The sequence below is a fragment of the Camelus bactrianus genome, chromosome 3, assembly GCF_048773025.1.
Source record: "Camelus bactrianus isolate YW-2024 breed Bactrian camel chromosome 3, ASM4877302v1, whole genome shotgun sequence".
Classification (NCBI taxonomy): Eukaryota; Metazoa; Chordata; class Mammalia; order Artiodactyla; family Camelidae; genus Camelus; species Camelus bactrianus.
Window position 1 is genome coordinate 14330 of NC_133541.1, and position 72089 is coordinate 86418.

Below are 72089 nucleotides of genomic sequence, written 5' to 3' on the forward strand. Positions count from 1 at the left end.
AGTTCCAAAGAGATTGAAGGCCCAAAAAATAAGCTTTCAAACAACTAGACGGCAAAACGATTCCAGAGCAAGCTCTGAAAATGGAGATGAGGAAAGCACTGATGAACCACCATGCCTCAGAATCACAAAAGGTAGAATACCAGAAAAGGGGTAGAGAAAATCTAAAGAAGAAACCAATAGTATCAGAAAACACAATGGATGGGATAATAACTTGACTAAAGTCAATCCTAAGCAGACTATTTAATGCGTGGGACTGGTGAAAGACTGAGAGGACAGGGGAACAGAAAATCCTCGATCAGAAGAAGACACAGAAAAGCAAGTGCATACCAACGCTAACATCACTGTTGAATCCTGGGTTAAGACAAAGCAGGTAAAAATAAGACTCATAGGATTAGCAAATTGAAAAGCAAGAGATAAAATTATAAATTCTGAAAAGGAATTTGTAGGAAAATCAGAATGAAACTTGCTGAAAGCCAAAAAAGTATCATCTATACGAATTCAGGATGTACACATCGTTCAAAAGAGGTGGAATAGAAATAGACGTACAAGAAGCTGTAGAACTCAAATAAACAAAATTCATGATCATCCCAGTGATGTAAAATGAACCTCGAGGAAATCGACTTAGTCAAAAGAGAACCTCCAGAGTGGTTTCAGCTGATATCTCGGCAGAAATTTTGCAGCACGGGAAGGAGTGCCAGGACATAGACCATAACCTGAATGAGAAAAAGCTGCAATCTTGGGTAGCCTATGCCAAATGACCGCCATTTATAACAACGGCAGAGATAGGGAAATTCACTGACCGGCAAACCTTAAAAGAATTCAGCAGTTTGAGACTGATCCTAAAACAAAAATTGAGAATCCTACCCTGAGTAGAAAAGTAGCATGATGAAATGGATATAACAAAACCATTATTGCAAATGCAAGAAGAGCCTGAGTTGCAAAGAAGTAAGAAGAAGAAGGCAAGGAGGACATCAAAATCCTAAAGATGGGAGAGGGTAGCAGGAAATCATAGGTGATTTTAAGCACTATCTTAAGTGAATCAGCTTACATGACTGTCTGTCTGAAGCAAAATGAGAGATGTATGGCCTAATGTTTTTGCAAAACATACAAAATATCAGACAAACAAACAAACACCAAAAGGTTACAGTTGGCTTACATATACCAAACTACCATGAATATTCAAAAAAATATACTCAAAGTGATGTCAAGGATCATTCAGGACGCTTCGACCCATTATCGCGGCTAGCATGTACTCAACACACTTGTATTCAGAAAACAGATGCGTGCATTACTATTCATAGATACTGATCCAGAAGTGCATATCGTGAGCCAACCCAAATGACGGTTTTGAATAAGTGTGGGTCATAGAACGGGATATAGTCTTACAAGTTTTCCAACAAGATGAATGAATGCCATATACTATGCTTCGTAGGGAAGAAATGGCATAAGCCTATAACAAAGACAATTAGCTCTCCAAAATATTACTAATTGCAAAAGAGACAGACAGGAAAGTGCACGTTGGGATTTTTTTCATTTCTAGGAATTTCAGCCCCCATGAATTAAATGGATCCATGTTCTGAGAGTGTGGGTATTTCAGCAGAAAGCAACAGACGGATATGTAATCTGGGTGAATGGATATTAAACAAACAAGAGTTTCCTTGAGTGGGTCTATGTGTACTGTGAACTGTTAGAAAGTTTAAATAGGTGTGAATCCATAAACTGAACATGGACACACTTCCCTCCGGTTTTACTGTGTATATAGATCTGAATAAAAGGAAAGAGGGAAGAGTAAAGGACCATGGGACCCTTCTGGATAGAATCACATTTCCCTTAGGAAACTCTCGTCTAATGCAGCATCACCTCCAACACGATCTTAATGCATCAACCACTGGGGATGGCAGTTACCGTTTGGAATATAGGTGGAATGTTGTTGTATACCACGAGGCTTGTTTCGGCTGGTGGATCCAAGGTAACTGGACAGAATTCTGTGGGTGGATCAGTTTGATGGTGGGTATTCTGCCCTATGTGGAGATTGGCTTAGGTCTTTTTTTCAGGAAGTTGAGTAAGTTCGAGATACTGTTGCTGCCCAAAGACCTGAGTTCACGGGTCAGTTTCCAGAATCTGAAAGGGCAGACAGTGGAAGATCTGCCTGTCATCAGCTTACTGGTGAGACTCCGAGGTATTTTTAGACTTGCCCAGTCCTGTTGACGTTGACTTTATGGGAGACACGAAGAGAAGCTGGCAGAAAAACTGGCTGCATGGATTGAGGAGATGTGCGAACACATTGAAGAAAGTTGTTCTGCTACAGTGGAGAATATCGGCATGGAGACATCTCTAGAGCATACCAGGCTCGAAAGATATTCATGAGAGCTACAGTACCTCGCTGATACTGGTAGAAACATACGGAGTGTCAACGTGCAATTGAGAAATTTACTCGATTCCCTGCTCCAAGAACGGGTCCAAGATTCCTGACGTCTAAAAGAGAAGAGATGGCAGAGATGATAGAAGCGCTCATGTTCTTGGAAGAGGTCATGAGAACCCACACATCCCAAGGGGCATTTACGAATCATTCAGACCGAAACGCACCAAGTCCAGGTAAGCCTATTCCCACGTTTGTGCCTAGCTATCAATCACAAGGTCTTCCCTCCACTCCACTCAGGCATCCATTTCAAAGGATCAGAACCTGAGCTGCATTGAATCCATTAGGAGGAGAGCAAGCCCCTACTAGAATCATAGTTCCTCCTCCTTCACAATTGGTGAACAAATTGAACTCCATAAAGTAAAATAATCTCGACTGAAATAGATAGGAATTGAATACTTAGCTCACACAAAGAAATGATGACCTTCCCCTAGATTCATTAAAAGCTGGGTTTATGTAATCTTTGGGCTGAATAGAGTGTGGAAGTGAGGGGAATCTTTGAATGAACTTGAATATGTATTAGGCCTCAGTTTTTCAAGACAATACAGGAAAATATTAGAAGTCAGATAGTGAACTGAACTGTAAAATTCGCCAAACACATTAAAGACACAGGTTATGTGGAGAGTCATTCACTTCCGTCAAGCCCCGGGATCACTATATCTTGGAGGTGCAGACTTCGTTGTGTTAAATTGCATTACCCATCATGATCTGATGATTAAGCCATCTCAGCACTGATAGAAGAGCACCTGGTCCTCAATAGACTAGCATAGCTGCAGCAGGATTCTCATAGTTAAATGCCTCTAGGTGCTTTTGGAATCAAGCCTAAATGTGTACATTCTGTTTAGATTTTCTCTTATATTCCTAGAGAGGAATATTACCCCTTGAAATGCCAACATTGCCTGTTATGTGTCATTGGGATAAAAGGGCATCAGGTGCAAAAGTAAAACCCAGGATGAGGGTTATTTCATGGTTCCAATAGGTATTTCATTGTTCCTTTAGTTGTTGGAGGCTTCAAGAGAAAAGAGTTGGCATGACCCCTTCAAACTTTTGGACTGCTATTTTATATTGAGTCTGTCTGTTTTTTCCTTAGAGCTGACAAAATCTAACAGAAATTGTCAAGTCTGGATTCTAGGTTGATTTGGTAATTTTCAAAAACTAACTTCACATTCATATAAATCCTAAAACATGTAAATCGATACTGTTAACTTTCTTAAAGACTACAACTGCCTTGTCAACTTATGGTCAATGCTGGAGTCTTCAGAAAAACCCTCCGACGATGGCTGTAAAAAACGGAGCGAAAGAAATATCCAATTTCTGTGAATATTTGTGAAAAGTGTTGATTTGTCGATGCCCAGTAGGAGGAGAACCAGTGCAAACTGCTCTCACTAGCTACCATACACAAAATATTGTAAACAACCTCTCACCCAGCCCTTGGCAAGGATACTTTCCTAAGAGTGGTCTGTTACTTCCAAAGACAGGGTGAGGCCTCAGATAAACCGGAAGCAGGAAAAGGCAAAGTAGAGAATGGAAACCAGTGCAGGATCTGACCTCTAGTAATGCAGCATCAAAGGAGAAACTCTGTTTTACTTGGAAGCACACTCTCAAGCGGGCAGCAATCATGGGATTGAAGGTGATGCGCTGAGTATTAGCAGAGTGAACAGCAGATGCTTGGGTGACAGAACTCAAAGAAATCAGCTCAAAATATCCCCACAATTGAATCTGAGACCAAGATCCGTGCTGCCAAATCTGAGCAAGCAGAGGCAGCGGAAAAAGAGAGGTTGGGCGAAGGATGATGGCTCTCGCACAAATCAGGGATCTAGAGTGCGTTGTGGGTTTTGGTGGGTAATTTCAAGAGAGCAAAGGGTAGTGTGAACACAGTGAGACAGCAACTGCACTGGCTCGTGAGTTCGAGATTATCGATATGTCCTTAGGCCACATCAACTGCATCTGCAGGACCAGGGCCCAATTGGACATTTTGCCAATAGAGCACGTGTGGGTCTCAATCAGAGGTATCATGCATCTGGACTGAGGGTTCCTGGGTGCGATGGGATTGAAATCAGTATTAAAAGATTTAGGAACTGCTACATTCATAACCTGGATTGGGATTACAGACTGGTTTGAGGCAGAGGATGGGGAACAGCTCTGTGGTTGCCTTCGTGAACTCATGACTCAAGCGTGAGAGAACTAGGAAGAGTGATCAAAGTCCACAGCATGAGAAGATGAAGCATTTCTTACAGCATTATCACCCAAAAACTGATGCTACATTTTGGAGGGCACTGAAAGGTTTCTGCATTAAGGACAAATAGGTAGGTTTGCGGGATCATCCCAGCAGGCCCTGAAGTATGACATCCATACATATGGTTCCACTGTTGTTTCTGTAGACAGAGGAGCTCTGGGAAGAACTGGTAACATTGGGACATTCCCATGGCAGTAGAAAGTACAAGCGCACTCTCTGTTGGCTGTTTTGGAGACACTTCAAAATGACATACAGAAGAATGCAGAGCTGATAACCTATAGAAGCTTCATTTCCAGTAGAGGAAGTGCCCTGTGCCCTTTCAGAATTGTGAGATTAGTGTAATAAAAACGAGGTTTTACTAACTGAAACAGTATGATGTGTTCATCACATCAAAGGCAACACCAGGATTTAGAGATATACCAGACAACACACACAGGTACGGGGCATGGCATCAAGGTCTAGGGAAAATTGTCCTCACAGAAATAACTTGGAATTGCGTACACCAAAGAGTCTAAAGATTGCATTTAACCAAGCCCTAAAAGTCTGTATTAGACACATGATAGTACCTGACATGTAGAGTAAAAGAAGTATAGTAAAATAAACAGGAAGTACCATTTCCAGTTCCAAAGAGATTGAAGGCCCAAAAAATAAGATTTCAAACAACTAGACGGCAAAACGATACCAGAGCAAGCTCTGAAAATGGAGGTGAGGAAAACACTGATGAACCACCATGCCTCAGAATCACAAAAGGCAGAATACCAGAAAAGGGGAAGAGAAACTCTAAAGAAGAACCCAATAGTATCAGAAAACTCAATGGATGAGATAAGAACTTGACTAAAGTCAATCCTAAGCAGACTACTTAATGCATGGGACTCGTGAATGACTGAGAGGACAGGGGAAGAGAAAACCCCCAATCAGAAGAAGACACAGAAAAGCAAGTGCATACCAACGCTAACATCACTGTTGAATCATGGGTTAAGACAAAGCAGGTAAGAATAAGACTCATAGGATTCCCAAATGGAAAAGCAAGAGATAAAATTATAAATTCTGAAAAGGAATTTGTAGGAAAATCAGAATGAAACTTGCTTAAAGCCAGGAAAGTATCATCTATACGAATTCAGGATGTACACATCGTTCAAAAGAGGTGGAATACAAATAGACGAACAAGAAGCTGTAGAATTCAAATAAACAAAATTCATGATCATCCCAGTGATGTAAAATGCACCTCGAGGAAATCGACTTAGTCAGAACAGAACCTCCAGAGGGGTTTCAGCTGATATCTCGGCAGAAATTTTGCAGCACGGGGAGGAGTGCCAGGACATAGACCATATCCTGAATGAGAAAAAGCTGCAATCTAGGGTAGCCTATGCCAAATGACTGCCGTTTATGACAACGGCAGAGCTAGGGAAATTCACTGACCGGCAAAACTTAAAAGATTTCAGCACTTTGAGACTGATCCCAAAACAAAAATTGAGAATCCTACCCTGAGTAGAAAAGTAGCAAGATGAAATGGAAATAACAAAACCATTATTGCAAATGCAAGAAGAGCCTGAGTTGCAAAGAAGTAAGAAGAAGAAGGCAAGGAGGACATCAAAATCCTAAAGATGGGAGAGGGTAGCAGGAAATCATAGGTTATTTTAAGCACTATCTTAAGTGAATCAGCTTACATGACTGTCTGTCTAAAGCAAAATGAGAGATGTATGGCCTAATGTTTTTGCAAAACATACAAAATATCAGACAAACAAACAAACACCAAAAGGTTACAGTTGGCTTACATATACCAAACTACCATGAATATTGAAAACACTATACTCAAAGTGATGTCAAGGATCATTCAGTACGCATCGACCCATTATCGTGGCTAGCATGTACTCAACACACTTGTATTCAGAAAACAGATGCGTGCATTACTATTCATAGATACTGATCCAGAAGTGCATATTGTGAGCCAACACAAATGACGGTTTTGAATAAGTGTGGGTCATAGAACGGGATATAGTCTTACAAGTTTTCCAACAAGATGAATGAATGCCATATACTATGCTTCGTAGGGAAGAAATGGCATAAGCCTATAACAAAGACAATTAGCTCTGCGAAATAGTACTAAGTGCAAAAGAGACAGACAGAAAGTGCACGTTGGGATTGGTTTCATTTCTAGGAATTTCAGCCCCCATGAAACAAATGGATCCATGTGCTGAGAGTGTGGGTGTTACAGCTGAAAACAACAGATGTATATGTAATCTGGGTGAATCGATATTACACAAACATGAGTTTCCTTGAGTGGGTCTCTGTGTACTGTGAACTGTTAGAAAGTTTAAAGAGGTGTGAATCCTTAAACTGAACATGGACACACTTCCCTCAATTTGTACTGTGTATACAGATCTGAACAAAAGGAAAGAGGGAAGAGAAAAGGACCATGGGACCCTTCTGGATAGAATCACATTTCCCTTAGGAAACTCTCGTCTAATGCAGCATCACCTCCAACACGAACTTGCTGCATCAACCACAGGGGATGGCAGTTACAGCTTGGATTCCAGGTGGAATGTTGGTGTGTACCACGAGGCTTGTTGCGGCTGGTGGATCCAAGGTAACTGGGCAGAATTCTGTGGGTGGATCATTTTAATGTGTGTCTGCTGCCCTATGTGGAGATTGGCTTAAGTCTTTTTTTCGGGAAGCTGAGTAACTTCGAGATACTGCTGCTACCCCAAGACGTGAGTTCACGGGTCATTTTCCAGAATCTGAAAGGGCAGACAGTGGAAGATCTGCCTGTCATCAGCTTACTGGTGAGGCTCCGTGGTATTTTCAGCCTTGCCCAGTACTGTTGATGTCGACTTAATGGGAGACACGAAGCGAAGCTGCCAGAAAACCTTGCTGCATGGATTGAGGAGATGTGCGAACACATTGATGAACTTGTTCTGCTACAGTGGAGAATATCGGCATGGAGACATCTCTAGAGCATACCAGGCTCGAAAGACATTCATGAGACCTACTGAACAACGGTGATACTGGCAGAAACATACGGAGTTTCAACGTGCCTTTGAGAAAGTTACTCGATTCTCAGCTCCAAGAACTGGTCCAAGATTCCTGACGTCTAAAAGAGAAGAGATGGCAGAGATGATAAAAGCACTCATGGTCTTGGAAGGGGTCGTGAGAATCCACACATCCCAAGGGGCATTTACGAATCATTCAGACCGAAATGCACCAAGCCCAGGTAAGCCTATTCTCACGTTTGTGCCTAGCTATCAATCACATGCTCTTCCCTCCACTCCACTCAGGCATCCATTTCAAAGGATCAGAACCTTAGCTGCAATGAATCCAGTAGGAGGAGAGCAGGCCCCTACTAGAATCAGATTTCCTCCTCCTTCATACTCGGTGAACATCATTGAACTCCTTAAATGTGAAATACTCTCGACTGAAATAGATAGGAATTCAATACTTAGCTCACACAAAGAAATGATGACCTTCCCCTAGATTCAGCAAATGCGGGGTTTATGTATTCTTTGGGCTGAAGGAGTGTGGGAAGTGTGGGGAATCTTTGACTGAACTTGAAAATGTATTAGGCCTCAGTTTCTCAAGACAGTACAGGAAAATATTCGAAGTCAGATAGTGAACTGAACCGTAAAAGTCGCCAAACTCATTAAAGACACAGGTTTGTGGATCGTCGTTCACTTCCGTCAAGACCCGGGTTCACTATATCTTGGAGGTGCAGACTTGGTTGTGTTAAATTGCTTTACCCAACATGATCGGATGATTAAGACTTCTCAGCACTGATAGAAGAACACCTGGTTCTCAATAGCCTAGCATAGCTGCAGCAGGTTTCTCATAGTTAAATGCCTCTAGGTGCTTTTGGAATCAAGCCTAAATGTATATATTCTGTTTAGATTTTCCTGTATATCCCTAGAGAATAATGTTACCCCTTGAAATGCCAAAATTGCCTAGTATGTGTCATTGGGAGTAAAGGGCACCACGTGCATAAGTGAAACGCAGGTTGGGCGTTATTTCATGGTTCCAATAGTTATTTCATTGTTCCTTTTGTTTATGGAGGCTTCAGAAAAAGACTTGGCATGACCCCTTCAAGCTTTTGGAATGCTATATTACATTGAGTCTGTCTGTTTTTTACTTAGAACTGACAAAATATTACAGAAATTGACAAGTCAGGCTTTTGTTGATTTGGTAATTTTCAAAAACTAACTTCAATTTCATATAAATCCCACAACACGTAAATCGATACTATTAATCTTCTTAAAGACTACAACTGCCATATCAACCTAATGTCAAAGATGGGGTCTTCAGACAAACCCTCTGACCATGGCTGTAAACAAAACGGAGCTAAACTAATATCCAATTTCTGTGAATTATTTGTGAAAAGTGTTGATTTATCTATGCCCAGTAGCCAGAGAACCAGTGCAAACTGCTCTCACTCGCTCCCATACACAAAACTTTGTAAACATCCAATCAACCAGCCCTTGGCACAGGACACTTGCCGAAGAGTGGTCTGTTACATCCAAAGACAGGATGAGGCCTCAGAAAACCTGGAAGCAGTAAAAGGCAAAGTAGAGAATGGAAACCAGTGCAGCGTCTGACCTGTGGTAATGGAGCATCAAAGGTGTAACTCTGTTATCCTTGGAAGCACACTCTCAAGCGGGCAGCAGGCATGGGATTGAAGGAGATGCGCTGAGTGTTAGAAGAGTGCACAGCAGATGCTTGGCTGACAGAACTCAAAGAAATCAGCACAAAATATCCCCACAATTGTTTCTGAGACCAAGATCTGAGCTGCCAAATCTGAGCTAATAGAGGCAGCGGAAAAAGAGGGATAGGGCTACGGATGATGGCTCTCACAGAACTCAGGGATCTAGAGTGCGTTGTGGGTTTTGGTGGGTACTATCAAGAGAGCAAATATAACTGTGGACTCAGTGAGACAGCAACCGCACTGGCTCGTGAGGTTGAGTTTATCGATATGTCCTATGGCCACATCCACTGCATCTGCAGGACCAGGGTCCAATTTGACATTTTGCCAATAGAGCACATGTGGGGCTCAGAGGAATCATGCATCTGGTCTGAGGGTTCCAGGGGGCGTTGGGTTTGAAAGCAGTATTAAAAGATTTAGGATCCGCAACATTCTTAACCTGGATTGGGATTCCAGTCAGGTTTCAGGCAGAAGATGCGGAACAGCTCTGTGGTTGCCTTCGTGAACTCATGACTCAAGCGTGAGAGAACTAGGAAGAGTGGTCAAATCCACAGCATGAGAAGATGAAGCATTTCTTACAGCATTATCACCCAAAAACTGATGCTACATTTTGGAGGGCACTGACAGGTTTCTGCACCAAGGACACATAGGTAGGTTTGCGGGATCATCCCAGCAGGCCCTGAAGTATGACATCCATACATATGGTTCCACTGTTGTTTCTGTAGACAGAGGAGCTCTGGGAAGAACTGGTAACATTGGGACTTTACCATGGCAGTAGAAATTACAAGCGCACTCCCTGTTGGCTGTTTTGGAGACACTTCAAAATGACATACAGAAGAATGCAGAGCTGATAACCTATAGAAGCTTCATTTCCAGTAGAGGAAGTGCCCTGTGCCCTTTCAGAATTGTGAGATTAGTGTAATAAAAACGAGGTTTTACTAACTGAAACAGTATGATGTGTTCATCACATCAAAGGCATCACCAGGATTTAGAGATATACCAGACAACACACACAGGTACGGGGCATGGCATCAAGGTCTAGGGAAAATTGTCCTCACAGAAATAACTTGGAATTGCGTACACCAAAGAGTCTAAAGTTTGCATTTAACCAAGCCCTAAAAGTCTGTATTAGACACATGATAGTACCTGACATGTAGAGTAAAAGAAGTATAGTAAAATAAACAGGAAGTACCATTTCCAGTTCCAAAGAGATTGAAGGCCCAAAAAATAAGCTTTCAAACAACTAGACGGCAAAACGATACCAGAGCAAGCTCTGAAAATGGAGGTGAGGAAAACACTGATGAACCACCATGCCTCAGAATCACAAAAGGCAGAATACCAGAAAAGGGGAAGAGAAACTCTAAAGAAGAACCCAATAGTATCAGAAAACTCAATGGATGAGATAAGAACTTGACTAAAGTCAATCCTAAGCAGACTACTTAATGCATGGGACTCGTGAATGACTGAGAGGACAGGGGAACAGAAAACCCTCGATCAGAAGAAGACACAGAAAAGCAAGTGCATACCAACGCTAACATCACTGTTGAATCATGGGTTAAGACAAAGCAGGTAAGAATAAGACTCATAGGATTCCCAAATGGAAAAGCAAGAGATAAAATTATAAATTCTGAAAAGGAATTTGTAGGAAAATCAGAATGAAACTTGCTTAAAGCCAGGAAAGTATCATCTATACGAATTCAGGATGTACACATCGTTCAAAAGAGGTGGAATACAAATAGACGAACAAGAAGCTGTAGAATTCAAATAAACAAAATTCATGATCATCCCAGTGATGTAAAATGCACCTCGAGGAAATCGACTTAGTCAGAACAGAACCTCCAGAGGGGTTTCAGCTGATATCTCGGCAGAAATTTTGCAGCACGGGGAGGAGTGCCAGGACATAGACCATATCCTGAATGAGAAAAAGCTGCAATCTAGGGTAGCCTATGCCAAATGACTGCCGTTTATGACAACGGCAGAGCTAGGGAAATTCACTGACCGGCAAACCTTAAAAGAATTCAGCACTTTGAGACTGATCCTAAAACAAAAATTGAGAATCCTACCCTGAGTAGAAAAGTAGCAAGATGAAATGGAAATAACAAAACCATTATTGCAAATGCAAGAAGAGCCTGAGTTGCAAAGAAGTAAGAAGAAGAAGGCAAGGAGGACATCAAAATCCTAAAGATGGGAGAGGGTAGCAGGAAATCATAGGTGATTTTAAGCACTATCTTAAGTGAATCAGCTTACATGACTGTCTGTCTGAAGCAAAAGGAGGGATGCATGGCCTAATGTTTTTGCAAAACATACAAAATATCAGACAAACAAACAAACACCAAAAGGTTACAATTGGCTTACATATACCAAACAACAATGAATATTCAAAACACTATACTCAAAGTGATGTCAAGTATCATTCAGCACGCATCGACCCATTATCGTGGCTAGCATGTACTCAACACACTTGTATTCAGAAAACAGATGCGTGCATTACTATTCATAGATACTGATCCAGAAGTGCATATCGTGAGCCAACCCAAATGACGGTTTTGAATAAGTGTGGGTCATAGAACGGGATATAGTCTTACAAGTTTTCCAACAAGATGAATGAATGCCATATACTATGCTGCACAGGGAAGAAATGGCATAAGCCTATAACAAAGACAATTAGCTCTGCGAAATAGTACTAAGTGCAAAAGAGACAGACAGAAAGTGCACGTTGGGATTGGTTTCATTTCTAGGAATTTCAGCCCCCATGAAACAAATGGATTCATGTGCTGAGAGTGTGGGTGTTACAGCTGAAAACAACAGACGTATATGCAATCTGGGTGAATGGATATTACACAAACATGAGTTTCCTTGAGTGGGTCTCTGTGTACTGTGAACTTTTAGAAAGTTTAAAGAGGTGTGAATCCTTAAACTGAACATGGACACACTTCCCTCCGTTTGTACTGTGTATACAGATCTGAACAAAAGGAAAGAGGGAAGAGAAAAGGACCATGGGACCCTTCTGGGTAGAATCACATTTCCCTTAGGAAACTCTCGTCTAATGCAGCATCACCTCCAACACGAACTTGCTGCATCAACCACAATGGATGGCAGTTACAGCTTGGATTCCAGGTGGAATGTTGGTGTGTACCACGAGGCTTGTTGCGGCTGGTGGATCCAAGGTTACTGGGCAGAATTCTGTGGGTGGATCAGTTTGATGGTGGGTCTGCTGCCCTATGTGGAGATTGGCTTAGGTCTTTGTTCGGGAAGCTGAGTAAGTTCGAGATACTGCTGCTGCCCCAAGACGTGAGTTCACGGGTCATTTTCCAGAATCTGAAAGGGTAGACAGTGGAAGATCTGCCTGTCATCAGCTTACTGGTGAGGCTCCGTGGTATTTTCAGCCTTGCCCAGTACTGTTGATGTCGACTTAATGGGAGACACGAAGCGAAGCTGCCAGAAAACCTTGCTGCATGGATTGAGGAGATGTGCGAACACATTGATGAACTTGTTCTGCTACAGTGGAGAATATCGGCATGGAGACATCTCTAGAGCATACCAGGCTCGAAAGACATTCATGAGACCTACTGAACAACGGTGATACTGGCAGAAACATACGGAGTTTCAACGTGCCTTTGAGAAAGTTACTCGATTCTCAGCTCCAAGAACTGGTCCAAGATTCCTGACGTCTAAAAGAGAAGAGATGGCAGAGATGATAAAAGCACTCATGGTCTTGGAAGGGGTCGTGAGAATCCACACATCCCAAGGGGCATTTACGAATCATTCAGACCGAAATGCACCAAGCCCAGGTAAGCCTATTCTCACGTTTGTGCCTAGCTATCAATCACATGCTCTTCCCTCCACTCCACTCAGGCATCCATTTCAAAGGATCAGAACCTTAGCTGCAATGAATCCAGTAGGAGGAGAGCAGGCCCCTACTAGAATCAGATTTCCTCCTCCTTCATACTCGGTGAACATCATTGAACTCCTTAAATGTGAAATACTCTCGACTGAAATAGATAGGAATTCAATACTTAGCTCACACAAAGAAATGATGACCTTCCCCTAGATTCAGCAAATGCGGGGTTTATGTATTCTTTGGGCTGAAGGAGTGTGGGAAGTGTGGGGAATCTTTGACTGAACTTGAAAATGTATTAGGCCTCAGTTTCTCAAGACAGTACAGGAAAATATTCGAAGTCAGATAGTGAACTGAACCGTAAAAGTCGCCAAACTCATTAAAGACACAGGTTTGTGGATCGTCGTTCACTTCCGTCAAGACCCGGGTTCACTATATCTTGGAGGTGCAGACTTGGTTGTGTTAAATTGCTTTACCCAACATGATCGGATGATTAAGACTTCTCAGCACTGATAGAAGAACACCTGGTTCTCAATAGCCTAGCATAGCTGCAGCAGGTTTCTCATAGTTAAATGCCTCTAGGTGCTTTTGGAATCAAGCCTAAATGTATATATTCTGTTTAGATTTTCCTGTATATCCCTAGAGAATAATGTTACCCCTTGAAATGCCAACATTGCCTAGTATGTGTCATTGGGAGTAAAGGGCACCACGTGCATAAGTGAAACGCAGGTTGGGCGTTATTTCATGGTTCCAATAGTTATTTCATTGTTCCTTTAGTTTATGGAGGCTTCAGAAAAAGACTTGGCATGACCCCTTCAAGCTTTTGGAATGCTATATTACATTGAGTCTGTCTGTTTTTTACTTAGAACTGACAAAATATTACAGAAATTGACAAGTCAGGCTTTTGTTGATTTGGTAATTTTCAAAAACTAACTTCAATTTCATATAAATCCCACAACACGTAAATCGATACTATTAATCTTCTTAAAGACTACAACTGCCATATCAACCTAATGTCAAAGATGGGGTCTTCAGACAAACCCTCTGACCATGGCTGTAAACAAAACGGAGCTAAACTAATATCCAATTTCTGTGAATTATTTGTGAAAAGTGTTGATTTATCTATGCCCAGTAGCCAGAGAACCAGTGCAAACTGCTCTCACTCGCTCCCATACACAAAACTTTGTAAACATCCAATCAACCAGCCCTTGGCACAGGACACTTGCCGAAGAGTGGTCTGTTACATCCAAAGACAGGATGAGGCCTCAGAAAACCTGGAAGCAGTAAAAGGCAAAGTAGAGAATGGAAACCAGTGCAGGGTCTGACCTGTGGTAATGGAGCATCAAAGGTGTAACTCTGTTATCCTTGGAAGCACACTCTCAAGCGGGCAGCAGGCATGGGATTGAAGGAGATGCGCTGAGTGTTAGAAGAGTGCACAGCAGATGCTTGGCTGACAGAACTCAAAGAAATCAGCACAAAATATCCCCACAATTGTTTCTGAGACCAAGATCTGAGCTGCCAAATCTGAGCTAATAGAGGCAGCGGAAAAAGAGGGATAGGGCTACGGATGATGGCTCTCACAGAACTCAGGGATCTAGAGTGCGTTGTGGGTTTTGGTGGGTACTATCAAGAGAGCAAATATAACTGTGGACTCAGTGAGACAGCAACCGCACTGGCTCGTGAGGTTGAGTTTATCGATATGTCCTATGGCCACATCCACTGCATCTGCAGGACCAGGGTCCAATTTGACATTTTGCCAATAGAGCACATGTGGGGCTCAGAGGAATCATGCATCTGGTCTGAGGGTTCCAGGGGGCGTTGGGTTTGAAAGCAGTATTAAAAGATTTAGGATCCGCAACATTCTTAACCTGGATTGGGATTCCAGTCAGGTTTCAGGCAGAAGATGCGGAACAGCTCTGTGGTTGCCTTCGTGAACTCATGACTCAAGCGTGAGAGAACTAGGAAGAGTGGTCAAATCCACAGCATGAGAAGATGAAGCATTTCTTACAGCATTATCACCCAAAAACTGATGCTACATTTTGGAGGGCACTGACAGGTTTCTGCACCAAGGACACATAGGTAGGTTTGCGGGATCATCCCAGCAGGCCCTGAAGTATGACATCCATACATATGGTTCCACTGTTGTTTCTGTAGACAGAGGAGCTCTGGGAAGAACTGGTAACATTGGGACTTTACCATGGCAGTAGAAATTACAAGCGCACTCCCTGTTGGCTGTTTTGGAGACACTTCAAAATGACATACAGAAGAATGCAGAGCTGATAACCTATAGAAGCTTCATTTCCAGTAGAGGAAGTGCCCTGTGCCCTTTCAGAATTGTGAGATTAGTGTAATAAAAACGAGGTTTTACTAACTGAAACAGTATGATGTGTTCATCACATCAAAGGCATCACCAGGATTTAGAGATATACCAGACAACACACACAGGTACGGGGCATGGCATCAAGGTCTAGGGAAAATTGTCCTCACAGAAATAACTTGGAATTGCGTACACCAAAGAGTCTAAAGTTTGCATTTAACCAAGCCCTAAAAGTCTGTATTAGACACATGATAGTACCTGACATGTAGAGTAAAAGAAGTATAGTAAAATAAACAGGAAGTACCATTTCCAGTTCCAAAGAGATTGAAGGCCCAAAAAATAAGCTTTCAAACAACTAGACGGCAAAACGATACCAGAGCAAGCTCTGAAAATGGAGGTGAGGAAAACACTGATGAACCACCATGCCTCAGAATCACAAAAGGCAGAATACCAGAAAAGGGGAAGAGAAACTCTAAAGAAGAACCCAATAGTATCAGAAAACTCAATGGATGAGATAAAAACTTGACTAAAGTCAATCCTAAGCAGACTACTTAATGCATGGGACTCGTGAATGACTGAGAGGACAGGGGAACAGAAAACCCTCGATCAGAAGAAGACACAGAAAAGCAAGTGCATACCAACGCTAACATCACTGTTGAATCATGGGTTAAGACAAAGCAGGTAAGAATAAGACTCATAGGATTCCCAAATGGAAAAGCAAGAGATAAAATTATAAATTCTGAAAAGGAATTTGTAGGAAAATCAGAATGAAACTTGCTTAAAGCCAGGAAAGTATCATCTATACGAATTCAGGATGTACACATCGTTCAAAAGAGGTGGAATACAAATAGACGAACAAGAAGCTGTAGAATTCAAATAAACAAAATTCATGATCATCCCAGTGATGTAAAATGCACCTCGAGGAAATCGACTTAGTCAGAACAGAACCTCCAGAGGGGTTTCAGCTGATATCTCGGCAGAAATTTTGCAGCACGGGGAGGAGTGCCAGGACATAGACCATATCCTGAATGAGAAAAAGCTGCAATCTAGGGTAGCCTATGCCAAATGACTGCCGTTTATGACAACGGCAGAGCTAGGGAAATTCACTGACCGGCAAACCTTAAAAGAATTCAGCACTTTGAGACTGATCCTAAAACAAAAATTGAGAATCCTACCCTGAGTAGAAAAGTAGCAAGATGAAATGGAAATAACAAAACCATTATTGCAAATGCAAGAAGAGCCTGAGTTGCAAAGAAGTAAGAAGAAGAAGGCAAGGAGGACATCAAAATCCTAAAGATGGGAGAGGGTAGCAGGAAATCATAGGTGATTTTAAGCACTATCTTAAGTGAATCAGCTTACATGACTGTCTGTCTGAAGCAAAATGAGAGATGTATGGCCTAATGTTTTTGCAAAACATACAAAATATCAGACAAACAAACAAACACCAAAAGGTTACAATTGGCTTACATATACCAAACAACAATGAATATTCAAAACACTATACTCAAAGTGATGTCAAGTATCATTCAGCACGCATCGACCCATTATCGTGGCTAGCATGTACTCAACACACTTGTATTCAGAAAACAGATGCGTGCATTACTATTCATAGATACTGATCCAGAAGTGCATATCGTGAGCCAACCCAAATGACGGTTTTGAATAAGTGTGGGTCATAGAACGGGATATAGTCTTACAAGTTTTCCAACAAGATGAATGAATGCCATATACTATGCTTCGCAGGGAAGAAATGGCATAAGCCTATAACAAAGACAATTAGCTCTGCGAAATAGTACTAAGTGCAAAAGAGACAGACAGAAAGTGCACGTTGGGATTGGTTTCATTTCTAGGAATTTCAGCCCCCATGAAACAAATGGATTCATGTGCTGAGAGTGTGGGTGTTACAGCTGAAAACAACAGACGTATATGCAATCTGGGTGAATGGATATTACACAAACATGAGTTTCCTTGAGTGGGTCTCTGTGTACTGTGAACTTTTAGAAAGTTTAAAGAGGTGTGAATCCTTAAACTGAACATGGACACACTTCCCTCCGTTTGTACTGTGTATACAGATCTGAACAAAAGGAAAGAGGGAAGAGAAAAGGACCATGGGACCCTTCTGGATAGAATCACATTTCCCTTAGGAAACTCTCGTCTAATGCAGCATCACCTCCAACACGAACTTGCTGCATCAACCACAGGGGATGGCAGTTACAGCTTGGATTCCAGGTGGAATGTTGGTGTGTACCACGAGGCTTGTTGCGGCTGGTGGATCCAAGGTTACTGGGCAGAATTCTGTGGGTGGATCAGTTTGATGGTGGGTCTGCTGCCCTATGTGGAGATTGGCTTAGGTCTTTTGTTCGGGAAGCTGAGTAAGTTCGAGATACTGCTGCTGCCCCAAGACGTGAGTTCACGGGTCATTTTCCAGAATCTGAAAGGGTAGACAGTGGAAGATCTGCCTGTCATCAGCTTACTGGTGAGGCTCCGTGGTATTTTCAGCCTTGCCCAGTACTGTTGATGTCGACTTTATGGGAGACACGAAGCGAAGCTGCCAGAAAACCTGGCTGCATGGATTGAGGAGATGTGCGAACACATTGATGAAACTTGTTCTGCTACAGTGGAGAATATCGGCATGGAGACATCTCTAGAGAATACCAGGCTCGAAAGTCATTCATGAGACCTACTGAACAACGGTGATACTGGCAGAAACATACAGAGTTTCAACGTGCCCTTGAGAAAGTTACTCGATTCTCAGCTCCAAGAACTGGTCCAAGATTCCTGACGTCTAAAAGAGAAGAGATGGCAGAGATGATAAAAGCACTCATGGTCTTGGAAGGGGTCGTGAGAATCCACACATCCCAAGGGGCATTTACGAATCATTCAGACCGAAATGCACCAAGCCCTGGTAAGCCTATTCCCACGTTTGTGCCTAGCTATCAATCACATGCTCTTCCCTCCACTCCACTCAGGCATCCATTTCAAAGGATCAGAACCTGAGCTGCAATGAATCCAGTAGGAGGAGAGCAGGCCCCTACTAGAATCAGAGTTCCTGCTACTTCACACTCGGTGAACATCATTGAACTCCTTAAATGTCAAAAACTCTCGACTGAAATAGATAGGAATTCAATACTTAGCTCACACAAAGAAATGATGACCTTCCCCTAGATTCAGCAAATGCGGGGTTTATGTATTCTTTGGGCTGAAGGAGTGTGGGAAGTGTGGGGAATCCTTGACTGAACTTGAAAATATATTAGGCCTCAGTTTCTCAAGACAGTACAGGAAAATATTCGAAGTCAGATAGTGAACTGAACCGTAAAAGTCGCCAAACTCATTAAAGACACAGGTTTGTGGACCGTCGTTCCCTTCCGTCAAGACCCGGGTTCACTATATCTTGGAGGTGCAGACTTGGTTGTGTTAAATTGCTTTACCCAACATGATCGGATGATTAAGACTTCTCAGCACTGATAGAAGAACACCTGGTTCTCAATAGCCTAGCATAGCTGAGGCAGGTTTCTCATAGTTAAATGCCTCTAGGTGCTTTTGGAATCAAGCCTAAATATATATATTCTGTTTAGATTTTCTTGTATATCCCTAGAGAATAATGTTACCCCTTGAAATGCCAACATTGCCTAGTATGTGTCATTGGGAGTAAAGGGCACCACGTGCATAAGTGAAACACAGGTAGGGCGTTATTTCTTGGTTCCAATAGTTATTTCATTGTTCCTTTTGTTTTTGGAGGCTTCAGAAATAGACTTGGCATGACCCCTTCAAGCTTTTGGACTGCTATATTACATTGAGTCTGTCTGTTTTTTACTTAGAGCAGACAAAATGTTACAGAAATTGACAAGTCAGGCTTTTTGTTGATTTGGTAATTTTCAAAAACTAACTTCAATTTCATATAAATCCCACAACACGTAAATCGATACTATTAATCTTCTTAAAGACTACAACTGCCATATCAACCTAATGTCAAAGATGGGGTCTTCGGACAAACCCTCTGACCATGGCTGTAAACAAAACGGAACTAAACTAATATCCAATTTCTGTGAATTATTTGTGAAAAGTGTTGATTTATCTATGCCCAGTAGCCAGAGAACCAGTGCAAACTGCTCTCACTCGCTCCCATACACAAAACTTTGTAAACATCCAATCAACCAGCCCTTGGCACAGGACACTTGCCGAAGAGTGGTCTGTTACATCCAAAGACAGGATGAGGCCTCAGAAAACCTGGAAGCAGTAAAAGGCAAAGTAGAGAATGGAAACCAGTGCAGCGTCTGACCTGTGGTAATGGAGCATCAAAGGTGTAACTCTGTTATCCTTGGAAGCACACTCTCAAGCGGGCAGCAGGCATGGGATTGAAGGAGATGCGCTGAGTGTTAGAAGAGTACACAGCAGATGCTTGGCTGACAGAACTCAAAGAAATCAGCACAAAATATCCCCACAATTGTTTCTGAGACCAAGATCTGTGCTGCCAAATCTGAGCTAGCAGAGGCAGCGGAAAAAGAGGGATAGGGCTACGGATGATGGCTCTCACAGAACTCAGGGATCTAGAGTGCGTTGTGGGTTTTGGTGTGTACTATCAAGAGAGCAAATATAACTGTGAACTCAGTGAGACAGCAACCGCACTGGCTCGTGAGGTTGAGTTTATCGATATGTCCTATGGCCACATCCTCTGCATCTGCAGGACCAGGGTCCAATTTGACATTTTGCCAATAGAGCACATGTGGGACTCAGAGGAATCATGCATCTGGTCTGAGGGTTCCAGGGGGCGTTGGGTTTGAAAGCAGTATTAAAAGATTTAGGATCCGCTACATTCTTAACCTGGATTGGGATTCCAGTCAGGTTTCAGGCAGAAGATGCGGAACAGCTCTGTGGTTGCCTTCGTGAACTCATGACTCAAGCGTGAGAGAACTAGGAAGAGTGGTCAAAGTCCACAGCATGAGAAGATGAAGCATTTCTTACAGCATTATCACCCAAAAACTGATGCTACATTTTGGAGGGCACTGACAGGTTTCTGCACCAAGGACACATAGGTAGGTTTGCGGGATCATCCCAGCAGGCCCTGAAGTATGACATCCATACATATGGTTCCACTGTTGTTTCTGTAGACAGAGGAGCTCTGGGAAGAACTGGTAACATTGGGACTTTACCATGGCAGTAGAAATTACAAGCGCACTCCCTGTTGGCTGTTTTGGAGACACATCAAAAGTCATACAGAAGAATGCAGAGCTGATAACCTATAGAAGCTTCATTTCCAGTAGAGGAAGTGCCCAGTGCCCTTTCAGAATTGTGAGATTAGTGTAATAAAAACGAGGTTTTACTAACTGAAACAGTATGATGTGTTCATCACATCAAAGGCAACACCAGGATTTAGAGATATACCAGACAACACACACAGGTACGGGGCATGGCATCAAGGTCTAGGGAAAATTGTCCTCACAGAAATAACTTGGAATTGCATACACTAAAGAGTTTAAAGTTTGCATTTAACCAAGCCCTAAAAGTCTGTATTAGACACATGATAGTACCTGACATGTAGAGTAAAAGAAGTATAGTAAAATAAACAGGAAGTACCATTTCCAGTTCCAAAGAGATTGAAGGCCCAAAAAATAAGCTTTCAAACAACTAGACGGCAAAACGATACCAGAGCAAGCTCTGAAAATGGAGGTGAGGAAAACACTGATGAACCACCATGCCTCAGAATCACAAAAGGCAGAATACCAGAAAAGGGGAAGAGAAACTCTAAAGAAGAACCCAATAGTATCAGAAAACTCAATGGATGAGATAAAAACTTGACTAAAGTCAATCCTAAGCAGACTACTTAATGCATGGGACTCGTGAATGACTGAGAGGACAGGGGAAGAGAAAACCCCCGATCAGAAGAAGACACAGAAAACAAGTGCATACCAACGCTAACATCACTGTTGAAACACGGGTTAAGACAAAGCAGGTAAGAATAAGACTCATAGGATTCCCAAATGGAAAAGCAAGAGAAAAAATAATAAATTCTGAAAAGGAATTTGTAGGAAAATCAGAATGAAACTTGCTTAAAGCCAGGAAAGTATCATCTATACGAATTCAGGATGTACACATCGTTCAAAAGAGGTGGAATACAAAAAGACGAACAAGAAGCTGTAGAATTCAAATAAACAAAATTCATGATCATCCCAGTGATGTAAAATGCACCTCGAGGAAATCGACTTAGTCAGAACAGAACCTCCAGAGGGGTTTCAGCTAATATCTCGGCAGAAATTTTGCAGCACGGGGAGGAGTGCCAGGACATAGACCATATCCTGAATGAGAAAAAGCTGCAATCTAGGGTAGCCTATGCCAAATGACCGCCGTTTATAACAACGGCAGAGCTAGGGAAATTCACTGACCTGCAAACCTTAAAAGAATTCAGCACTTTTAGACAGATGCTAAAACAAAAATTGAGAATCCTACCCTGAGTAGAAAAGTAGCAAGATGAAATGGAAATAACAAAACCATTATTGCAAATGCAAGAAGAGCCTGAGTTGCAAGGAAGTAAGAAGAAGAAGGCAAGGAGGACATCAAAATCCTAAAGATGGGAGAGGGTAGCAGGAAATCATAGGTGATTTTAAGCACTATCTTAAGTGAATCAGCTTACATGACTGTCTGTCTGAAGCAAAATGAGAGATGTATGGCCTAATGTTTTTGCAAAACATACAAAATATCAGACAAACAAACAAACACCAAAAGTTTACAGTTGGCTTACATATACCAAACAACCATGAATATTCAAAAGAATATAATCAAAGTGTTTTCAAGGATCATTCAGCACGCATCGACCCATTATCGCGGCTAGCATGTACTCAGCAGACTTGTATTCAGAAAACAGATGTGTGCATTACTATTCATAGATACTGATCCAGAAGTGCATATCGTGAGCGAACCCAAATGATGGTTTTGAATAAGTGTGGGTCATAGAACTGGATATAGTCTTACAAGTTTTCCAACAAGATGAATGAAGGCCATATACTAAGCTTCGTAAGTAAGAAATGGCATAAGCCTATAAAAAAGACAATTAGCTCTGCGAAATTGTACTAAGTGCAAAAGAGTCAGACAGGAAAGTGCACGTTGGGATTGGTTTCATTTCTAGGAATTTCAGCCCCCATGAAACAAATGGATCCATGTGCTGAGAGTGTGGGTGTTACAGCAGAAATCAACAGACGGATATGTAATCTGGGTGAATGGATATTACACAAACATGAGTTTCCTTGAGTGGGTCTCTTTGTACTGTGAACTGTTAGAAAGTTTAAAGAGGTGTGAATCCATAAACTGAACATGGACACACTTCCCTCCGTTTGTACTTTGTATACAGATCTGAACAAAAGGAAAGAGGGAAGAGAAAAGGACCATAGGACCCTTCAGGATAGAATCACATTTCCCTTAGGAAACTCTCGTCTAATGCAGCATCACCTCCAACACGAACTTGCTGCATCCACCACAGGGGATGTCAGTTACCGGTTGGATTCCAGGTGGAATGTTGCTGTGTAACACGAGGCTTGTTGCGGCTGGTGGATACAAGTTAACTGGACAGAATTCTGTGGGTGGATCAGTTTGATGGTGGGTCTGCTGCCCTATGTGGAGATTGGCTTAAGTATTTTTTTAGGGAAACTGAGTAAGTTCGAGATACTGCTGCTGCCCCAAGACCTGAGTTCACGGGTCATTTTCCAGAATCTGACAGGGTAGACAGTGGAAGATCTGCCTGTCATCAGCTTACTGGTGAGGCTCCGAAGTATTTTTAGACTTGCCCATTCCTGTTGACGTCGACTTTATGGGAGACACGAAGAGAAGCTGCCAGAAAAACTGGCTGCATGGATTGAGGAGATGTGTGAACACATTGATGAAAGCTGTTCTGCTACAGTGGAGAATATCGTCATGGAGACATCTCTGGAGCATACCAGGCTCGAAAGACATTCATGAGAGCTACAGAACCTCGCTAATACTGGCAGAAACTTACGGAGAGTCAACGTGCCCTTGGAAATTTACTCGATTCACTTCTCCAAGAACGGGTCCAAGATTCCTGACGTCTAAAAAAGAAGAGATGGCAGAGATGATAAACGCGCTCATGTTCTTGGAAGAGGTCGTGGGAATCCACACATCCCAAGAGGCATTTACGAATTATTCAGAGCGAAATGAACCAAGCCCACGTAAGCCTATTCCCAGGTAGGTGCCTCGCTACTAATCACATGCTCTTCCCTCCACTCCACTCAGACATCCATTTTAAAGGATCAGAACCTGAGCTGCAATGAATCCAGTAGGAGGAGAGCAAACTCCTACTAGAAACATAGTTCCTCCAACTTCACACGCGGTGAACAAATAGAATTCCATAAAGGTCAAATACCCTCGACTGAAATAGATAGGAATTGAATACTTAGCTCACAGAAAGAAATGATGACATTCCCCTAGATTCAGGAAATGCTGGGGTTATGTATTCTTTGGGCTGAAAAGGGTGTGGGAAGTGACGGGAAACTTTGAATGATCTTGAATATGTATTAGGCCTCAGATTTTCAGGACACTACAGGAAAATATTAGAAGTCAGATAGTGAACTGAACTGTAAAAGTAGCCAAACACATTATAGACACAGGTTATGTGGACAGTCATTCACTTCCGTCAATCACCGGGTGCACTGTATCTTGGAGGTTCAGACTTGATTGTGTTAAATTGCTTTACCCATCATGATCGGATGATTAAGACTTCTCAGCACTGATAGAAGAGCACCTGCTTCTCAATAGCCTAGCATATCTGCAGCAGGTTTCTCATAGTTAAATGCCTCTAGGTGCATTTGGAATCAAGTCTAAATGTGTATATTCTGTTTAGATTTTCCAGTGTATTTCTAGAGAGGAATGTTACACCTTGAAATGGCAACATTGCCTAGTATGTGTCATTGGGTGTAAAGGGCACAAGGTGCACAAGGGAAACCCAGGATGGGGTTTATTTCATGGTTCCAATAGGTATTTCATTGTTCCTTTTGTTGTTGGAGGCTTCAAGTGAAAAGAGTTGGCATGTCCCCTTCAAACTTTTGGACTGTTATTTTACATTGAGACTGTCTGTTTTTTCTTTAGACCTGACAAAATCTTACAGAAATTGTCAAGTCTGGCTTCTAGGTTGTTTTGGTAATTTTCAAAATCTACCTTCACTTTCATATAAATCCCAAAACATGTAAATCGATACTGTTAACTTTCTTAAAGTCTGCAACTGCCTTGTCAACATAAGGTCAAAGCTGGAGTCTTCGGAAAAACCCTCAGACGATGGCTATAAAAAATCGGAGCGGAACATATATCCAATTTCTGTGAATTATCTGTGAAAAGTGTTGATTTCTCGATGCCCAGTAGGAGGAGGAGCAGTACAAAAGGCTCTCACTAGCTACCATACACAAAATATTGTAAACATCCACTCACCCAGCCCTTGGCAAGGATACTTTCCTAAGAGTGGTCTGTTACTTACAAAGAGAGGATGAGGCCTAAGATAAAATGGAAGCAGGAAAAGGCAAAGTAGAAAATGTAACCAGTGCAGGATCTGACTTCTGGTAATGCAGCATTAAAGGTGAAACTCTGTTTTAATTGGAAGCACACTCTCAAGCCGGCAGCAGGCATGGGATTGAAGGTGATGCGCTGAGTATTAGCAGAGTGCACAGCAGATTCTTGGCTGACAGAACTCAAAGAAATCAGCTCAAAATATCCCCACAATTGAATCTGAGACCAAGATACGAGCTGCCAAATCTGAGCTAGCAGAGTTAGCGGAAAAAGAGTGGTAGGACGGCGGATGATGGCTCTCGCACAACTCAGGGATCTAGAGTGCCTTGTGGGTTTTGGTGGGTACTTTCAAGAGAGCAAAAGAGCTGTGAACTCAGTGAGACAGCAAACGCACTGGCTCTTGAAGTTGAGTTAATCGATATGTAATAAGGCCACATCAACTGCATCTGCAGGTTCAGGGTCCAATTTTACATTTTGCCAATAGAGCACGTGTGGGGCTCAATCAGAGTTATCATGCATCTGGACTGAGTGTTCTTGTGTGCGTTGGGTTTGAAATAAGTATTAAAAGATTTAGGATCTGCTACATTCATATCCTGGATAGGGATTACAATCTGGTTTGAGGCAGAGGATGGGGAACAGCTCTGTGGTTGCTTTCGTGATCCCATAACTCAAGAATGAGAGAAATAGGAAGAGTGGTCAAAGTCCACAGCATGAGAGGATGAAGCATTTCTTATAGCATTATCACCCAAATGCAGATGCTACATTTTGGACGGCACTGAAAGGGTACTGCACCGAGGACACATAGGTCGGCCTGCGGGATCACCCCAGCAGACCCTGAATTATGACATCCATACATATGCTTCCACTGGTGTTTCTGTAGACAGAGAAGCTCTGGGAAGAACTGGTAACATTGGGACATTCCCATGGCAGTAGAAAGTACAAGAGCACTCTCTGTTGGCTGTTTTGGAGACACTTCAAAATGACATACAGAAGAATGCAGAGCTGAAAACCTAAAGAAGCTTCATTTCCACTATAGGAAGTGCCCTGTGCCATGACAGAATTGTGAGATTAGTGTAATAAAAATGAGGTTCTACTAACTGAAAGAGTACGGTGTGTACATCACAACAAAGACAACACCAGGATTTAGAGATATACCAGACAACACACACAGGAACAGATCATGGCATCAAGGTCTAGGGAAAATTGTCCTCACAGAAATACCATGGAATTCTGTACACCAAAAAGACAAAAGAATGCACTTAACCAAGACCTATTAGTCTATATTAGATACATGATTGTACCTGAAATGTAGAGTAAAGAAGTAGAGTAAAAGAAACAGGAAGTACCATTTTCAGTTCCAAAAAGATTGAAGGCCCAAAAAATAAGCTTTCAAACAACTAGACGACAAAACGATACCAGAGCAAGCTCTGAAAATGGAGGTGAGGAAAACACTGATGAACCACAGTGCCTCAGAATCACAAAAAGCAGAATACCAGAAAAGGGGAAGAGAAAGTATAAAGAAGAACCAAATAGTATCAGAAAACTCAATTGATGAGATAAAAACTTGGCTAAAATCAATCCTAAGCAGACTACTTAATGCAGATGGACTCATGAATGGCTAAGAGGACAGGGGAACAGAAATCCCTCCATCAGAAGAAGACACAGAAAAGCGAGTGCAAATCAACGCTAACAACAATGTTGAATCCTGGGTTAAGACAAAGAAGGTAAGTATAGGACTCATAGGATTCCCAAATGTAAAAGCAAGTGAAAAATTGTATATTCTGAAAAGAAATTTGTAGAAAAAACACAATGAAACTTCCTAAAAGACAAGAAAGTATCATCTATACTAATTCAGGAAGTACACAGCGTCCAAAATGGTGGAATACTAGTAGACCAACAAGAAGCAGTAGAATTCAAATAAACAAAATTCATGAACATCCCAGTGATGTAAAATGCACCTCGAGGAAAGCAACTTAGTCACAAAAGTACCTCCAGAGGGGGTTCAGCTGATATCTCGGCAGAAATTTTGCAGCACGGGGAGGAGTGCCAGGACATAGACCATATCCTGAATGAGAAAAAGCTGCAATATAGGGTAGCCTATGCCAAATGACCGCCGTTTATAACAACGGCAGAGCAAGGGAAATTCACTGACCGGCAAACCTTAAAAGAATTCAGCAGTTTGAGACTGATCCTAAAACAAAAATTGAGAATCCTACCCTGAGTAGAAAAGTAGCAAGATGAAATGGAAATAACAAAACCATTATTGCAAATGCAAGAAGAGCCTGAGTTGCAAAGAAGTAAGATGAAGGAGGCAAGGAGGACATCAAAATCCTAAAGATGGGAGAGGGTAGCAGGAAATCATAGGTGATTTTAAGCACTATCTTAAGTGAATCAGCTTACATGACTGTCTGTCTGAAGCAAAAGGAGGGATGCATGGCCTAATGTGTTTGCAAAATAAACAATCAGACAAACAAACAAACACCAAAAGGTTACAGGTGGCTGACATATACCAAACAACCATGATTATTCAAGACAAAATACTCAAAGTGATGTCAAGTTTCATTCAGCACGCATCGACCTATTATCGCTGTTAGCATGTACTCAACACACTTGTATTCAGAAAACAGACGCGTGCATTAGTATTCATAGATACTGATCCAGAAGTGCACATCGTGAGCCAACCCAAATGACGGTTTTGAATAAGAGTGGGTCATAGAACGGGATATAGTCTTAGAAGCCTTCAAACAGTATGAATGAATGCCTTATTCTACCCTACGTAGAGAAGAAATGGCATAAGCCTATAACAAAGACAAGTAGCTCTGCAAAACTGAACTAAGTGTAAAAGAGACAGACTGGAAAGTGCACGTTGGGATTGGTTTCATTTCTAGGAATTTCAGCCCCCATGAAACAAATGGATCCATGTTCTGAGAGTGTGGGTGTTTCAGCAGAAAGCAACAGAAGGATATGTAATCTGGGTGAATGGATATTACACAAACATGAGTTTCCTTGAGTGGGTGTCTGCGTAATGTGAACTGTTAGAAAGTTTAAATAGGTGTGAATCCATAAACTGAACATGGACACACTTCCCTCAGTTTGTACTGTGTATATAGATTTGAAAAAAAGGAAACAGGGAAGAGAAAAGGAAAATTGGACCCTTGTGGATAGAATCACATTTCCCTTAGGAAACTCTGGTCTAATGCAGCATCACCTCCAACACTGACTTGATGCATCAACCACTGTGGATGGCAGTTACCGGTTGGATTCCAGGTGGAATGTTGGTGTGTATCACGAGGCTTGTTGCGGCTGGTGGATCCAAGGTAACTGGACAGAATTCTGTGGGTGGATCAGTTTGATGGTGGGTCTGCTGCCCTATGTGGAGATTGGCTTAGGTCTTTTGTTCGGGAAGCTGAGTAAGTTCGAGATACTGCTGCTGCCCAAAGACCTGAGTTCACGGGTCAGTTTCCAGAATCTGACAGGGCAGACAGTGGAAGACCTGCCTGTCATCAGCTTACTGGTTAGGCTCCGAAGTATCTTCAGACTTGCCCATTCCTGTTGACGTCGACTTTATGGGAGACACGAAGAGAAGCTGGCAGAAACACTGGCTGCATAGATTGAGGAGATGTGCGGACACATTGATGAAAGTTGTTCTGCCACAGTGGAGAATATCGGCATGGAGACATCTCTAGAGAATACCAGGCTCGAAAGACTTTCATGAGACCTACTGAACCTCGCTGATACTGGCAGAAACATACGGAGAGTCAACGTGCCCTTGAGAAAGTTACTCGATTCTCTGCTCCAAGAACGGGTCCAAGATTCCTGACGTCTAAAAGAGAAGAGATGGCAGAGATGATAAAGCGCTCATATTCTTGGAAGAGGTTGTGAGAATCCACACACCCAAATAGGCATTTATGAATCATTCAGACCGAAATGCACCAAGCACAGGTAAGCCTATTCCCACGTTTGTGCCTAGCTATCAATCACATGCTCTTCCCTCCACTCCACTCAGGCATCCATTTCAAAGGATCAGAACCTGAGCTGCAATGAATCCAGGAGGAGGAGAGCAAGCCCCTACTAGATTCAGAGTTCCTCCTCATTCACACGCGGTGAACAACTGTGAACTCCTTAATATTCAAATACTCTCGATTGAAATAGATAGGAATTGAATACTTAGCTCACACAAAGAAATGATGACCTTCCCCTAGATTAAGGAAATGCTGGGGTTATGTATTCTTTGGGCTGAAAGGAGTGTGGGAAGTGAGGGGAATCTTTGAATGAACTTGAATATGTATTAGGCCTCAGTTTTTCAAGACACTACAGGATAATATTAGAAGTCCGATAGTGAACTGTACTGTAAAAGTCGAAAACACATTATAGACACAGGTTATGTGGACAGTCATTCACTTCCGTCAAGCCCCGGGTGCACTATATCTTGGAGGTGCAGACTTGGTTGTGTTAAATTGTTTTACCCAACATGATCGGATGATTAAGCCTTCTCAGCACTGATAGAAAAGCACCTGGTTTTCTATAGCCTAGGATATCTGCAGCAGGTTTCTCATAGTTAAATGCCTCTAATTGCTTTTTGAATCAAGCCTAAATGTGTATATTCTGTTTAGATTTTCTTGTATATTCCTAGAGAGGAATGTTATACCTTTAAATGACAACATTGCCTAGTATGTGTCATTGGGAGTAAAGGGCACCTGGTGCACAAGGGAAACAATGTTGTGGGTTATTTCATGGTTCCAATAGGTATTTCATTGTTCCTTTTGTTGTTGGAGGCTTCAAGAGAAAAGAGTTGGCATGTCCCCTTCAAACATTTGGACTGCTATTTTACATTGAGACTGTCTGTTTTTTCCTTAGAGCTGACAAAATCTTACAAAAATTGTCAAGTCTGGTTTCTAGGTTCATTTGGTTATTTTCGAAAACTAACTTCACTTTCATATAAATCCCAAAATACGTAAATCGATTCTATTAACCTTCTTAAAGACTGCAACTGTCTTATCAATATAATGTCAAAGCTGGAGTCTTAGGACAAATCATCCGTCCATGGCGGTAAAGAAAAAGGAGCGAAACTAATATCCAATTTCTGTGAATTATTTGTGAAATGTGTTGATTTGTCGATGCCCAGTAGGAAGAGAACAAGTGCAAACTGCTCTCACTAGACACCATACACCAAATATTGTAAACACACACTCACCCAGCCCTTGGCACAGGACACTTGAGTAAGAGTGGTCTGTTACATCCAAAGACATGATGAGGCCTCAGAAAAACCGTAAGCAGGAAAAGGCAAAGTAGAGAATGGAAACCAGTGCAGGATCTGACCTCTGGTAAAGGAGCATCAAAGGTGAAACTCTGTTTTCCGTGGAAGCACACTCTCAAGCGGGCAGCAGGCATGGGATTGAAGGTGATGTGCTGAGTGTTAGAAGAGTGCACAGCAGAAGCTTGGCTGACAGAACTCAAAGAAATCAGTTCAAAATATCCCCACAATTGAATCTGAGACCAAGATCCGAGCTGCCAAATCTGAGCTAGCAGAGGCAGCGGAAAAAGAGGGATAGGGCTAAGGATGATTGCTCTCGCAGAACTCAGGGATCTCGAATGCATTGTGGGTTTTGGTGGGTTCTTTCAAGAGAGCAAAGGAAACTGTGAATTCAGTGAGACAGGAACAGCACTGGCACGTGAGTTTGAGTTTATCGATATGTCCTATGGCCACATCCACTGCATCTGCAGGACCAGGGTCCAATTTGACATTTTGCCAATAGAGCACACGTGGGGCTCAATCAGAGGTATCATGCATCTGGACTGAGGGTTCCAGGGGGCGTTGGGTTTGAAATCAGTATTAAAAGATTTAGGATCTGCTACATTCCAAACCTGGATAGGGATTACACTCTGGTTTGAGGCAGAGGATGCGGAACAGCTCTGTGGTTGCCTTCGTGAACCCATTACTCAAGAATGAGCGAAATAGGAAGAGTGGTCAAAGTCCACAGTACGAGAAGATGAAGCATTTCTTACAGCATTATCACCCAAATGCAGATGCTACATTTTGGACGGCACTGACAGGGTACTGCACCGAGGACACATAGGTCGGCCTGCGGGATCATCCCAGCAGGCCCTGAAGTATGACATCCATACATATGCTTCCACTGTTGTTTTTGTAGACACAGAAGCTCTGGGAAGAACTGGTAACATTGGGACATTCCCATGGCAGTAGAAAGTACAAGCGCACTCTCTGTTGGCTGTTTTGGAGACACTTCAAAATGACATACAGAAGAATGCAGAGCTGAAAACCTATAGAAGCTTCATTTCCACTAGAGGAAGTGCCCTGCGCCCTTTCAGAATTGTGAGATAAATGTAATAAAAAAGAGGATCAACTAACTGAAACAGTATGGTGTGTTCATCACAACAAAGACAACACCAGGATTTAGAGATATACCAGACAACACACACAGGAACAGGGCATGGCATCAAGGTCTAGGGAAAATTGTCCTCACAGCAATACCTTGGAAATGCGTACACCAAAAAGTCTAAAGTTTGCACTTATCCAAGCCCAATTTGTCTATATTAGATACATGATATTACCTGAACTATAGGGTAAAAGAAGTATAGTAAAAGAAACAGGAAGTACCATTTTCAGTTCCAAAGAGATTGAAGGCCCAAAAAATAAGCTTTCAAACAACTAGACGGCAAAACGTTACCAGAGCAAGCTCTGAAAATGGAGGTGAGGAAAACAATGATGAACCACAGTGCCTCAGAATCACAAAAGGCAAAATACCAGAAAAGGGGAAGAGAAACTCTAAAGAAGAAACCAATAGTATAAGAAAACACAATGGATGAGATAAAAACTGGGCTAAAGTCAATCCTAAGCAGACTAATTAATGCAGAAGGAATCGTGAATGGCTTAGAGGACAGGGGAACAGAAATCCCTCCATCAGAAGAAGACACAGAAAAGCGAGTGCAAACCAACGCTAACATCACTGTTGAATCCTGGGTTAAGACCAAGCAGGTAAGAATAGGACTCATAGGATTCCCAAATGGAAAGCAATTGATAAACTAGTACATTCTGAAAAGGAATTTGTAGAAAAATCAGAATGAAACTTGCTGAAATCCAAGAAAGTGTCATCTATACGAATTCAGGAAGTACACAGCGTCCAAAAGAGGTGGAATACCAATAGACCAACAAGAAGCAGTAGAATTCAAATAAACAAATTTCATGATCATCCCAGTGATGTAAAATTCACCTCGAGGAAAGAAACTTAGTCACAAAAGTACCTCCAGAGGGGGTTCAGCTGATATCTCGGCAGAAAATTTGCAACAAGGGGAGGAGTGCCAGGACATAGACCATATCCTGAATGAGAAAAAGCTGCAATCTAGGGTAGCCTATGCCAAATGACCGCCATTTATAACAACGGCAGAGCTAGGGAAATTCACTGACCGGCAAACCTTAAAAGAATTCAGCAGTTTGAGACTGATCCTAAAACAAAAATTGAGAATCCTACCCTGAGTAGAAAAGTAGCAAGATGAAATGGAAATAACAAAACCATTATTGCAAATGCAAGAAGAGCCTGAGTTGCAAAGAAGTAAGAAGAAGAAGGCAAGGAGGACATCAAAATCCTAAAGATGGGAGAGGGTAGCAGGAAATCATAGGTGATTTTAAGCACTATCTTAAGTGAATCAGCTTACATGACTGTCTGTCTGAAGCAAAAGGAGGGATGCATGGCCTAATGTGTTTGCAAAATAAACAATCAGACAAACAGACATACACCAAAAGGTTACAGTTGTCTGACATATACCAAACAACCATGATTATTCAAGACAAAACACTCAAAGTGATGTCAAGTTTCATTCAGCACGCATCGACCTATTATCGCTGTTAGCATGTACTCAACACACTTGTATTCAGAAAACAGACGCGTGCATTAGTATTCATACATACTGATCCAGAAGTGCATATCGTGAGCCAACCCAAATGACGGTTTTGAATAAGTGTGGGTCATAGAACGGGATATAGTCTTACAAGTTTTCCAACAAGATGAATGAATGCCATATACTATGCTGCGCAGGGAAGAAATGGCATAAGCCTATAACAAAGACAATTAGCTCTGCGAAATAGTACTAAGTGCAAAAGAGACAGACAGAATGTGCACGTTGGGATTGGTTTCATTTCTAGGAATTTCAGCCCCCATGAAACAAATGGATTCATGTGCTGAGAGTGTGGGTGTTACAGCTGAAAACAACAGACGTATATGCAATCTGGGTGAATGGATATTACACAAACATGAGTTTCCTTGAGTGGGTCTCTGTGTACTGTGAACTTTTAGAAAGTTTAAAGAGGTGTGAATCCTTAAACTGAACATGGACACACTTCCCTCCGTTTGTACTGTGTATACAGATCTGAACAAAAGGAAAGAGGGAAGAGAAAAGGACCATGGGACCCTTCTGGATAGAATCACATTTCCCTTAGGAAACTCTCGTCTAATGCAGCATCACCTCCAACACGAACTTGCTGCATCAACCACAGGGGATGGCAGTTACAGCTTGGATTCCAGGTGGAATGTTGGTGTGTACCACGAGGCTTGTTGCGGCTGGTGGATCCAAGGTTACTGGGCAGAATTCTGTGGGTGGATCAGTTTGATGGTGGGTCTGCTGCCCTATGTGGAGATTGGCTTAGGTCTTTTGTTCGGGAAGCTGAGTAAGTTCGAGATACTGCTGCTGCCCCAAGACGTGAGTTCACGGGTCATTTTCCAGAATCTGAAAGGGTAGACAGTGGAAGATCTGCCTGTCATCAGCTTACTGGTGAGGCTCCGTGGTATTTTCAGCCTTGCCCAGTACTGTTGATGTCGACTTTATGGGAGACACGAAGCGAAGCTGCCAGAAAACCTGGCTGCATGGATTGAGGAGATGTGCGAACACATTGATGAAACTTGTTCTGCTACAGTGGAGAATATCGGCATGGAGACATCTCTAGAGAATACCAGGCTCGAAAGTCATTCATGAGACCTACTGAACAACGGTGATACTGGCAGAAACATACAGAGTTTCAACGTGCCCTTGAGAAAGTTACTCGATTCTCAGCTCCAAGAACTGGTCCAAGATTCCTGACGTCTAAAAGAGAAGAGATGGCAGAGATGATAAAAGCACTCATGGTCTTGGAAGGGGTCGTGAGAATCCACACATCCCAAGGGGCATTTACGAATCATACAGACCGAAATGCACCAAGCCCTGGTAAGCCTATTCCCACGTTTGTGCCTAGCTATCAATCACATGCTCTTCCCTCCACTCCACTCAGGCATCCATTTCAAAGGATCAGAACCTGAGCTGCAATGAATCCAGTAGGAGGAGAGCAGGCCCCTACTAGAATCAGAGTTCCTGCTACTTCACACTCGGTGAACATCATTGAACTCCTTAAATGTCAAAAACTCTCGACTGAAATAGATAGGAATTCAATACTTAGCTCACACAAAGAAATGATGACCTTCCCCTAGATTCAGCAAATGCGGGGTTTATGTATTCTTTGGGCTGAAGGAGTGTGGGAAGTGTGGGGAATCCTTGACTGAACTTGAAAATATATTAGGCCTCAGTTTCTCAAGACAGTACAGGAAAATATTCGAAGTCAGATAGTGAACTGAACCGTAAAAGTCGCCAAACTCATTAAAGACACAGGTTTGTGGACCGTCGTTCCCTTCCGTCAAGACCCGGGTTCACTATATCTTGGAGGTGCAGACTTGGTTGTGTTAAATTGCTTTACCCAACATGATCGGATGATTAAGACTTCTCAGCACTGATAGAAGAACACCTGGTTCTCAATAGCCTAGCATAGCTGAGGCAGGTTTCTCATAGTTAAATGCCTCTAGGTGCTTTTGGAATCAAGCCTAAATATATATATTCTGTTTAGATTTTCTTGTATATCCCTAGAGAATAATGTTACCCCTTGAAATGCCAACATTGCCTAGTATGTGTCATTGGGAGTAAAGGGCACCACGTGCATAAGTGAAACACAGGTAGGGCGTTATTTCTTGGTTCCAATAGTTATTTCATTGTTCCTTTTGTTTTTGGAGGCTTCAGAAATAGACTTGGCATGACCCCTTCAAGCTTTTGGACTGCTATATTACATTGAGTCTGTCTGTTTTTTACTTAGAGCAGACAAAATGTTACAGAAATTGACAAGTCAGGCTTTCTGTTGATTTGGTAATTTTCAAAAACTAACTTCAATTTCATATAAATCCCACAACACGTAAATCGATACTATTAATCTTCTTAAAGACTACAACTGCCATATCAACCTAATGTCAAAGATGGGGTCTTCGGACAAACCCTCTGACCATGGCTGTAAACAAAACGGAACTAAACTAATATCCAATTTCTGTGAATTATTTGTGAAAAGTGTTGATTTATCTATGCCCAGTAGCCAGAGAACCAGTGCAAACTGCTCTCACTCGCTCCCATACACAAAACTTTGTAAACATCCAATCAACCAGCCCTTGGCACAGGACACTTGCCGAAGAGTGGTCTGTTACATCCAAAGACAGGATGAGGCCTCAGAAAACCTGGAAGCAGTAAAAGGCAAAGTAGAGAATGGAAACCAGTGCAGGGTCTGACCTGTGGTAATGGAGCATCAAAGGTGTAACTCTGTTATCCTTGGAAGCACACTCTCAAGCGGGCAGCAGGCATGGGATTGAAGGAGATGCGCTGAGTGTTAGAAGAGTACACAGCAGATGCTTGGCTGACAGAACTCAAAGAAATCAGCACAAAATATCCCCACAATTGTTTCTGAGACCAAGATCTGTGCTGCCAAATCTGAGCTAGCAGAGGCAGCGGAAAAAGAGGGATAGGGCTACGGATGATGGCTCTCACAGAACTCAGGGATCTAGAGTGCGTTGTGGGTTTTGGTGTGTACTACCAAGAGAGCAAATATAACTGTGAACTCAGTGAGACAGCAACCGCACTGGCTCGTGAGGTTGAGTTTATCGATATGACCTATGGCCACATCCTCTGCATCTGCAGGACCAGGGTCCAATTTGACATTTTGCCAATAGAGCACATGTGGGACTCAGAGGAATCATGCATCTGGTCTGAGGGTTCCAGGGGGCGTTGGGTTTGAAAGCAGTATTAAAAGATTTAGGATCCGCTACATTCTTAACCTGGATTGGGATTCCAGTCAGGTTTCAGGCAGAAGATGCGGAACAGCTCTGTGGTTGCCTTCGTGAACTCATGACTCAAGCGTGAGAGAACTAGGAAGAGTGGTCAAAGTCCACAGCATGAGAAGATGAAGCATTTCTTACAGCATTATCACCCAAAAACTGATGCTACATTTTGGAGGGCACTGACAGGTTTCTGCACCAAGGACACATAGGTAGGTTTGCGGGATCATCCCAGCAGGCCCTGAAGTATGACATCCATACATATGGTTCCACTGTTGTTTCTGTAGACAGAGGAGCTCTGGGAAGAACTGGTAACATTGGGACTTTACCATGGCAGTAGAAATTACAAGCGCACTCCCTGTTGGCTGTTTTGGAGACACTTCAAAAGTCATACAGAAGAATGCAGAGCTGATAACCTATAGAAGCTTCATTTCCAGTAGAGGAAGTGCCCAGTGCCCTTTCAGAATTGTGAGATTAGTGTAATAAAAACGAGGTTTTACTAACTGAAACAGTATGATGTGTTCATCACATCAAAGGCAACACCAGGATTTAGAGATATACCAGACAACACACACAGGTACGGGGCATGGCATCAAGGTCTAGGGAAAATTGTCCTCACAGAAATAACTTGGAATTGCATACACTAAAGAGTTTAAAGTTTGCATTTAACCAAGCCCTAAAAGTCTGTATTAGACACATGATAGTACCTGACATGTAGAGTAAAAGAAGTATAGTAAAATAAACAGGAAGTACCATTTCCAGTTCCAAAGAGATTGAAGGCCCAAAAAATAAGCTTTCAAACAACTAGACGGCAAAACGATACCAGAGCAAGCTCTGAAAATGGAGGTGAGGAAAACACTGATGAACCACCATGCCTCAGAATCACAAAAGGCAGAATACCAGAAAAGGGGAAGAGAAACTCTAAAGAAGAACCCAATAGTATCAGAAAACTCAATGGATGAGATAAAAACTTGACTAAAGTCAATCCTAAGCAGACTACTTAATGCATGGGACTCGTGAATGACTGAGAGGACAGGGGAAGAGAAAACCCCCGATCAGAAGAAGACACAGAAAACAAGTGCATACCAACGCTAACATCACTGTTGAAACACGGGTTAAGACAAAGCAGGTAAGAATAAGACTCATAGGATTCCCAAATGGAAAAGCAAGAGAAAAAATAATAAATTCTGAAAAGGAATTTGTAGGAAAATCAGAATGAAACTTGCTTAAAGCCAGGAAAGTATCATCTATACGAATTCAGGATGTACACATCGTTCAAAAGAGGTGGAATACAAAAAGACGAACAAGAAGCTGTAGAATTCAAATAAACAAAATTCATGATCATCCCAGTGATGTAAAATGCACCTCGAGGAAATCGACTTAGTCAGAACAGAACCTCCAGAGGGGTTTCAGCTAATATCTCGGCAGAAATTTTGCAGCACGGGGAGGAGTGCCAGGACATAGACCATATCCTGAATGAGAAAAAGCTGCAATCTAGGGTAGCCTATGCCAAATGACCGCCGTTTATAACAACGGCAGAGCTAGGGAAATTCACTGACCTGCAAACCTTAAAAGAATTCAGCACTTTTAGACAGATGCTAAAACAAAAATTGAGAATCCTACCCTGAGTAGAAAAGTAGCAAGATGAAATGGAAATAACAAAACCATTATTGCAAATGCAAGAAGAGCCTGAGTTGCAAGGAAGTAAGAAGAAGAAGGCAAGGAGGACATCAAAATCCTAAAGATGGGAGAGGGTAGCAGGAAATCATAGGTGATTTTAAGCACTATCTTAAGTGAATCAGCTTACATGACTGTCTGTCTGAAGCAAAATGAGAGATGTATGGCCTAATGTTTTTGCAAAACATACAAAATATCAGACAAACAAACAAACACCAAAAGGTTACAGTTGGCTTACATATACCAAACAACCATGAATATTCAAAAGAATATACTCAAAGTGTTTTCAAGGATCATTCAGCACGCATCGACCCATTATCGCGGCTAGCATGTACTCAGCAGACTTGTATTCAGAAAACAGATGTGTGCATTACTATTCATAGATACTGATCCAGAAGTGCATATCGTGAGCGAACCCAAATGATGGTTTTGAATAAGTGTGGGTCATAGAACTGGATATAGTCTTACAAGTTTTCCAACAAGATGAATGAAGGCCATATACTAAGCTTCGTAAGGAAGAAATGGCATAAGCCTATAAAAAAGACAATTAGCTCTGCGAAATTGTACTAAGTGCAAAAGAGTCAGACAGGAAAGTGCACGTTGGGATTGGTTTCATTTCTAGGAATTTCAGCCCCCATGAAACAAATGGATCCATGTGCTGAGAGTGTGGGTGTTACAGCAGAAATCAACAGACGGATATGTAATCTGGGTGAATGGATATTACACAAACATGAGTTTCCTTGAGTGGGTCTCTTTGTACTGTGAACTGTTAGAAAGTTTAAAGAGGTGTGAATCCATAAACTGAACATGGACACACTTCCCTCCGTTTGTACTTTGTATACAGATCTGAACAAAAGGAAAGAGGGAAGAGAAAAGGACCATAGGACCCTTCAGGATAGAATCACATTTCCCTTAGGAAACTCTCGTCTAATGCAGCATCACCTCCAACACGAACTTGCTGCATCCACCACAGGGGATGTCAGTTACCGGTTGGATTCCAGGTGGAATGTTGCTGTGTAACACGAGGCTTGTTGCGGCTGGTGGATACAAGTTAACTGGACAGAATTCTGTGGGTGGATCAGTTTGATGGTGGGTCTGCTGCCCTATGTGGAGATTGGCTTAAGTATTTTTTTAGGGAAACTGAGTAAGTTCGAGATACTGCTGCTGCCCCAAGACCTGAGTTCACGGGTCATTTTCCAGAATCTGACAGGGTAGACAGTGGAAGATCTGCCTGTCATCAGCTTACTGGTGAGGCTCCGAAGTATTTTTAGACTTGCCCATTCCTGTTGACGTCGACTTTATGGGAGACACGAAGAGAAGCTGCCAGAAAAACTGGCTGCATGGATTGAGGAGATGTGTGAACACATTGATGAAAGCTGTTCTGCTACAGTGGAGAATATCGTCATGGAGACATCTCTAGAGCATACCAGGCTCGAAAGACATTCATGAGAGCTACAGAACCTCGCTAATACTGGCAGAAACTTACGGAGAGTCAACGTGCCCTTGGAAATTTACTCGATTCACTTCTCCAAGAACGGGTCCAAGATTCCTGACGTCTAAAAAAGAAGAGATGGCAGAGATGATAAACGCACTCATGTTCTTGGAAGAGGTCGTGGGAATCCACACATCCCAAGAGGCATTTACGAATTATTCAGAGCGAAATGAACCAAGCCCACGTAAGCCTATTCCCAGGTAGGTGCCTCGCTACTAATCACATGCTCTTCCCTCCACTCCACTCAGACATCCATTTTAAAGGATCAGAACCTGAGCTGCAATGAATCCAGTAGGAGGAGAGCAAACTCCTACTAGAAACATAGTTCCTCCAACTTCACACGCGGTGAACAAATAGAATTCCATAAAGGTCAAATACCCTCGACTGAAATAGATAGGAATTGAATACTTAGCTCACAGAAAGAAATGATGACATTCCCCTAGATTCAGGAAATGCTGGGGTTATGTATTCTTTGGGCTGAAAAGGGTGTGGGAAGTGACGGGAAACTTTGAATGATCTTGAATATGTATTAGGCCTCAGATTTTCAGGACACTACAGGAAAATATTAGAAGTCAGATAGTGAACTGAACTGTAAAAGTAGCCAAACACATTATAGACACAGGTTATGTGGACAGTCATTCACTTCCGTCAATCACCGGGTGCACTGTATCTTGGAGGTTCAGACTTGATTGTGTTAAATTGCTTTACCCATCATGATCGGATGATTAAGACTTCTCAGCACTGATAGAAGAGCACCTGCTTCTCAATAGCCTAGCATATCTGCAGCAGGTTTCTCATAGTTAAATGCCTCTAGGTGCATTTGGAATCAAGTCTAAATGTGTATATTCTGTTTAGATTTTCCAGTGTATTTCTAGAGAGGAATGTTACACCTTGAAATGGCAACATTGCCTAGTATGTGTCATTGGGTGTAAAGGGCACAAGGTGCACAAGGGAAACCCAGGATGGGGTTTATTTCATGGTTCCAATAGGTATTTCATTGTTCCTTTTGTTGTTGGAGGCTTCAAGTGAAAAGAGTTGGCATGTCCCCTTCAAACTTTTGGACTGTTATTTTACATTGAGACTGTCTGTTTTTTCTTTAGACCTGACAAAATCTTACAGAAATTGTCAAGTCTGGCTTCTAGGTTGTTTTGGTAATTTTCAAAATCTACCTTCACTTTCATATAAATCCCAAAACATGTAAATCGATACTGTTAACTTTCTTAAAGTCTGCAACTGCCTTGTCAACATAAGGTCAAAGCTGGAGTCTTCGGAAAAACCCTCAGACGATGGCTATAAAAAATCGGAGCGGAACATATATCCAATTTCTGTGAATTATCTGTGAAAAGTGTTGATTTCTCGATGCCCAGTAGGAGGAGGAGCAGTACAAAAGGCTCTCACTAGCTACCATACACAAAATATTGTAAACATCCACTCACCCAGCCCTTGGCAAGGATACTTTCCTAAGAGTGGTCTGTTACTTACAAAGAGAGGATGAGGCCTAAGATAAAATGGAAGCAGGAAAAGGCAAAGTAGAAAATGTAACCAGTGCAGGATCTGACTTCTGGTAATGCAGCATTAAAGGTGAAACTCTGTTTTAATTGGAAGCACACTCTCAAGCCGGCAGCAGGCATGGGATTGAAGGTGATGCGCTGAGTATTAGCAGAGTGCACAGCAGATTCTTGGCTGACAGAACTCAAAGAAATCAGCTCAAAATATCCCCACAATTGAATCTGAGACCAAGATACGAGCTGCCAAATCTGAGCTAGCAGAGTTAGCGGAAAAAGAGTGGTAGGACGGCGGATGATGGCTCTCGCACAACTCAGGGATCTAGAGTGCCTTGTGGGTTTTGGTGGGTACTTTCAAGAGAGCAAAAGAGCTGTGAACTCAGTGAGACAGCAAACGCACTGGCTCTTGAAGTTGAGTTAATCGATATGTAATAAGGCCACATCAACTGCATCTGCAGGTTCAGGGTCCAATTTTACATTTTGCCAATAGAGCACGTGTGGGGCTCAATCAGAGTTATCATGCATCTGGACTGAGTGTTCTTGTGTGCGTTGGGTTTGAAATAAGTATTAAAAGATTTAGGATCTGCTACATTCATATCCTGGATAGGGATTACAATCTGGTTTGAGGCAGAGGATGGGGAACAGCTCTGTGGTTGCTTTCGTGATCCCATAACTCAAGAATGAGAGAAATAGGAAGAGTGGTCAAAGTCCACAGCATGAGAGGATGAAGCATTTCTTATAGCATTATCACCCAAATGCAGAAGCTACATTTTGGACGGCACTGAAAGGGTACTGCACCGAGGACAAATAGGTCGGCCTGCGGGATCACCCCAGCAGACCCTGAATTATGACATCCATACATATGCTTCCACTGGTGTTTCTGTAGACAGAGAAGCTCTGGGAAGAACTGGTAACATTGGGACATTCCCATGGCAGTAGAAAGTACAAGAGCACTCTCTGTTGGCTGTTTTGGAGACACTTCAAAATGACATACAGAAGAATGCAGAGCTGAAAACCTAAAGAAGCTTCATTTCCACTATAGGAAGTGCCCTGTGCCATGACAGAATTGTGAGATTAGTGTAATAAAAATGAGGTTCTACTAACTGAAAGAGTACGGTGTGTACATCACAACAAAGACAACACCAGGATTTAGAGATATACCAGACAACACACACAGGAACAGATCATGGCATCAAGGTCTAGGGAAAATTGTCCTCACAGAAATACCATGGAATTCTGTACACCAAAAAGACAAAAGAATGCACTTAACCAAGACCTATTAGTCTATATTAGATACATGATTGTACCTGAAATGTAGAGTAAAGAAGTAGAGTAAAAGAAACAGGAAGTACAATTTTCAGTTCCAAAAAGATTGAAGGCCCAAAAAATAAGCTTTCAAACAACTAGACGACAAAACGATACCAGAGCAAGCTCTGAAAATGGAGGTGAGGAAAACACTGATGAACCACAGTGCCTCAGAATCACAAAAAGCAGAATACCAGAAAAGGGGAAGAGAAAGTATAAAGAAGAACCAAATAGTATCAGAAAACTCAATTGATGAGATAAAAACTTGGCTAAAATCAATCCTAAGCAGACTACTTAATGCAGATGGACTCATGAATGGCTAAGAGGACAGGGGAACAGAAATCCCTCCATCAGAAGAAGACACAGAAAAGCGAGTGCAAATCAACGCTAACAACAATGTTGAATCCTGGGTTAAGACAAAGAAGGTAAGTATAGGACTCATAGGATTCCCAAATGTAAAAGCAAGTGAAAAATTGTATATTCTGAAAAGAAATTTGTAGAAAAAACACAATGAAACTTCCTAAAAGACAAGAAAGTATCATCTATACTAATTCAGGAAGTACACAGCGTCCAAAATGGTGGAATACCAGTAGACAAACAAGAAGCAGTAGAATTCAAATAAACAAAATTCATGAACATCCCAGTGATGTAAAATGCACCTCGAGGAAAGCAACTTAGTCACAAAAGTACCTCCAGAGGGGGTTCAGCTGATATCTCGGCAGAAATTTTGCAGCACGGGGAGGAGTGCCAGGACATAGACCATATCCTGAATGAGAAAAAGCTGCAATATAGGGTAGCCTATGCCAAATGACCGCCGTTTATAACAACGGCAGAGCAAGGGAAATTCACTGACCGGCAAACCTTAAAAGAATTCAGCAGTTTGAGACTGATCCTAAAACAAAAATTGAGAATCCTACCCTGAGTAGAAAAGTAGCAAGATGAAATGGAAATAACAAAACCATTATTGCAAATGCAAGAAGAGCCTGAGTTGCAAAGAAGTAAGATGAAGGAGGCAAGGAGGACATCAAAATCCTAAAGATGGGAGAGGGTAGCAGGAAATCATAGGTGATTTTAAGCACTATCTTAAGTGAATCAGCTTACATGACTGTCTGTCTGAAGCAAAAGGAGGGATGCATGGCCTAATGTGTTTGCAAAATAAACAATCAGACAAACAAACAAACACCAAAAGGTTACAGGTGGCTGACATATACCAAACAACCATGATTATTCAAGACAAAATACTCAAAGTGATGTCAAGTTTCATTCAGCACGCATCGACCTATTATCGCTGTTAGCATGTACTCAACACACTTGTATTCAGAAAACAGACGCGTGCATTAGTATTCATAGATACTGATCCAGAAGTGCACATCGTGAGCCAACCCAAATGACGGTTTTGAATAAGAGTGGGTCATAGAACGGGATATAGTCTTAGAAGCCTTCAAACAGTATGAATGAATGCCTTATTCTACCCTACGTAGAGAAGAAATGGCATAAGCCTATAACAAAGACAAGTAGCTCTGCAAAACTGAACTAAGTGTAAAAGAGACAGACTGGAAAGTGCACGTTGGGATTGGTTTCATTTCTAGGAATTTCAGCCCCCATGAAACAAATGGATCCATGTTCTGAGAGTGTGGGTGTTTCAGCAGAAAGCAACAGAAGGATATGTAATCTGGGTGAATGGATATTACACAAACATGAGTTTCCTTGAGTGGGTGTCTGCGTAATGTGAACTGTTAGAAAGTTTAAATAGGTGTGAATCCATAAACTGAACATGGACACACTTCCCTCAGTTTGTACTGTGTATATAGATTTGAAAAAAAGGAAACAGGGAAGAGAAAAGGAAAATTGGACCCTTGTGGATAGAATCACATTTCCCTTAGGAAACTCTGGTCTAATGCAGCATCACCTCCAACACTGACTTGATGCATCAACCACTGTGGATGGCAGTTACCGGTTGGATTCCAGGTGGAATGTTGGTGTGTATCACGAGGCTTGTTGCGGCTGGTGGATCCAAGGTAACTGGACAGAATTCTGTGGGTGGATCAGTTTGATGGTGGGTCTGCTGCCCTATGTGGAGATTGGCTTAGGTCTTTTGTTCGGGAAGCTGAGTAAGTTCGAGATACTGCTGCTGCCCAAAGACCTGAGTTCACGGGTCAGTTTCCAGAATCTGACAGGGCAGACAGTGGAAGACCTGCCTGTCATCAGCTTACTGGTTAGGCTCCGAAGTATCTTCAGACTTGCCCATTCCTGTTGACGTCGACTTTATGGGAGACACGAAGAGAAGCTGGCAGAAACACTGGCTGCATAGATTGAGGAGATGTGCGGACACATTGATGAAAGTTGTTCTGCCACAGTGGAGAATATCGGCATGGAGACATCTCTAGAGAATACCAGGCTCGAAAGACTTTCATGAGACCTACTGAACCTCGCTGATACTGGCAGAAACATACGGAGAGTCAACGTGCCCTTGAGAAAGTTACTCGATTCTCTGCTCCAAGAACGGGTCCAAGATTCCTGACGTCTAAAAGAGAAGAGATGGCAGAGATGATAAAGCGCTCATATTCTTGGAAGAGGTTGTGAGAATCCACACACCCAAATAGGCATTTATGAATCATTCAGACCGAAATGCACCAAGCACAGGTAAGCCTATTCCCACGTTTGTGCCTAGCTATCAATCACATGCTCTTCCCTCCACTCCACTCAGGCATCCATTTCAAAGGATCAGAACCTGAGCTGCAATGAATCCAGGAGGAGGAGAGCAAGCCCCTACTAGATTCAGAGTTCCTCCTCATTCACACGCGGTGAACAACTGTGAACTCCTTAATATTCAAATACTCTCGATTGAAATAGATAGGAATTGAATACTTAGCTCACACAAAGAAATGATGACCTTCCCCTAGATTAAGGAAATGCTGGGGTTATGTATTCTTTGGGCTGAAAGGAGTGTGGGAAGTGAGGGGAATCTTTGAATGAACTTGAATATGTATTAGGCCTCAGTTTTTCAAGACACTACAGGATAATATTAGAAGTCCGATAGTGAACTGTACTGTAAAAGTCGAAAACACATTATAGACACAGGTTATGTGGACAGTCATTCACTTCCGTCAAGCCCCGGGTGCACTATATCTTGGAGGTGCAGACTTGGTTGTGTTAAATTGTTTTACCCAACATGATCGGATGATTAAGCCTTCTCAGCACTGATAGAAAAGCACCTGGTTTTCTATAGCCTAGGATATCTGCAGCAGGTTTCTCATAGTTAAATGCCTCTAATTGCTTTTTGAATCAAGCCTAAATGTGTATATTCTGTTTAGATTTTCTTGTATATTCCTAGAGAGGAATGTTATACCTTTAAATGACAACATTGCCTAGTATGTGTCATTGGGAGTAAAGGGCACCTGGTGCACAAGGGAAACAATGTTGTGGGTTATTTCATGGTTCCAATAGGTATTTCATTGTTCCTTTTGTTGTTGGAGGCTTCAAGAGAAAAGAGTTGGCATGTCCCCTTCAAACATTTGGACTGCTATTTTACATTGAGACTGTCTGTTTTTTCCTTAGAGCTGACAAAATCTTACAAAAATTGTCAAGTCTGGTTTCTAGGTTCATTTGGTTATTTTCGAAAACTAACTTCACTTTCATATAAATCCCAAAATACGTAAATCGATTCTATTAACCTTCTTAAAGACTGCAACTGTCTTATCAATATAATGTCAAAGCTGGAGTCTTAGGACAAATCATCCGTCCATGGCGGTAAAGAAAAAGGAGCGAAACTAATATCCAATTTCTGTGAATTATTTGTGAAATGTGTTGATTTGTCGATGCCCAGTAGGAAGAGAACAAGTGCAAACTGCTCTCACTAGACACCATACACCAAATATTGTAAACACACACTCACCCAGCCCTTGGCACAGGACACTTGAGTAAGAGTGGTCTGTTACATCCAAAGACATGATGAGGCCTCAGAAAAACCGTAAGCAGGAAAAGGCAAAGTAGAGAATGGAAACCAGTGCAGGATCTGACCTCTGGTAAAGGAGCATCAAAGGTGAAACTCTGTTTTCCGTGGAAGCACACTCTCAAGCGGGCAGCAGGCATGGGATTGAAGGTGATGTGCTGAGTGTTAGAAGAGTGCACAGCAGAAGCTTGGCTGACAGAACTCAAAGAAATCAGTTCAAAATATCCCCACAATTGAATCTGAGACCAAGATCCGAGCTGCCAAATCTGAGCTAGCAGAGGCAGCGGAAAAAGAGGGATAGGGCTAAGGATGATTGCTCTCGCAGAACTCAGGGATCTCGAATGCATTGTGGGTTTTGGTGGGTTCTTTCAAGAGAGCAAAGGAAACTGTGAATTCAGTGAGACAGGAACAGCACTGGCACGTGAGTTTGAGTTTATCGATATGTCTTATGGCCACATCCACTGCATCTGCAGGACCAGGGTCCAATTTGACATTTTGCCAATAGAGCACACGTGGGGCTCAATCAGAGGTATCATGCATCTGGACTGAGGGTTCCAGGGGGCGTTGGGTTTGAAATCAGTATTAAAAGATTTAGGATCTGCTACATTCCAAACCTGGATAGGGATTACACTCTGGTTTGAGGCAGAGGATGCGGAACAGCTCTGTGGTTGCCTTCGTGAACCCATTACTCAAGAATGAGCGAAATAGGAAGAGTGGTCAAAGTCCACAGTACGAGAAGATGAAGCATTTCTTACAGCATTATCACCCAAATGCAGATGCTACATTTTGGACGGCACTGACAGGGTACTGCACCGAGGACACATAGGTCGGCCTGCGGGATCATCCCAGCAGGCCCTGAAGTATGACATCCATACATATGCTTCCACTGTTGTTTTTGTAGACACAGAAGCTCTGGGAAGAACTGGTAACATTGGGACATTCCCATGGCAGTAGAAAGTACAAGCGCACTCTCTGTTGGCTGTTTTGGAGACACTTCAAAATGACATACAGAAGAATGCAGAGCTGAAAACCTATAGAAGCTTCATTTCCACTAGAGGAAGTGCCCTGCGCCCTTTCAGAATTGTGAGATAAATGTAATAAAAAAGAGGATCAACTAACTGAAACAGTATGGTGTGTTCATCACAACAAAGACAACACCAGGATTTAGAGATATACCAGACAACACACACAGGAACAGGGCATGGGATCAAGGTCTAGGGAAAATTGTCCTCACAGCAATACCTTGGAAATGCGTACACCAAATAGTCTAAAGTTTGCACTTATCCAAGCCCAATTTGTCTATATTAGATACATGATATTACCTGAACTATAGGGTAAAAGAAGTATAGTAAAAGAAACAGGAAGTACCATTTTCAGTTCCAAAGAGATTGAAGGCCCAAAAAATAAGCTTTCAAACAACTAGACGGCAAAACGTTACCAGAGCAAGCTCTGAAAATGGAGGTGAGGAAAACAATGATGAACCACAGTGCCTCAGAATCACAAAAGGCAAAATACCAGAAATGGGGAAGAGAAACTCTAAAGAAGAAACCAATAGTATAAGAAAACACAATGGATGAGATAAAAACTGGGCTAAAGTCAATCCTAAGCAGACTAATTAATGCAGAAGGAATCGTGAATGGCTTAGAGGACAGGGGAACAGAAATCCCTCCATCAGAAGAAGACACAGAAAAGCGAGTGCAAACCAACGCTAACATCACTGTTGAATCCTGGGTTAAGACCAAGCAGGTAAGAATAGGACTCATAGGATTCCCAAATGGAAAGCAATTGATAAACTAGTACATTCTGAAAAGGAATTTGTAGAAAAATCAGAATGAAACTTGCTGAAATCCAAGAAAGTGTCATCTATACGAATTCAGGAAGTACACAGCGTCCAAAAGAGGTGGAATACCAATAGACCAACAAGAAGCAGTAGAATTCAAATAAACAAATTTCATGATCATCCCAGTGATGTAAAATTCACCTCGAGGAAAGAAACTTAGTCACAAAAGTACCTCCAGAGGGGGTTCAGCTGATATCTCGGCAGAAAATTTGCAACAAGGGGAGGAGTGCCAGGACATAGACCATATCCTGAATGAGAAAAAGCTGCAATCTAGGGTAGCCTATGCCAAATGACCGCCATTTATAACAACGGCAGAGCTAGGGAAATTCACTGACCGGCAAACCTTAAAAGAATTCAGCAGTTTGAGACTGATCCTAAAACAAAAATTGAGAATCCTACCCTGAGTAGAAAAGTAGCAAGATGAAATGGAAATAACAAAACCATTATTGCAAATGCAAGAAGAGCCTGAGTTGCAAAGAAGTAAGAAGAAGAAGGCAAGGAGGACATCAAAATCCTAAAGATGGGAGAGGGTAGCAGGAAATCATAGGTGATTTTAAGCACTATCTTAAGTGAATCAGCTTACATGACTGTCTGTCTGAAGCAAAAGGAGGGATGCATGGCCTAATGTGTTTGCAAAATAAACAATCAGACAAACAGACATACACCAAAAGGTTACAGTTGTCTGACATATACCAAACAACCATGATTATTCAAGACAAAACACTCAAAGTGATGTCAAGTTTCATTCAGCACGCATCGACCTATTATCGCTGTTAGCATGTACTCAACACACTTGTATTCAGAAAACAGACGCGTGCATTAGTATTCATACATACTGATCCAGAAGTGCATATCGTGAGCCAACCCAAATGACGGTTTTGAATAAGTGTGGGTCATAGAACGGGATATAGTCTTACAAGTTTTCCAACAAGATGAATGAATGCCATATACTATGCTTCGCAGGGAAGAAATGGCATAAGCCTATAACAAAGACAATTAGCTCTGCGAAATAGTACTAAGTGCAAAAGAGACAGACAGAAAGTGCACGTTGGGATTGGTTTCATTTCTAGGAATTTCAGCCCCCATGAAACAAATGGATTCATGTGCTGAGAGTGTGGGTGTTACAGCTGAAAACAACAGACGTATATGCAATCTGGGTGAATGGATATTACACAAACATGAGTTTCCTTGAGTGGGTCTCTGTGTACTGTGAACTTTTAGAAAGTTTAAAGAGGTGTGAATCCTTAAACTGAACATGGACACACTTCCCTCCGTTTGTACTGTGTATACAGATCTGAACAAAAGGAAAGAGGGAAGAGAAAAGGACCATGGGACCCTTCTGGATAGAATCACATTTCCCTTAGGAAACTCTCGTCTAATGCAGCATCACCTCCAACACGAACTTGCTGCATCAACCACAGGGGATGGCAGTTACAGCTTGGATTCCAGGTGGAATGTTGGTGTGTACCACGAGGCTTGTTGCGGCTGGTGGATCCAAGGTTACTGGGCAGAATTCTGTGGGTGGATCAGTTTGATGGTGGGTCTGCTGCCCTATGTGGAGATTGGCTTAGGTCTTTTGTTCGGGAAGCTGAGTAAGTTCGAGATACTGCTGCTGCCCCAAGACGTGAGTTCACGGGTCATTTTCCAGAATCTGAAAGGGTAGACAGTGGAAGATCTGCCTGTCATCAGCTTACTGGTGAGGCTCCGTGGTATTTTCAGCCTTGCCCAGTACTGTTGATGTCGACTTTATGGGAGACACGAAGCGAAGCTGCCAGAAAACCTGGCTGCATGGATTGAGGAGATGTGCGAACACATTGATGAAACTTGTTCTGCTACAGTGGAGAATATCGGCATGGAGACATCTCTAGAGAATACCAGGCTCGAAAGTCATTCATGAGAACTACTGAACAACGGTGATACTGGCAGAAACATACAGAGTTTCAACGTGCCCTTGAGAAAGTTACTCGATTCTCAGCTCCAAGAACTGGTCCAAGATTCCTGACGTCTAAAAGAGAAGAGATGGCAGAGATGATAAAAGCACTCATGGTCTTGGAAGGGGTCGTGAGAATCCACACATCCCAAGGGGCATTTACGAATCATACAGACCGAAATGCACCAAGCCCTGGTAAGCTTATTCCCACGTTTGTGCCTAGCTATCAATCACATGCTCTTCCCTCCACTCCACTCAGGCATCCATTTCAAAGGATCAGAACCTGAGCTGCAATGAATCCAGTAGGAGGAGAGCAGGCCCCTACTAGAATCAGAGTTCCTGCTACTTCACACTCGGTGAACATCATTGAACTCCTTAAATGTCAAAAACTCTCGACTGAAATAGATAGGAATTCAATACTTAGCTCACACAAAGAAATGATGACCTTCCCCTAGATTCAGCAAATGCGGGGTTTATGTATTCTTTGGGCTGAAGGAGTGTGGGAAGTGTGGGGAATCCTTGACTGAACTTGAAAATATATTAGGCCTCAGTTTCTCAAGACAGTACAGGAAAATATTCGAAGTCAGATAGTGAACTGAACCGTATATTCGCCAAACTCATTAAAGACACAGGTTTGTGGACCGTCGTTCCCTTCCGTCAAGACCCGGGTTCACTATATCTTGGAGGTGCAGACTTGGTTGTGTTAAATTGCTTTACCCAACATGATCGGATGATTAAGACTTCTCAGCACTGATAGAAGAACACCTGGTTCTCAATAGCCTAGCATAGCTGAGGCAGGTTTCTCATAGTTAAATGCCTCTAGGTGCTTTTGGAATCAAGCCTAAATATATATATTCTGTTTAGATTTTCTTGTATATCCCTAGAGAATAATGTTACCCCTTGAAATGCCAACATTGCCTAGTATGTGTCATTGGGAGTAAAGGGCACCACGTGCATAAGTGAAACACAGGTAGGGCGTTATTTCTTGGTTCCAATAGTTATTTCATTGTTCCTTTTGTTTTTGGAGGCTTCAGAAATAGACTTGGCATGACCCCTTCAAGCTTTTGGACTGCTATATTACATTGAGTCTGTCTGTTTTTTACTTAGAGCAGACAAAATGTTACAGAAATTGACAAGTCAGGCTTTCTGTTGATTTGGTAATTTTCAAAAACTAACTTCAATTTCATATAAATCCCACAACACGTAAATCGATACTATTAATCTTCTTAAAGACTACAACTGCCATATCAACCTAATGTCAAAGATGGGGTCTTCGGACAAACCCTCTGACCATGGCTGTAAACAAAACGGAACTAAACTAATATCCAATTTCTGTGAATTATTTGTGAAAAGTGTTGATTTATCTATGCCCAGTAGCCAGAGAACCAGTGCAAACTGCTCTCACTCGCTCCCATACACAAAACTTTGTAAACATCCAATCAACCAGCCCTTGGCACAGGACACTTGCCGAAGAGTGGTCTGTTACATCCAAAGACAGGATGAGGCCTCAGAAAACCTGGAAGCAGTAAAAGGCAAAGTAGAGAATGGAAACCAGTGCAGGGTCTGACCTGTGGTAATGGAGCATCAAAGGTGTAACTCTGTTATCCTTGGAAGCACACTCTCAAGCGGGCAGCAGGCATGGGATTGAAGGAGATGCGCTGAGTGTTAGAAGAGTACACAGCAGATGCTTGGCTGACAGAACTCAAAGAAATCAGCACAAAATATCCCCACAATTGTTTCTGAGACCAAGATCTGTGCTGCCAAATCTGAGCTAGCAGAGGCAGCGGAAAAAGAGGGATAGGGCTACGGATGATGGCTCTCACAGAACTCAGGGATCTAGAGTGCGTTGTGGGTTTTGGTGTGTACTACCAAGAGAGCAAATATAACTGTGAACTCAGTGAGACAGCAACCGCACTGGCTCGTGAGGTTGAGTTTATCGATATGTTCTATGGCCACATCCTCTGCATCTGCAGGACCAGGGTCCAATTTGACATTTTGCCAATAGAGCACATGTGGGACTCAGAGGAATCATGCATCTGGTCTGAGGGTTCCAGGGGGCGTTGGGTTTGAAAGCAGTATTAAAAGATTTAGGATCCGCTACATTCTTAACCTGGATTGGGATTCCAGTCAGGTTTCAGGCAGAAGATGCGGAACAGCTCTGTGGTTGCCTTCGTGAACTCATGACTCAAGCGTGAGAGAACTAGGAAGAGTGGTCAAAGTCCACAGCATGAGAAGATGAAGCATTTCTTACAGCATTATCACCCAAAAACTGATGCTACATTTTGGAGGGCACTGACAGGTTTCTGCACCAAGGACACATAGGTAGGTTTGCGGGATCATCCCAGCAGGCCCTGAAGTATGACATCCATACATATGGTTCCACTGTTGTTTCTGTAGACAGAGGAGCTCTGGGAAGAACTGGTAACATTGGGACTTTACCATGGCAGTAGAAATTACAAGCGCACTCCCTGTTGGCTGTTTTGGAGACACTTCAAAAGTCATACAGAAGAATGCAGAGCTGATAACCTATAGAAGCTTCATTTCCAGTAGAGGAAGTGCCCAGTGCCCTTTCAGAATTGTGAGATTAGTGTAATAAAAACGAGGTTTTACTAACTGAAACAGTATGATGTGTTCATCACATCAAAGGCAACACCAGGATTTAGAGATATACCAGACAACACACACAGGTACGGGGCATGGCATCAAGGTCTAGGGAAAATTGTCCTCACAGAAATAACTTGGAATTGCATACACTAAAGAGTTTAAAGTTTGCATTTAACCAAGCCCTAAAAGTCTGTATTAGACACATGATAGTACCTGACATGTAGAGTAAAAGAAGTATAGTAAAATAAACAGGAAGTACCATTTCCAGTTCCAAAGAGATTGAAGGCCCAAAAAATAAGCTTTCAAACAACTAGACGGCAAAACGATACCAGAGCAAGCTCTGAAAATGGAGGTGAGGAAAACACTGATGAACCACCATGCCTCAGAATCACAAAAGGCAGAATACCAGAAAAGGGGAAGAGAAACTCTAAAGAAGAACCCAATAGTATCAGAAAACTCAATGGATGAGATAAAAACTTGACTAAAGTCAATCCTAAGCAGACTACTTAATGCATGGGACTCGTGAATGACTGAGAGGACAAGGGAAGAGAAAACCCCCGATCAGAAGAAGACACAGAAAACAAGTGCATACCAACGCTAACATCACTGTTGAAACACGGGTTAAGACAAAGCAGGTAAGAATAAGACTCATAGGATTCCCAAATGGAAAAGCAAGAGAAAAAATAATAAATTCTGAAAAGGAATTTGTAGGAAAATCAGAATGAAACTTGCTTAAAGCCAGGAAAGTATCATCTATACGAATTCAGGATGTACACATCGTTCAAAAGAGGTGGAATACAAAAAGACGAACAAGAAGCTGTAGAATTCAAATAAACAAAATTCATGATCATCCCAGTGATGTAAAATGCACCTCGAGGAAATCGACTTAGTCAGAACAGAACCTCCAGAGGGGTTTCAGCTAATATCTCGGCAGAAATTTTGCAGCACGGGGAGGAGTGCCAGGACATAGACCATATCCTGAATGAGAAAAAGCTGCAATCTAGGGTAGCCTATGCCAAATGACCGCCGTTTATAACAACGGCAGAGCTAGGGAAATTCACTGACCTGCAAACCTTAAAAGAATTCAGCACTTTTAGACAGATGCTAAAACAAAAATTGAGAATCCTACCCTGAGTAGAAAAGTAGCAAGATGAAATGGAAATAACAAAACCATTATTGCAAATGCAAGAAGAGCCTGAGTTGCAAGGAAGTAAGAAGAAGAAGGCAAGGAGGACATCAAAATCCTAAAGATGGGAGAGGGTAGCAGGAAATCATAGGTGATTTTAAGCACTATCTTAAGTGAATCAGCTTACATGACTGTCTGTCTGAAGCAAAATGAGAGATGTATGGCCTAATGTTTTTGCAAAACATACAAAATATCAGACAAACAAACAAACACCAAAAGGTTACAGTTGGCTTACATATACCAAACAACCATGAATATTCAAAAGAATATACTCAAAGTGTTTTCAAGGATCATTCAGCACGCATCGACCCATTATCGCGGCTAGCATGTACTCAGCAGACTTGTATTCAGAAAACAGATGTGTGCATTACTATTCATAGATACTGATCCAGAAGTGCATATCGTGAGCGAACCCAAATGATGGTTTTGAATAAGTGTGGGTCATAGAACTGGATATAGTCTTACAAGTTTTCCAACAAGATGAATGAAGGCCATATACTAAGCTTCGTAAGTAAGAAATGGCATAAGCCTATAAAAAAGACAATTAGCTCTGCGAAATTGTACTAAGTGCAAAAGAGTCAGACAGGAAAGTGCACGTTGGGATTGGTTTCATTTCTAGGAATTTCAGCCCCCATGAAACAAATGGATCCATGTGCTGAGAGTGTGGGTGTTACAGCAGAAATCAACAGACGGATATGTAATCTGGGTGAATGGATATTACACAAACATGAGTTTCCTTGAGTGGGTCTCTTTGTACTGTGAACTGTTAGAAAGTTTAAAGAGGTGTGAATCCATAAACTGAACATGGACACACTTCCCTCCGTTTGTACTTTGTATACAGATCTGAACAAAAGGAAAGAGGGAAGAGAAAAGGACCATAGGACCCTTCAGGATAGAATCACATTTCCCTTAGGAAACTCTCGTCTAATGCAGCATCACCTCCAACACGAACTTGCTGCATCCACCACAGGGGATGTCAGTTACCGGTTGGATTCCAGGTGGAATGTTGCTGTGTAACACGAGGCTTGTTGCGGCTGGTGGATACAAGTTAACTGGACAGAATTCTGTGGGTGGATCAGTTTGATGGTGGGTCTGCTGCCCTATGTGGAGATTGGCTTAAGTATTTTTTTAGGGAAACTGAGTAAGTTCGAGATACTGCTGCTGCCCCAAGACCTGAGTTCACGGGTCATTTTCCAGAATCTGACAGGGTAGACAGTGGAAGATCTGCCTGTCATCAGCTTACTGGTGAGGCTCCGAAGTATTTTTAGACTTGCCCATTCCTGTTGACGTCGACTTTATGGGAGACACGAAGAGAAGCTGCCAGAAAAACTGGCTGCATGGATTGAGGAGATGTGTGAACACATTGATGAAAGCTGTTCTGCTACAGTGGAGAATATCGTCATGGAGACATCTCTGGAGCATACCAGGCTCGAAAGACATTCATGAGAGCTACAGAACCTCGCTAATACTGGCAGAAACTTACGGAGAGTCAACGTGCCCTTGGAAATTTACTCGATTCACTTCTCCAAGAACGGGTCCAAGATTCCTGACGTCTAAAAAAGAAGAGATGGCAGAGATGATAAACGCGCTCATGTTCTTGGAAGAGGTCGTGGGAATCCACACATCCCAAGAGGCATTTACGAATTATTCAGAGCGAAATGAACCAAGCCCACGTAAGCCTATTCCCAGGTAGGTGCCTCGCTACTAATCACATGCTCTTCCCTCCACTCCACTCAGACATCCATTTTAAAGGATCAGAACCTGAGCTGCAATGAATCCAGTAGGAGGAGAGCAAACTCCTACTAGAAACATAGTTCCTCCAACTTCACACGCGGTGAACAAATAGAATTCCATAAAGGTCAAATACCCTCGACTGAAATAGATAGGAATTGAATACTTAGCTCACAGAAAGAAATGATGACATTCCCCTAGATTCAGGAAATGCTGGGGTTATGTATTCTTTGGGCTGAAAAGGGTGTGGGAAGTGACGGGAAACTTTGAATGATCTTGAATATGTATTAGGCCTCAGATTTTCAGGACACTACAGGAAAATATTAGAAGTCAGATAGTGAACTGAACTGTAAAAGTAGCCAAACACATTATAGACACAGGTTATGTGGACAGTCATTCACTTCCGTCAATCACCGGGTGCACTGTATCTTGGAGGTTCAGACTTGATTGTGTTAAATTGCTTTACCCATCATGATCGGATGATTAAGACTTCTCAGCACTGATAGAAGAGCACCTGCTTCTCAATAGCCTAGCATATCTGCAGCAGGTTTCTCATAGTTAAATGCCTCTAGGTGCATTTGGAATCAAGTCTAAATGTGTATATTCTGTTTAGATTTTCCAGTGTATTTCTAGAGAGGAATGTTACACCTTGAAATGGCAACATTGCCTAGTATGTGTCATTGGGTGTAAAGGGCACAAGGTGCACAAGGGAAACCCAGGATGGGGTTTATTTCATGGTTCCAATAGGTATTTCATTGTTCCTTTTGTTGTTGGAGGCTTCAAGTGAAAAGAGTTGGCATGTCCCCTTCAAACTTTTGGACTGTTATTTTACATTGAGACTGTCTGTTTTTTCTTTAGACCTGACAAAATCTTACAGAAATTGTCAAGTCTGGCTTCTAGGTTGTTTTGGTAATTTTCAAAATCTACCTTCACTTTCATATAAATCCCAAAACATGTAAATCGATACTGTTAACTTTCTTAAAGTCTGCAACTGCCTTGTCAACATAAGGTCAAAGCTGGAGTCTTCGGAAAAACCCTCAGACGATGGCTATAAAAAATCGGAGCGGAACATATATCCAATTTCTGTGAATTATCTGTGAAAAGTGTTGATTTCTCGATGCCCAGTAGGAGGAGGAGCAGTACAAAAGGCTCTCACTAGCTACCATACACAAAATATTGTAAACATCCACTCACCCAGCCCTTGGCAAGGATACTTTCCTAAGAGTGGTCTGTTACTTACAAAGAGAGGATGAGGCCTAAGATAAAATGGAAGCAGGAAAAGGCAAAGTAGAAAATGTAACCAGTGCAGGATCTGACTTCTGGTAATGCAGCATTAAAGGTGAAACTCTGTTTTAATTGGAAGCACACTCTCAAGCCGGCAGCAGGCATGGGATTGAAGGTGATGCGCTGAGTATTAGCAGAGTGCACAGCAGATTCTTGGCTGACAGAACTCAAAGAAATCAGCTCAAAATATCCCCACAATTGAATCTGAGACCAAGATACGAGCTGCCAAATCTGAGCTAGCAGAGTTAGCGGAAAAAGAGTGGTAGGACGGCGGATGATGGCTCTCGCACAACTCAGGGATCTAGAGTGCCTTGTGGGTTTTGGTGGGTACTTTCAAGAGAGCAAAAGAGCTGTGAACTCAGTGAGACAGCAAACGCACTGGCTCTTGAAGTTGAGTTAATCGATATGTAATAAGGCCACATCAACTGCATCTGCAGGTTCAGGGTCCAATTTTACATTTTGCCAATAGAGCACGTGTGGGGCTCAATCAGAGTTATCATGCATCTGGACTGAGTGTTCTTGTGTGCGTTGGGTTTGAAATAAGTATTAAAAGATTTAGGATCTGCTACATTCATATCCTGGATAGGGATTACAATCTGGTTTGAGGCAGAGGATGGGGAACAGCTCTGTGGTTGCTTTCGTGATCCCATAACTCAAGAATGAGAGAAATAGGAAGAGTGGTCAAAGTCCACAGCATGAGAGGATGAAGCATTTCTTATAGCATTATCACCCAAATGCAGAAGCTACATTTTGGACGGCACTGAAAGGGTACTGCACCGAGGACAAATAGGTCGGCCTGCGGGATCACCCCAGCAGACCCTGAATTATGACATCCATACATATGCTTCCACTGGTGTTTCTGTAGACAGAGAAGCTCTGGGAAGAACTGGTAACATTGGGACATTCCCATGGCAGTAGAAAGTACAAGAGCACTCTCTGTTGGCTGTTTTGGAGACACTTCAAAATGACATACAGAAGAATGCAGAGCTGAAAACCTAAAGAAGCTTCATTTCCACTATAGGAAGTGCCCTGTGCCATGACAGAATTGTGAGATTAGTGTAATAAAAATGAGGTTCTACTAACTGAAAGAGTACGGTGTGTACATCACAACAAAGACAACACCAGGATTTAGAGATATACCAGACAACACACACAGGAACAGATCATGGCATCAAGGTCTAGGGAAAATTGTCCTCACAGAAATACCATGGAATTCTGTACACCAAAAAGACAAAAGAATGCACTTAACCAAGACCTATTAGTCTATATTAGATACATGATTGTACCTGAAATGTAGAGTAAAGAAGTAGAGTAAAAGAAACAGGAAGTACAATTTTCAGTTCCAAAAAGATTGAAGGCCCAAAAAATAAGCTTTCAAACAACTAGACGACAAAACGATACCAGAGCAAGCTCTGAAAATGGAGGTGAGGAAAACACTGATGAACCACAGTGCCTCAGAATCACAAAAAGCAGAATACCAGAAAAGGGGAAGAGAAAGTATAAAGAAGAACCAAATAGTATCAGAAAACTCAATTGATGAGATAAAAACTTGGCTAAAATCAATCCTAAGCAGACTACTTAATGCAGATGGACTCATGAATGGCTAAGAGGACAGGGGAACAGAAATCCCTCCATCAGAAGAAGACACAGAAAAGCGAGTGCAAATCAACGCTAACAACAATGTTGAATCCTGGGTTAAGACAAAGAAGGTAAGTATAGGACTCATAGGATTCCCAAATGTAAAAGCAAGTGAAAAATTGTATATTCTGAAAAGAAATTTGTAGAAAAAACACAATGAAACTTCCTAAAAGACAAGAAAGTATCATCTATACTAATTCAGGAAGTACACAGCGTCCAAAATGGTGGAATACCAGTAGACCAACAAGAAGCAGTAGAATTCAAATAAACAAAATTCATGAACATCCCAGTGATGTAAAATGCACCTCGAGGAAAGCAACTTAGTCACAAAAGTACCTCCAGAGGGGGTTCAGCTGATATCTCGGCAGAAATTTTGCAGCACGGGGAGGAGTGCCAGGACATAGACCATATCCTGAATGAGAAAAAGCTGCAATATAGGGTAGCCTATGCCAAATGACCGCCGTTTATAACAACGGCAGAGCAAGGGAAATTCACTGACCGGCAAACCTTAAAAGAATTCAGCAGTTTGAGACTGATCCTAAAACAAAAATTGAGAATCCTACCCTGAGTAGAAAAGTAGCAAGATGAAATGGAAATAACAAAACCATTATTGCAAATGCAAGAAGAGCCTGAGTTGCAAAGAAGTAAGATGAAGGAGGCAAGGAGGACATCAAAATCCTAAAGATGGGAGAGGGTAGCAGGAAATCATAGGTGATTTTAAGCACTATCTTAAGTGAATCAGCTTACATGACTGTCTGTCTGAAGCAAAAGGAGGGATGCATGGCCTAATGTGTTTGCAAAATAAACAATCAGACAAACAAACAAACACCAAAAGGTTACAGGTGGCTGACATATACCAAACAACCATGATTATTCAAGACAAAATACTCAAAGTGATGTCAAGTTTCATTCAGCACGCATCGACCTATTATCGCTGTTAGCATGTACTCAACACACTTGTATTCAGAAAACAGACGCGTGCATTAGTATTCATAGATACTGATCCAGAAGTGCACATCGTGAGCCAACCCAAATGACGGTTTTGAATAAGAGTGGGTCATAGAACGGGATATAGTCTTAGAAGCCTTCAAACAGTATGAATGAATGCCTTATTCTACCCTACGTAGAGAAGAAATGGCATAAGCCTATAACAAAGACAAGTAGCTCTGCAAAACTGAACTAAGTGTAAAAGAGACAGACTGGAAAGTGCACGTTGGGATTGGTTTCATTTCTAGGAATTTCAGCCCCCATGAAACAAATGGATCCATGTTCTGAGAGTGTGGGTGTTTCAGCAGAAAGCAACAGAAGGATATGTAATCTGGGTGAATGGATATTACACAAACATGAGTTTCCTTGAGTGGGTGTCTGCGTAATGTGAACTGTTAGAAAGTTTAAATAGGTGTGAATCCATAAACTGAACATGGACACACTTCCCTCAGTTTGTACTGTGTATATAGATTTGAAAAAAAGGAAACAGGGAAGAGAAAAGGAAAATTGGACCCTTGTGGATAGAATCACATTTCCCTTAGGAAACTCTGGTCTAATGCAGCATCACCTCCAACACTGACTTGATGCATCAACCACTGTGGATGGCAGTTACCGGTTGGATTCCAGGTGGAATGTTGGTGTGTATCACGAGGCTTGTTGCGGCTGGTGGATCCAAGGTAACTGGACAGAATTCTGTGGGTGGATCAGTTTGATGGTGGGTCTGCTGCCCTATGTGGAGATTGGCTTAGGTCTTTTGTTCGGGAAGCTGAGTAAGTTCGAGATACTGCTGCTGCCCAAAGACCTGAGTTCACGGGTCAGTTTCCAGAATCTGACAGGGCAGACAGTGGAAGACCTGCCTGTCATCAGCTTACTGGTTAGGCTCCGAAGTATCTTCAGACTTGCCCATTCCTGTTGACGTCGACTTTATGGGAGACACGAAGAGAAGCTGGCAGAAACACTGGCTGCATAGATTGAGGAGATGTGCGGACACATTGATGAAAGTTGTTCTGCCACAGTGGAGAATATCGGCATGGAGACATCTCTAGAGAATACCAGGCTCGAAAGACTTTCATGAGACCTACTGAACCTCGCTGATACTGGCAGAAACATACGGAGAGTCAACGTGCCCTTGAGAAAGTTACTCGATTCTCTGCTCCAAGAACGGGTCCAAGATTCCTGACGTCTAAAAGAGAAGAGATGGCAGAGATGATAAAGCGCTCATATTCTTGGAAGAGGTTGTGAGAATCCACACACCCAAATAGGCATTTATGAATCATTCAGACCGAAATGCACCAAGCACAGGTAAGCCTATTCCCACGTTTGTGCCTAGCTATCAATCACATGCTCTTCCCTCCACTCCACTCAGGCATCCATTTCAAAGGATCAGAACCTGAGCTGCAATGAATCCAGGAGGAGGAGAGCAAGCCCCTACTAGATTCAGAGTTCCTCCTCATTCACACGCGGTGAACAACTGTGAACTCCTTAATATTCAAATACTCTCGATTGAAATAGATAGGAATTGAATACTTAGCTCACACAAAGAAATGATGACCTTCCCCTAGATTAAGGAAATGCTGGGGTTATGTATTCTTTGGGCTGAAAGGAGTGTGGGAAGTGAGGGGAATCTTTGAATGAACTTGAATATGTATTAGGCCTCAGTTTTTCAAGACACTACAGGATAATATTAGAAGTCCGATAGTGAACTGTACTGTAAAAGTCGAAAACACATTATAGACACAGGTTATGTGGACAGTCATTCACTTCCGTCAAGCCCCGGGTGCACTATATCTTGGAGGTGCAGACTTGGTTGTGTTAAATTGTTTTACCCAACATGATCGGATGATTAAGCCTTCTCAGCACTGATAGAAAAGCACCTGGTTTTCTATAGCCTAGGATATCTGCAGCAGGTTTCTCATAGTTAAATGCCTCTAATTGCTTTTTGAATCAAGCCTAAATGTGTATATTCTGTTTAGATTTTCTTGTATATTCCTAGAGAGGAATGTTATACCTTTAAATGACAACATTGCCTAGTATGTGTCATTGGGAGTAAAGGGCACCTGGTGCACAAGGGTAACAATGTTGTGGGTTATTTCATGGTTCCAATAGGTATTTCATTGTTCCTTTTGTTGTTGGAGGCTTCAAGAGAAAAGAGTTGGCATGTCCCCTTCAAACATTTGGACTGCTATTTTACATTGAGGCTGTCTGTTTTTTCCTTAGAGCTGACAAAATCTTACAAAAATTGTCAAGTCTGGTTTCTAGGTTCATTTGGTTATTTTCGAAAACTAACTTCACTTTCATATAAATCCCAAAATACGTAAATCGATTCTATTAACCTTCTTAAAGACTGCAACTGTCTTATCAATATAATGTCAAAGCTGGAGTCTTAGGACAAATCATCCGTCCATGGCGGTAAAGAAAAAGGAGCGAAACTAATATCCAATTTCTGTGAATTATTTGTGAAATGTGTTGATTTGTCGATGCCCAGTAGGAAGAGAACAAGTGCAAACTGCTCTCACTAGACACCATACACCAAATATTGTAAACACACACTCACCCAGCCCTTGGCACAGGACACTTGAGTAAGAGTGGTCTGTTACATCCAAAGACATGATGAGGCCTCAGAAAAACCGTAAGCAGGAAAAGGCAAAGTAGAGAATGGAAACCAGTGCAGGATCTGACCTCTGGTAAAGGAGCATCAAAGGTGAAACTCTGTTTTCCGTGGAAGCACACTCTCAAGCGGGCAGCAGGCATGGGATTGAAGGTGATGTGCTGAGTGTTAGAAGAGTGCACAGCAGAAGCTTGGCTGACAGAACTCAAAGAAATCAGTTCAAAATATCCCCACAATTGAATCTGAGACCAAGATCCGAGCTGCCAAATCTGAGCTAGCAGAGGCAGCGGAAAAAGAGGGATAGGGCTAAGGATGATTGCTCTCGCAGAACTCAGGGATCTCGAATGCATTGTGGGTTTTGGTGGGTTCTTTCAAGAGAGCAAAGGAAACTGTGAATTCAGTGAGACAGGAACAGCACTGGCACGTGAGTTTGAGTTTATCGATATGTCCTATGGCCACATCCACTGCATCTGCAGGACCAGGGTCCAATTTGACATTTTGCCAATAGAGCACACGTGGGGCTCAATCAGAGGTATCATGCATCTGGACTGAGGGTTCCAGGGGGCGTTGGGTTTGAAATCAGTATTAAAAGATTTAGGATCTGCTACATTCCAAACCTGGATAGGGATTACACTCTGGTTTGAGGCAGAGGATGCGGAACAGCTCTGTGGTTGCCTTCGTGAACCCATTACTCAAGAATGAGCGAAATAGGAAGAGTGGTCAAAGTCCACAGTACGAGAAGATGAAGCATTTCTTACAGCATTATCACCCAAATGCAGATGCTACATTTTGGACGGCACTGACAGGGTACTGCACCGAGGACACATAGGTCGGCCTGCGGGATCATCCCAGCAGGCCCTGAAGTATGACATCCATACATATGCTTCCACTGTTGTTTTTGTAGACACAGAAGCTCTGGGAAGAACTGGTAACATTGGGACATTCCCATGGCAGTAGAAAGTACAAGCGCACTCTCTGTTGGCTGTTTTGGAGACACTTCAAAATGACATACAGAAGAATGCAGAGCTGAAAACCTATAGAAGCTTCATTTCCACTAGAGGAAGTGCCCTGCGCCCTTTCAGAATTGTGAGATAAATGTAATAAAAAAGAGGATCAACTAACTGAAACAGTATGGTGTGTTCATCACAACAAAGACAACACCAGGATTTAGAGATATACCAGACAACACACACAGGAACAGGGCATGGCATCAAGGTCTAGGGAAAATTGTCCTCACAGCAATACCTTGGAAATGCGTACACCAAAAAGTCTAAAGTTTGCACTTATCCAAGCCCAATTTGTCTATATTAGATACATGATATTACCTGAACTATAGGGTAAAAGAAGTATAGTAAAAGAAACAGGAAGTACCATTTTCAGTTCCAAAGAGATTGAAGGCCCAAAAAATAAGCTTTCAAACAACTAGACGGCAAAACGTTACCAGAGCAAGCTCTGAAAATGGAGGTGAGGAAAACAATGATGAACCACAGTGCCTCAGAATCACAAAAGGCAAAATACCAGAAATGGGGAAGAGAAACTCTAAAGAAGAAACCAATAGTATAAGAAAACACAATGGATGAGATAAAAACTGGGCTAAAGTCAATCCTAAGCAGACTAATTAATGCAGAAGGAATCGTGAATGGCTTAGAGGACAGGGGAACAGAAATCCCTCCATCAGAAGAAGACACAGAAAAGCGAGTGCAAACCAACGCTAACATCACTGTTGAATCCTGGGTTAAGACCAAGCAGGTAAGAATAGGACTCATAGGATTCCCAAATGGAAAGCAATTGATAAACTAGTACATTCTGAAAAGGAATTTGTAGAAAAATCAGAATGAAACTTGCTGAAATCCAAGAAAGTGTCATCTATACGAATTCAGGAAGTACACAGCGTCCAAAAGAGGTGGAATACCAATAGACCAACAAGAAGCAGTAGAATTCAAATAAACAAATTTCATGATCATCCCAGTGATGTAAAATTCACCTCGAGGAAAGAAACTTAGTCACAAAAGTACCTCCAGAGGGGGTTCAGCTGATATCTCGGCAGAAAATTTGCAACAAGGGGAGGAGTGCCAGGACATAGACCATATCCTGAATGAGAAAAAGCTGCAATCTAGGGTAGCCTATGCCAAATGACCGCCATTTATAACAACGGCAGAGCTAGGGAAATTCACTGACCGGCAAACCTTAAAAGAATTCAGCAGTTTGAGACTGATCCTAAAACAAAAATTGAGAATCCTACCCTGAGTAGAAAAGTAGCAAGATGAAATGGAAATAACAAAACCATTATTGCAAATGCAAGAAGAGCCTGAGTTGCAAAGAAGTAAGAAGAAGAAGGCAAGGAGGACATCAAAATCCTAAAGATGGGAGAGGGTAGCAGGAAATCATAGGTGATTTTAAGCACTATCTTAAGTGAATCAGCTTACATGACTGTCTGTCTGAAGCAAAAGGAGGGATGCATGGCCTAATGTGTTTGCAAAATAAACAATCAGACAAACAGACATACACCAAAAGGTTACAGTTGTCTGACATATACCAAACAACCATGATTATTCAAGACAAAACACTCAAAGTGATGTCAAGTTTCATTCAGCACGCACCGACCTATTATCACTGTTAGCATGTACTCAACACACTTGTATTCAGAAAACAGACGCGTGCATTAGTATTCATAGATACTGATCCAGAAGTGCACATCGTGAGCCAACCCAAAGGACGGTTTTGAATAAGAGTGGGTCATAGAACGGGATATAGTCTTAGAAGTCTTCAAACAGGATGAACGAATGCCTTATTCTACCCTACGTAGAGAAGAAATGGCATAAGCCTATAACAAAGACAAGTAGCTCTGCAAAACTGAACTAAGTGTAAAAGAGACAGACTGGAAAGTGCACGTTGGGATTGGTTTCATTTCTAGGAATTTCAGCCCCCATGAAACAAATGGATCCATGTTCTGAGAGTGTGGGTGTTTCAGCAGAAAGCAACAGAAGGATATGTAATCTGGGTGAATGGATATTACACAAACATGAGTTTCCTTGAGTGGGTGTCTGTGTAATGTGAACTGTTAGAAAGTTTAAATAGGTGTGAATCCATAAACTGAACATGGACACACTTCCCTCAGTTTGTACTGTGTATATAGATTTGAAAAAAAGGAAACAGGGAAGAGAAAAGGAAAATTGGACCCTTGTGGATAGAATCACATTTCCCTTAGGAAACTCTGGTCTAATGCAGCATCACCTCCAACACTGACTTGATGCATCAACCACTGTGGATGGCAGTTACCGGTTGGATTCCAGGTGGAATGTTGGTGTGTATCACGAGGCTTGTTGCGGCTGGTGGATCCAAGGTAACTGGACAGAATTCTGTGGGTGGATCAGTTTGATGGTGGGTCTGCTGCCCTATGTGGAGATTGGCTTAGGTCTTTTGTTCGGGAAGCTGAGTAAGTTCGAGATACTGCTGCTGCCAAAGACCTGAGTTCACGGGTCAGTTTCCAGAATCTGAAAGGGCAGACAGTGGAAGATCTTCCTGTCATCAGCTTACTGGTTAGGCTCCGAAGTATCTTCAGACTTGCCCATTCCTGTTGACGTGGACTTTATGGGAGACACGAAGAGAAGCTAGCAGAAACACTGGCTGCATGGATTGAGGAGATGTGCGGACACATTGATGAAAGTTGTTCTGCCACAGTGGAGAATATCGGCATGGAGACATCTCTAGAGAATACCAGGCTCGAAAGACTTTCATGAGACCTACTGAACCTCGCTGATACTGGCAGAAACATACGGAGAGTCAACGTGCCCTTGAGAAAGTTACTCGATTCTCTGCTCCAAGAACGGGTCCAAGATTCCTGACGTCTAAAAGAGAAGAGATGGCAGAGATGATAAAGCGCTCATATTCTTGGAAGAGGTCGTGAGAATCCACACACCCAAATAGGCATTTATGAATCATTCAGACCGAAATGCACCAAGCACAGGTAAGCCTATTCCCACGTTTGTGCCTAGCTATCAATCACATGCTCTTCCCTCCACTCCACTCAGGCATCCATTTCAAAGGATCAGAACCTGAGCTGCAATGAATCCAGGAGGAGGAGAGCAAGCCCCTACTAGATTCAGAGTTCCTCCTCATTCACACGCGGTAAACAACTGTGAACTCCTTAATATTCAAATACTCTCGATTGAAATAGATAGGAATTGAATACTTAGCTCACACAAAGAAATGATGACCTTCCCCTAGATTAAGGAAATGCTGGGGTTATGTATTCTTTGGGCTGAAAGGAGTGTGGGAAGTGAGGGGAATCTTTGAATGAACTTGAATATGTATTAGGCCTCAGTTTTTCAAGACACTACAGGATAATATTAGAAGTCCGATAGTGAACTGTACTGTAAAAGTCGAAAACACATTATAGACACAGGTTATGTGGACAGTCATTCACTTCCGTCAAGCCCCGGGTGCACTATATCTTGGAGGTGCAGACTTGGTTGTGTTAAATTGTTTTACCCAACATGATCGGATGATTAAGCCTTCTCAGCACTGATAGAAAAGCACCTGGTTTTCTATAGCCTAGGATATCTGCAGCAGGTTTCTCATAGTTAAATGCCTCTAATTGCTTTTTGAATCAAGCCTAAATGTGTATATTCTGTTTAGATTTTCTTGTATATTCCTAGAGAGGAATGTTATACCTTTAAATGACAACATTGCCTAGTATGTGTCATTGGGAGTAAAGGGCACCTGGTGCACAAGGGTAACAATGTTGTGGGTTATTTCATGGTTCCAATAGGTATTTCATTGTTCCTTTTGTTGTTGGAGGCTTCAAGAGAAAAGAGTTGGCATGTCCCCTTCAAACATTTGGACTGCTATTTTACATTGAGGCTGTCTGTTTTTTCCTTAGAGCTGACAAAATCTTACAAAAATTGTCAAGTCTGGTTTCTAGGTTCATTTGGTTATTTTCGAAAACTAACTTCACTTTCATATAAATCCCAAAATACGTAAATCGATTCTATTAACCTTCTTAAAGACTGCAACTGTCTTATCAATATAATGTCAAAGCTGGAGTCTTAGGACAAATCATCCGTCCATGGCGGTAAAGAAAAAGGAGCGAAACTAATATCCAATTTCTGTGAATTATTTGTGAAATGTGTTGATTTGTCGATGCCCAGTAGGAAGAGAACAAGTGCAAACTGCTCTCACTAGACACCATACACCAAATATTGTAAACACACACTCACCCAGCCCTTGGCACAGGACACTTGAGTAAGAGTGGTCTGTTACATCCAAAGACATGATGAGGCCTCAGAAAAACCGTAAGCAGGAAAAGGCAAAGTAGAGAATGGAAACCAGTGCAGGATCTGACCTCTGGTAAAGGAGCATCAAAGGTGAAACTCTGTTTTCCGTGGAAGCACACTCTCAAGCGGGCAGCAGGCATGGGATTGAAGGTGATGTGCTGAGTGTTACAAGAGTGCACAGCAGAAGCTTGGCTGACAGAACTCAAAGAAATCAGTTCAAAATATCCCCACAATTGAATCTGAGACCAAGATCCGAGCTGCCAAATCTGAGCTAGCAGAGGCAGCGGAAAAAGAGGGATAGGGCTAAGGATGATTGCTCTCGCAGAACTCAGGGATCTCGAATGCATTGTGGGTTTTGGTGGGTTCTTTCAAGAGAGCAAAGGAAACTGTGAATTCAGTGAGACAGGAACAGCACTGGCACGTGAGTTTGAGTTTATCGATATGTCCTATGGCCACATCCACTGCATCTGCAGGACCAGGGTCCAATTTGACATTTTGCCAATAGAGCACACGTGGGGCTCAATCAGAGGTATCATGCATCTGGACTGAGGGTTCCAGGGGGCGTTGGGTTTGAAATCAGTATTAAAAGATTTAGGATCTGCTACATTCCAAACCTGGATAGGGATTACACTCTGGTTTGAGGCAGAGGATGCGGAACAGCTCTGTGGTTGCCTTCGTGAACCCATTACTCAAGAATGAGCGAAATAGGAAGAGTGGTCAAAGTCCACAGTACGAGAAGATGAAGCATTTCTTACAGCATTATCACCCAAATGCAGATGCTACATTTTGGACGGCACTGACAGGGTACTGCACCGAGGACACATAGGTCGGCCTGCGGGATCATCCCAGCAGGCCCTGAAGTATGACATCCATACATATGCTTCCACTGTTGTTTTTGTAGACACAGAAGCTCTGGGAAGAACTGGTAACATTGGGACATTCCCATGGCAGTAGAAAGTACAAGCGCACTCTCTGTTGGCTGTTTTGGAGACACTTCAAAATGACATACAGAAGAATGCAGAGCTGAAAACCTATAGAAGCTTCATTTCCACTAGAGGAAGTGCCCTGCGCCCTTTCAGAATTGTGAGATAAATGTAATAAAAAAGAGGATCAACTAACTGAAACAGTATGGTGTGTTCATCACAACAAAGACAACACCAGGATTTAGAGATATACCAGACAACACACACAGGAACAGGCCATGGCATCAAGGTCTAGGGAAAATTGTCCTCACAGCAATACCTTGGAAATGCGTACACCAAAAAGTCTAAAGTTTGCACTTATCCAAGCCCAATTTGTCTATATTAGATACATGATATTACCTGAACTATAGGGTAAAAGAAGTATAGTAAAAGAAACAGGAAGTACCATTTTCAGTTCCAAAGAGATTGAAGGCCCAAAAAATAAGCTTTCAAACAACTAGACGGCAAAACGTTACCAGAGCAAGCTCTGAAAATGGAGGTGAGGAAAACAATGATGAACCACAGTGCCTCAGAATCACAAAAGGCAAAATACCAGAAATGGGGAAGAGAAACTCTAAAGAAGAAACCAATAGTATAAGAAAACACAATGGATGAGATAAAAACTGGGCTAAAGTCAATCCTAAGCAGACTAATTAATGCAGAAGGAATCGTGAATGGCTTAGAGGACAGGGGAACAGAAATCCCTCCATCAGAAGAAGACACAGAAAAGCGAGTGCAAACCAACGCTAACATCACTGTTGAATCCTGGGTTAAGACCAAGCAGGTAAGAATAGGACTCATAGGATTCCCAAATGGAAAGCAATTGATAAACTAGTACATTCTGAAAAGGAATTTGTAGAAAAATCAGAATGAAACTTGCTGAAATCCAAGAAAGTGTCATCTATACGAATTCAGGAAGTACACAGCGTCCAAAAGAGGTGGAATACCAATAGACCAACAAGAAGCAGTAGAATTCAAATAAACAAATTTCATGATCATCCCAGTGATGTAAAATTCACCTCGAGGAAAGAAACTTAGTCACAAAAGTACCTCCAGAGGGGGTTCAGCTGATATCTCGGCAGAAAATTTGCAACAAGGGGAGGAGTGCCAGGACATAGACCATATCCTGAATGAGAAAAAGCTGCAATCTAGGGTAGCCTATGCCAAATGACCGCCATTTATAACAACGGCAGAGCTAGGGAAATTCACTGACCGGCAAACCTTAAAAGAATTCAGCAGTTTGAGACTGATCCTAAAACAAAAATTGAGAATCCTACCCTGAGTAGAAAAGTAGCAAGATGAAATGGAAATAACAAAACCATTATTGCAAATGCAAGAAGAGCCTGAGTTGCAAAGAAGTAAGAAGAAGAAGGCAAGGAGGACATCAAAATCCTAAAGATGGGAGAGGGTAGCAGGAAATCATAGGTGATTTTAAGCACTATCTTAAGTGAATCAGCTTACATGACTGTCTGTCTGAAGCAAAAGGAGGGATGCATGGCCTAATGTGTTTGCAAAATAAACAATCAGACAAACAGACATACACCAAAAGGTTACAGTTGTCTGACATATACCAAACAACCATGATTATTCAAGACAAAACACTCAAAGTGATGTCAAGTTTCATTCAGCACGCACCGACCTATTATCACTGTTAGCATGTACTCAACACACTTGTATTCAGAAAACAGACGCGTGCATTAGTATTCATAGATACTGATCCAGAAGTGCACATCGTGAGCCAACCCAAAGGACGGTTTTGAATAAGAGTGGGTCATAGAACGGGATATAGTCTTAGAAGTCTTCAAACAGGATGAACGAATGCCTTATTCTACCCTACGTAGAGAAGAAATGGCATAAGCCTATAACAAAGACAAGTAGCTCTGCAAAACTGAACTAAGTGTAAAAGAGACAGACTGGAAAGTGCACGTTGGGATTGGTTTCATTTCTAGGAATTTCAGCCCCCATGAAACAAATGGATCCATGTTCTGAGAGTGTGGGTGTTTCAGCAGAAAGCAACAGAAGGATATGTAATCTGGGTGAATGGATATTACACAAACATGAGTTTCCTTGAGTGGGTGTCTGTGTAATGTGAACTGTTAGAAAGTTTAAATAGGTGTGAATCCATAAACTGAACATGGACACACTTCCCTCAGTTTGTACTGTGTATATAGATTTGAAAAAAAGGAAACAGGGAAGAGAAAAGGAAAATTGGACCCTTGTGGATAGAATCACATTTCCCTTAGGAAACTCTCGTCTAATGCAGCATCACCTCCAACACTGACTTGATGCATCAACCACTGTGGATGGCAGTTACCGGTTGGATTCCAGGTGGAATGTTGGTGTGTATCACGAGGCTTGTTGCGGCTGGTGGATCCAAGGTAACTGGACAGAATTCTGTGGGTGGATCAGTTTGATGGTGGGTCTGCTGCCCTATGTGGAGATTGGCTTAGGTCTTTTGTTCGGGAAGCTGAGTAAGTTCGAGATACTGCTGCTGCCAAAGACCTGAGTTCACGGGTCAGTTTCCAGAATCTGAAAGGGCAGACAGTGGAAGATCTTCCTGTCATCAGCTTACTGGTTAGGCTCCGAAGTATCTTCAGACTTGCCCATTCCTGTTGACGTCGACTTTATGGGAGACACGAAGAGAAGCTGGCAGAAACACTGGCTGCATGGATTGAGGAGATGTGCGGACACATTGATGAAAGTTGTTCTGCCACAGTGGAGAATATCGGCATGGAGACATCTCTAGAGAATACCAGGCTCGAAAGACTTTCATGAGACCTACTGAACCTCGCTGATACTGGCAGAAACATACGGAGAGTCAACGTGCCCTTGAGAAAGTTACTCGATTCTCTGCTCCAAGAACGGGTCCAAGATTCCTGACGTCTAAAAGAGAAGAGATGGCAGAGATGATAAAGCGCTCATATTCTTGGAAGAGGTCGTGAGAATCCACACACCCAAATAGGCATTTATGAATCATTCAGACCGAAATGCACCAAGCACAGGTAAGCCTATTCCCACGTTTGTGCCTAGCTATCAATCACATGCTCTTCCCTCCACTCCACTCAGGCATCCATTTCAAAGGATCAGAACCTGAGCTGCAATGAATCCAGGAGGAGGAGAGCAAGCCCCTACTAGATTCAGAGTTCCTCCTCATTCACACGCGGTGAACAACTGTGAACTCCTTAATATTCAAATACTCTCGATTGAAATAGATAGGAATTGAATACTTAGCTCACACAAAGAAATGATGACCTTCCCCTAGATTAAGGAAATGCTGGGGTTATGTATTCTTTGGGCTGAAAGGAGTGTGGGAAGTGAGGGGAATCTTTGAATGAACTTGAATATGTATTAGGCCTCAGTTTTTCAAGACACTACAGGATAATATTAGAAGTCCGATAGTGAACTGTACTGTAAAAGTCGAAAACACATTATAGACACAGGTTATGTGGACATTCACTTCCGTCAAGCCCCGGGTGCACTATATCTTGGAGGTGCAGACTTGGTTGTGTTAAATTGTTTTACCCAACATGATCGGATGATTAAGCCTTCTCAGCACTGATAGAAAAGCACCTGGTTTTCTATAGCCTAGGATATCTGCAGCAGGTTTCTCATAGTTAAATGCCTCTAATTGCTTTTTGAATCAAGCCTAAATGTGTATATTCTGTTTAGATTTTCTTGTATATTCCTAGAGAGGAATGTTATACCTTTAAATGACAACATTGCCTAGTATGTGTCATTGGGAGTAAAGGGCACCTGGTGCACAAGGGTAACAATGTTGTGGGTTATTTCATGGTTCCAATAGGTATTTCATTGTTCCTTTTGTTGTTGGAGGCTTCAAGAGAAAAGAGTTGGCATGTCCCCTTCAAACATTTGGACTGCTATTTTACATTGAGGCTGTCTGTTTTTTCCTTAGAGCTGACAAAATCTTACAAAAATTGTCAAGTCTGGTTTCTAGGTTCATTTGGTTATTTTCGAAAACTAA